Here is a 54,873-nt window from a genome sequence, read left to right on the forward strand (position 1 = left end):
TGTCTTGTTGGAAGACAAATCTCCGTCCCAGTCTCAGGTCTTTTGTAGACTCCATCAGGTTTTCTTCCAGAATGGTCCTGTATTTGGCTCCATCCATCTTCCCATCAATTTTAACCATCTTCCCTGCCCCTGCTGAAGAAAAGCAGGCCCAAACCATGATGCTGCCACCACCATGTTTGACAGTGGGGATGGTGTGTTCAGGGTGATGAGCTGTGTTGCTTTTACGCCAAACATAACGTTTTGCATTGTTGCCAAAAAGTTCGATTTTGGTTTCATCCGACCAGAGCACCTTCTTCCACATGTTTGGTGTGTCTCCCAGGTGGCTAGTGGCAAACTTTAAACAACACTTTTTATGGATATCTTTAAGAAATGGCTTTCTTCTTGCCACTCTTCCATAAAGGCCAGATTTGTGCAGTATACGACTGATTGTTGTCCTATGGACAGAGTCTCCCACCTCAGCTGTAGATCTCTGCAGTTCATCCAGAGTGATCATGGGCCTCTTGGCTGCATCTCTGATCAGTCTTCTCCTTGTATGAGCTGAAGGTTTAGAGGGACGGCCGGGTCTTCGTAGATTTGCAGTGGTCTGATACTCCTTCCATTTCAATATTATCGCCTGCACAGTGCTCCTTGGGATGTTTAAAGCTTGGGAAATCTTTTTGTATCCAAATCCGGCTTTAAACTTCTCCACAACAGTATCTTGGACCTGCCTGGTGTGTTCCTTGTTCTTCATGATGCTCTCTGCGCTTTAAACGGACCTCTGAGACTATCACAGAGCAGGTGCATTTATACAGAGACATGATTACACACAGGTGGATTCTATTTATCATCATTAGTCATTTAGGTCAACACTGGATCATTCAGAGATCCTCACTGAACTTCTGGAGAGAGTTTGCTGCACTGAAAGTGAAGGGGCTGAATAATTTTGCACGGCCAATTTTTCAGTTTTTTATTTGTTAAAAAAAGTTTGAAATATCCAATAAATTTCGTTCCACTTCATAATTGTGTCCCACTTGTTGTTGATTCTTCACAAAAAAATACAGTTTTATATCTTTATGTTTGAAGCCTGAAATGTGGCAAAAGGTCGAAAAGTTCAAGGGGGCCGAATACTTTCGCAAGGCACTGTATAAATATATGGATGAGCGATGGCCGAACGGCACAGGCAAGATGCAGTAGATGGTAAAGAGTACAGTATATGCATATGAGATGAGTAATGTAGGGTATGTAAACATTATATAAAGTGGCATTGTTTAAAGTGACTAGTGATACATTTATTACATCCAATTTTTAATTATTAAAGTGGCTAGAGATTTGAGTCAGTATGTTGGCAGCGGCCACTCAATGTTAGTGATGGCTGTTTAACAGTCTGATGGCCTTGAGATAGAAGCTGTTTTTCAGTCTCTCGGTCCCAGCTTTGATGCACCTGTACTGACCTCGCCTTCTGGATGATAGCAGGGTGAACAGGCAGGGGCTCGGGTGGTTGTTGTCCTTTATGCTCTTTTTGGCCTTGTTGCGCCTTCTTTACCACGTTGTCTGTGTGGGTGGACCATTTCAGTTTGTCCGTGATGTGTACGCCGAGGAACTTAAAACTTTCCACCTTCTCCACTACTGTCCCGTTGATGTGGATAGGGGGCTGCTCCCTCTGCTGTTTCATGAAGTCCACGATCATCTCCTTTGTTTTGTTGACATTGAGTGTGAGGTTATTTTCCTGACACCACACTCCGAGGGCCCTCACCTCCTCCCTGTAAGCCGTCTCGTCGTTGTTGGTAATCAAGCCTACCACTGTAGTGTCGTCTGCAAACTTGATGATTGAGTTGGAGGCGTGCATGGCCACTCAGTCGTGGGTGAACGGGGAGTACAGGAGAGGGCTGAGAATGCACCCTTGTGGGGACCCAGTGTTGAGGATCAGCGGGGTGGAGATGTTGTTACCTACCCTCACCACCTGGGGGCGGCCCGTCAGGAAGTCCAGGACCCAGTTGCACAGAGCTGGGTATAGACCCAGGGTCTTGAGCTTAATGACGAGTTTGGAGGGTACTATGGTGTTAAATGCTGAGCTGTAATCAATGAACAGCATTCTTACATAGGTATTCCTCTTGTCCAGATGGGTTAGGGCAGTGTGCAGTGGGATTGCGATGCGTCGTCTGTGGACCTATTGGGGCGGTAAGCAAATTGGAGTGGGTCTAGGTGGACAGGTAGGGTGGAGGTGATATGATCCTTGACTAGTCTCTCAAAGCACTTCATGATGACGGAAGTGAGGGCTACGGGGCAATAGTCGTTTAGCTCAGTTACCTTAGCTTTTTTAGGAGTTAGTCAGACCAGATAATCTTGTTTCTCATGGTCTGAGAGTCTTTCGGTGCCTTTTGGCAAACTCCAAGCGGGCTGTCATGTGCCTTTTACTGAGGAGTGGCTTCCGTCTGGCCACTCTACCATAAAGGCCTGATTGCTGGAGTGCTGCAGAGATGGTTGTCCTTCTGGAACGTTCTCCCATCTCCACAGAGGAACTCTGGAGCTCTGTCAGAGTGACCATCGGGTTCTTGGTCATCTTCCTGACCAAGGCCCTTCTCCCCCGATTGCTCAGTTTGGCTGGACGGCCAACTCTAGGAAGAGTATATAGGTGGTTCTAAACTTTTTCCATTTAAGAATGATGGAGGCCACTGTGTTCTTGGGGAACGTCAATGCTGCAGAAATGTTTTGGTACCCTTCTCCAGATCTGTACCTCGACACAATCCTGTCTCCGAGCTCTATGGACAATTCCTTTGACCTCATGGCTTGGTTTTTGCTCTGACATGCACTGTCAGCTATGGGACCTTATATAGACCTTATATATGTGCCTTTCCAAATCACGTCCAATCAATTGAATTTACCACAGGTGGACTCCAATGAAGTTGTAGCAACAGCTTAAGGATGATCAATGGAAACAGGATGCACCTGAGCTCAATTTCACGTCTAATAGCAAAGGGTCTGACTACCCACGTAAACAAGGCATTTCTGTTTTTTACTTTTAATACATTTGCAAAAATGTCTAAAAACCAGTTTTTGCTTCATCATCATGGGGTATTGTGTGTAGATTGCTGGGGAAAAAAAGATTTAATACATTTTAGAATAAGGCTGTGACGTAACAAAATGTGGAAAAAGTCAAGGGGCCTGAATACTTTCCGAAGGCACTGCATGTACATAGGGAAAGGAAAGCAGACTCTAAGGTGCACTGTAGAGTACCGGGTGGTAGCCGGCTTGTAACAGGGACTAAGGTTCAGGGCAGGGCACTGGGCTGAGGCCGGCTAGTCTGATGGCCGGTAGATAGAAGCTGTTTATCAGTCTCTCGGTCCCAGCTTTGATGCACTTGTCTCCTCCTTCTAGATAGCGGTCAGTCAGTGAGTCTCTGCGTTTGTGTTTGTGTCTGTGCACGTGTGCTCTCTGTCTGTCTGTCTGTCTGTCTGTCTGTCTGTCTGTCTGTCTGTCTGTCTGTCTGTCTGTCTGTCTGTCTGTCTGTCTGTCTGTCTGTCTGTCTGTCTGTCTGTCTGTCTGTCTGTCTGTCTGTCTGTCTGTCTGTCTGTTTTCACCACAGCCCTGCAGGTGCAATTGAGGGAGACACATTTGGCTGTTGTGGTACTTTACCACATCCTTCATCCTCCACCTCTCTCTATGTCCATCCCCAACACACACACCTGCACAGACATGGATGGTGGGGAAAGACAAGGGGAGGGGCTAGGGGGCTACTGTCACTGAAGATGGTGGTGTTGATTGGCCTATGGATGATTGTCTACTAAGCTAACATACATAATTGTTTTAAGATGGTCATACCAAGGATCATTTAGGTATTTGGTTTAGAATTTTAGGATCCCTTTAGGTATTTAAAAAATATATACAGAAATTATTTGATTAACATTGAATAGATTCATACATGGAAAAACAGATAGTCCAAAAATAAATCAAAAGGAAGTTTGTTTTAAAGTGTCTGTTCTATATCTAAGAGATATAAGAAAGATCAAGAAATATATATATTTCTTTATTTTTATTTAAAAAATGTACCGATTTTTTAATAAATATTTTGGGGGCATTAAACTACTTCCATATACACTGAGTGGACAAAACATTAGGAACACATGCTCTTTCCATGACATAGACTGACCAGGTGAATCCAAGTGAAAGCTATGATCCCTTATTGATGTCACCTGTTAAATCCACTTCAATCAGTGTAGCTGAAGGGGAGGAGACAGGTTAAAGAATGATTTTTAAGCCTTGAAACATTTGAGACATGGATTGTGTATGTGTGCCATTCAGAGGGTGAATGGGCAAGACAAAAGATTTCAGTGCCTTTGAACAGGGTATGGTAGTAGGTGCCAGGCGCACCAGTTTGAGTGTGTCAAGAACTGCAACGCTGCTGGGTTTCTTGACACTCAACAGTTTCCCGTGTGTATCAAGAATGGTCCACCACTCAAAGGATAACCAGACAACTTGACACAACTGTGGGAAGCTTTGGAGTCAACATGGGCCAGCATCCCTGTGGAACGCTTTCAAAACCTTGTAGAGTCCATGCCGCGAAGAATTGAGGCTGTTCTGAGGGCAAAAGGCGGTGTAACTCAATATTAGGAAGGTGTTCCTAATGTTTTGTACACTCAGTGTATACATTCATACATTTTTAAACTGGTACTAGGCTACATTAAGACCAGTCATGTGAGGCCTGGGGGCGTCCTAGAGCAAAACAGTTGACATGTACATGTTCATGAGAGTCTCACCTTTCCATAGAGGGGACAAACCGTTCAGACGCTTCAGAAATGTTTGTGAGAAGACCAATTTTCGTGATTCTCCTGGTCTGACAAACACTGCTGTAGCTTGGCCACCTTCCACTACAGATGCGGAAGGCCGACATTGGCGGATGCGGTGGATTGAGACGCAGCCCATACAAAAAACAGATTCTCTAGCTTAGACAGATTTTGATAGGGATTTTTTTATTATGCTAATTCGATTTCTGCGGGGGCTAATTTCATGGAATTTTACACATTTTTCCATGACTTATGCCATGTTAATGATATCTGAGTGAGAGTGACTAACAAAATCAATAGGGCCCCCCTGGTGGTCAGGGCCCCTGGGCGTGTGCCCTGCATGCCCGGTTTGTTTTCGGCCATGATTACGACAAGTTTAGATAACTGGCTAGACTAACTTACCAATCAATGTTTTTTTAGCTGACATGGCTAAATGACTGTCAGTGACTGGCAAAACAAGAGAAACTGCCATTGCCTAACCAAATGTTGAACTTGCACCTTGTGTATTCTACTATTCTAACTCTCAAAAATAAGTTGAGACCCCGACTGAGTGTATACTTTACTTGACTGACTTCATCAGGAAATAGATTGATGAGGGAAATATTTGTGCAATGGTACTACTTAAACTACAGAAGGCCTTTGATACAGTTAACCACTGTCTCCTAATCTCCAAACTGGAGGCACTGGGGTTAAGCAGTATCCCTCTAGGCTTGTCACGACTTCCGCCGAAGTCGGTCCTGCTCCTTGTTTGCGCAGCGTTCGGCGGTCGACGTCACCGGTCTTCTAGCCATCGCCGATCCACCTTTCATTTTCCATTTGTTTTGTCTTTGTTTTCTACACACCTGGTTTCATTCCCCAATTCCATGTTCATGTATTTAACCCTCTGTTTCCCCCATGTTTTTGTGAGTGATTGTTTCTATGTTCATTCGGTACGTTATTCCTGGTATTTCGATGGGTGCTGTTTTCACCCGTGCGTAATTGATTACCGTTTATTGTTGGTCAAGTGTATTGTTACCTTGTGCCTTTATTTTGAGTAAAGTACGTTGCTCACTCATTCTGCTCTCCTGCGCCTGACTTCATGCACCAGCTATACCCACCTTCTGACAAGCCTGGGTAAAGTCCTACTTGACAGGTAGAGAGCAAGTGGTAGAGGTTAATGGTTCACTGTCTCAGTCAAAACCAGTAAGTTGTGGCGTTCCGCAGGGGAGCGTGCTTGTGCCTCTACTGTTTTTACTGTATATAAACGATATGAAAGATACTTGTTCATGCTGCCTTTTCCTTTATGCGGATGACTCTACATTACTGGTGTCTCATAAAAGGTAAACTATGTTGGAGCGCGTACTTAGCCCAGAGCTTCCTGACATTAGCAAAGAGGTTGTCGGTAATAAGCTATCTCTGTACTTTGATAAAACTGAGGCAATTATTTTTGGGTCCAGACCTAAATTGTGTAGGTCCTCTGAAATCAGAGTGAAGTTAGGGAGTGAGATGCTGACTACTGAAACCTCTGTTAGCTACCTGGGATGCATCTTTGAACGAAGCTTGCGGCGTGTGAGCATGGTCACTAAAGTGCTAGGGAAGGTTAATGCCTGGACTAAGGTTTTGGCTAGAAAGTCCAAGCTGCTTGATAAGGACTTCATGAGAGTGCTAGCCACTGCCCTCGTTCAATGTCATTTTGACTATGCTTGTACTTCCTGGTTTGGGGCTTATCTAAGCTTCTGAAGGGGAAGCTCCAGATAGCCCAGAATAAGCTGATCAGGGTAGTATTGAAGGTGAGTCAACTTATTCACATAGGCAGGAGCTGCTTTCAGGAACTCAACTGGCTGCCTGTTGAGGATAGGGTGTCCCAGATTAGACTGGGTCTGGTTTACAGGAGTATTTATGGTTCTGCACCTAGTTATCTGACTGGTTACTTTTCCTATGTTAGGGATGCACACAACCACAGCACCAGATCAGGTGTTGCTAATGTGTGCTTATACAGGTTCATGAGTAATGCTGGGAAAGGTACCTTCTTGTGTACCGGAGCCACAGAGTGGAATGAGTTGCTTCTGCCCATAAAAACAGCGTCCTCTCTGGGCAGCTTTAAAAATAAAGTAAAAAACTGTTTGATGTCTTCTGTATCCATATGAATGACCCCTATGATGTAACTGCAATGATGAGATAGATGTTCTTCTTTTTTTTCTTATCTCGCAGTCATACTGTGTTCAACTGTGTTTGATCTTGCCTAGCCATCTGGTCTCAAGAAGACCACAATGGAAATAAGTCCCAGACTTTATTGTGTGTTATCCTCCATGCTTTAGCAATGGAAATAAGTCCCAGACTTTATTGTGTGTTATCCTCCATGATTTAACAATGGAAATAAGTCCCAGACTTTATTGTGTGTTATCCTCCATGCTTTAACAATGGAAATAAGTCCCAGACTTTATTGTGTGTTATCCTCCATGCTTTAACAATGGAAATAAGTCCCAGACTTTATTGTGTGTTATCCTCCATGCTTTAGCAATGGAAATAAGTCCCAGACTTTATTGTGTGTTATCCTCCATGCTTTAGCAATGGAAATAAGTCCCAGACTTTATTGTGTGATATCCTCCATGCTTTAACAATGGAAATAAGTCCCAGACTTTATTGTGTGTTATCCTCCATGCTTTAACAATGGAAATAAGTCCCAGACTTTATTGTGTGTTATCCTCCATGCTTTAATAATGGAAATAAGTCCCAGACTTTATTGTGTGTTATCCTCCATGCTTTAACAATGGAAATAAGTCCCAGACTTTATTGTGTGTTATCCTCCATGCTTTAACAATGGAAATAAGTCCCAGACTTTATTGTGTGTTATCCTCCATGCTTTAACAATGGAAATAAGTCCCAGACTTTGTGTGTTATCCTCCATGCTTTAACAATGGAAATAAGTCCCAGACTTTATTGTGTGATATCCTCCATGCTTTAACTCATGTGCATGTATGGCTTTTTCTAGTTTTATGTGCTTGTTTTTTAAAATGGTCAAATGAATAAACTAAACTTAACACTCTGTGTGTATCTGTTTGTGACTTTCAGGGCAGTTTTATTAAGGCGTGACATCCCTTTGATATGAGGATTAGATTCTGCCTCATCCTCATCCTCATCCTACCCTTTCCTCCTCTCTCTTGTAAAGGTGACAGATGACAGTTGAGCACTGGATTATTGGAGAGCAAATCAGCACATTCTGCAGACTAAATTCCTTCCTTTCACCCTCTATTAGTGTGCACAACATTTACGGCATCTACTGTTGTCTTCATATACAGTACGTGTGTGGAGTTTGTGGTTGGAGATACACTGCACGCCTACACATTTGATTTGAGAAGGTGTTGCTTGAGGTTACCAACCAATTACACAACAAACCGTCCCTCACAAAAAAAGCCCCTCCACCACACCTCCCCTCTCTTCCACTCAACCCACCTGTGAGTACAGAGAGAGCATTAGAAACAGAGAAAAGAAGGAGAGTTAGGCCAGCCACACGGCGCCCTCTATCTTCTCCTTCCCTCCCCTAACCCCTCTCCTTACCACATCAGGATACACTTGTTTTGGTGGGATCCGGTTTCAAACGGAACCCTGTCTTTCTCTGGTGTGCCGCAGGCCCGGTATTATTAGCAGACACATCCCGTCCCCTCAGTGGGCTGGTGGTCAGGGAGGGTCGCCCCTAACGGACTCTTAACCCCCCCTCCGCCTTACTAACCCCCCCACCCCACCGCCGACACACACATTCTCACCCTCCCCCAAACTCACTCACCTCACCTTACATTGGGTCCAGAGTGCATTGCAGAGTGCATCCCTTCGTAGGGATCTTTACACGTTAAAGATCATAAAGGGATAAAGTAAGAGACTGCAGCTTCTCACTTACTGAGCTCTCTTTTATCTTTGCTCTTTATCCCCTTTTTCACTCTCATCTTTTCCTTGCAATCCCTCTTCTGCCCCTATAGCTGAGCGCCAAGCCTTTATGCCTCAGCATAGGAAATTAAGGGCCGAGACCTAGCCCAGCAGCCCAGAGACTCTGAGTCACATGTCACAACTCTCTCTTACTAGCCCCTCACTCTATGTGCCCCAAATGACCCTTAGGCCAGGATCTGCTGCTCCAAGTGTTGAGATAAGGTAAAGCATGACTCAGGTCAGCAGAAGCTTAGCTCAAGTCTAAACTCTAGTCCTACAGGAGTGAATGTGGGATTGCCATCCTCAGCTATTGTCATATAATTTTCATATGGCTATTCAGTATTCATACGTTTTACATACTTTCAACAGTTGCTAAAGATCACATTAGGACCCACTGTGTTTTGTGGTTGAACTGCACTCTACCGTACAGATTATTTGGAGGGTAACAAGAGTGGAATGACTCACAGCACTAAACGATTTGAAAACTCCTGTCCCCACATACTCTTCATATCTCTGTGCAATGGCTATAGAATGGTATCATACTAAGCTGATCCTCCACTGTAGGATATATGATACAGCCAGAGAACCATAGAGGATGGAGTAATCATGAGGTCAAATCCCAGGGCAGTGGGAACAGCCTCTTATTCCCATAGAGGGGCACTGATCACGTCCCCTGTCCCCCTCCGCTCTGCTCCGCCACAATGTGCTTCTTATACACACTTGGGTTTTCTGTATGCACTGTATGTTACCTTACTGTTTATTTTCCTACAAAACACAATATCTATTGTCTGGTGACGGAGACCTCGCTTACACACATTGTGATTCTGCACGTAGCTGCACATTGCCTCTGTGTGTTCGCTTGTGAATCTTTTAGGCTTTTGCCTAGTTTGTTCCCAGATGAACTTTTTAGTACAGGTCAGAAAGAGATTATTTTTCCAGAACCGTCTCTCAACTTCAAGCGTCAACCCCCAGGCAACGCTGCCATCTGGTGTTGAGATCTGCTCTAGGGGTTACTGTGTTCAGACCTGCTGCGTGTGTCAGGATACGGCCCTAATGGAAGGCTAGATACACAGTCCTGCTCCAAATCCAGGCCCCCACTTTGATTGGGCCTGTTTGGGTCAGGATGAGTTTCATTCTGTTGGATCTCTTTGCATAACAGTCTTTCTGTTTTACGGTATTTGGACTTTACACAACTAAACGCCCAAAAGGTTGTATCTAATACGGGAAAAGCAGAAAAATAGTAACACTGAGTCCCTCTTGGTCATATAACGCTCTTGAACATCACCAGTAGTGCTTTGAGGTTGCCATGGTAATGTTGGCACAGAACCAGAGAAGAGTGGGTTGTGAAAGCACCTGTCTGCTGACTCTCAGGGTCACTGTTGCCCAATGTCTATCTAGTGCCAGTGCCGAAGTGAGGTGAGACAGGTTGTTGTTCGTAAATACACTGTGTACTCTGTGCTCCAGGGCTGTTGAAATGGAACGGGTCACGTGTGCCACTTCCCCCAGGGGTGCATGGCGGTTCTCAGGGGGGATGTTGCTGACTAACCGCTGCCCAGGCTGGGCTTCCGGCCCTTGGGCAGCTCAGCCTGCTGGGCCCCCTCTCGCCCTCCAGCACCCTCACTATCACCCAACTCCAGACACTGTGTCAGGATACTGTGGTGACACAGCCCTGGGCCCTCGGTTCCTCCAATGTCAAAAAGACTGATGGGAGGATAGGGGGAGAGAGATGCTTACAGGTATGAGGAGTTACTGAGTGACATTGTTCTCTTAACTTCTGCAGTATTCCACAGCCATGTGTTCTGGCATAGTTTTGCCATGTTCAACTTGACTCTGTGAGCCTAAAAAATGATTGCCGGCCCACAAAACATAGCCCTTGAACAATACTGTAACTCCATCACACTACATCTACTTTGACGTTATATACTGTTGATTGTGTCAGTGACAGTGAACTTGCCTTAGGTTTTGATCCTAACTGAAGATGTTCAGATCTGAGTTTGTCAGCACTAATAATGAACCTCAATAATGAGGTTTTTAAGCTAATTTCCTACAATTCTAAGTATTTTGACATGGTTAAGGCTGTATTCTTATTCTCAAACATTATAACAAAATCAATGAGGGTCTGATTGTCTAGCTTTTATTTTGTTGAGTGTAAGTTCTCAAAGATTTTAGGCTATTATTGAAAAATATATAGGGCCATTATCTTTTCTACATACTTTCTATTTGGTTTTAGTGATTTAAGTTTACACTGAAAGCATTTTTCCATCGCAAACATGTATTATATTTTTTGGGGGGGGCAGGTCAACCACCAATTCGACCACCACAACATAAAGGACAATGTGCCTGCTTTGGTTTTAACCCTTCTAACTCAACCCTGGCTGCAGTGATCAACAGTTCTCTCTTTATATATCCAACCACAAGGGGGTAGATTGTCTCTTATCCCACATCAAGTTACAATAAAGCCCAAAATGTCAGTCAATGATATGACAAAAGAGACATTATAGGAAAGTGTGTGTGAAGGGTGGACTGGTCATAGGGCAGTTAGGGCAAATGGCAGATGGCCTGGTCCATTTTTTGTCCAGTCGGCCTGTCTTACTTGAGGGTTTTGCCAAAAATTGTCATTCTATAGCTATTACCATGGTGAAAAGAAACTGCATAGACCAACAGAAATTTCAACTGATGCTGGGCAAGCTTGTCTGACCAGCATGGTCTAGCTGCAGGGCGGTGCACAGACCTCTGATGACCAGCATAACCAGGTCTATGCTGTTTTTTTCAGCAGGGTAATGAGGGCCTCAAGGGAAAACATGGGCCAGTGTGTTAGAAATGCCCGGGACAATTTCTTTGTGTGTGCGGGTGTGTGTGTGTGTGTGTGTGTGTGTGTGTGTGTGTGTGTGTGTGTGTGTGTGTGTGTGTGTGTGTGTGTGTGTGTGTGTGTGTGTGTGTGTGTAAGAGAGAGATAATGATAACTGAAGCGGTATGATCAAACTACATCTGTGAGGGGAGAAGCCAGCTTGAAGCCTTTTCATCTCTAATAAAGGCTTGTTTTTATTAAGCCAAGCGAATCATTCACCTCCCATTCAAGAGAGAGAGAGTGTGTGTGTGTGTGTGTGTGTGTGTGTGTGTGTGTGTGTGTGTGTGTGTGTGTGTGTGTGTGTTTGTCTGTGTGTGTGTGTGTGCGCGTGCATGTGTGCATGAGCATGAATGAGTGTGTGCTTTTCTGGAAGTAGTGTTTATTAATAAGTACAGTGTGGTCATTTGTACAAGTTATTGAGCTTTACTGCATATAGTGTCTGCTATTCTGAGGACAGTGTGTGTGCTTGCTTTGCTGCAGGCAGTATGTGTTTGTGCTTGTCAGTGTGTGTGCATGGATAGTGTGTGTGAAATACTGTGGCTGGTTGGGAGTCTGCCTGCTCTCTGTCCATTTGTCTACATCAGAGTTCCGCCTTGCCCCCCCCCCCCCCCCCCCCCCCCCCGGTGTTATTATTAGCCACTCAGAGCTTGTTGGACAGACTGGCAGCTCGTCGCGAACGCTGCTAAAATGGGAACAGCAGTTTACACACCCCCTCACCCACCACTACCACATAGCCTCACCATCCCCAACGCACACACTCACACCCCGCACACACCCTGCACACACCTGCACACAGACAGTGCTCACACACGCACTCTAAACTCCCAGAAAAGCTCTGTGAACCACAGCCAGAGAGGGAGCCGCCCGTCTGACGCCAACTCCAGAGGACAGCCAGAGGTCAGTATGTGTGTGTGTGTGTGTACATTTGCGTGTGCGTGTCTCTTTCTCGCTCTGTGTGCCAGAGAGTGAGCGAGCTACCAAGGTAGGCTTCATCGTGCCACTAATGCCCATCATGATTGTGTGGGATTTTGGTGTGGGACAGCGTAAAAGCTGTTACAGGTTATGTGTGGGTGGTACCAAACCTGAGCTGTTCTCTGTTGAGTGTCATAGCATAATTTCAAAAGAAGCACAGTTCGGGTTTGGCTGAGCAATCCCACGGCTGGAGTCAGAACACAGCGGCCTGGAGGTCTGTGGGTAGAGAGTGCTGAGTTGGCTTTCGGTTGCCCCTCTGTTGTACATTAGTACATTATCATGTTATCAGGCCATGGTTTGGAAGGGTCTGAGTATCACCCAACTGATAACTGACCCCCCTCTGCGTGAAGCTGGCACCAGTCAGGGGGATGGGGGGCAGGAGAAGCAGCCACCGTGTAACTCGGAATGTCTACGTTTTACAGTAAAGTTGGGATTCTTATTGAAGCTATACACCTTTTTCACCTAGAAAAACAGGTGAAAAATTAAAAGAGGTGCTTGTCCTCTTTGGTCAAGTACTGTATTCAACTGGCGTTTACCGTCAATAACACCAAAACAACACCTATAAACTGTTTTCAGAGACACAATAATCAAGTCATTGGTTCTACGTGTCATAGCAATTTATTTCAAGAGTCATTTCTCTACAGGCATGATTGTTAATACACATTTCTGTTGAAAGATTTGCATAACATATATATGAAAACTTTACAGTTGTTTTAATCTCACAAAACAAAAAGATGCTGCATGGTATATGACCTGAATGATGGATAATACAAATGAAGCAGGGGTGAGGAGCCCATGAGCCTTTAGGGTCACAGATTCTGCTGGTTAATGGTGTAATTCAATTTCAACACTTTAATCAGAAACGCTACCTTGTCCTGGACCTACTGTTTACGACCCTTTCTCTCTCTCTCTCTCTCTCATCCCACCCCCCCCCCCTCTCTCTCTCTCTGCCTCTCTCTCTCTCTCTCTCATCCCATCCCCCCGCTCTCTCTCATCCCATCCCCCTCTCTCTCTCTCTCTCATCCCATCCCCCTCTCTCTCTCTCTAACTCTCTCTCTCATCCCATCCCCCCCTCTCTCTCTTTCTCTCTTTTGACCTCTAAATGCTCAGCTATGAAAATCAAACTGACATTTACTCCTGAGGTGCTGACCTGTTGCACCCTCTACAACCACTGTGATTATTATTTCACCCTGCTGGTCATCTATGAACGTTGGAACATTTTGAAGAACGATCTGGCCTTAATGGCCATGTATTCTTATAATATCCACTCGGCATAGCCAGAAGAGGACTGGCCACCCCTCAGAGCCTGACTCCTCTCTAGGTTTCTTCCTAGGTTCTGGCCTTTCTAGGGAGTTGTTCCTTGCCACTGTGCTTCTACATCTACATTGCTTGCTGTTTGGGGTTTTAGGCTGGGTTTCTGTATAAGCACTTTGTGACATCTGCTGATGTAAAAAGAGCTTTATAAATACATTTGATTTGATTTTGATTTGACTTGATAAGGATAGAGTCATCTGACCAGTTTTTCATTTAGCACCATATTTACACCTGGACAAACTGATTTAATGGCTCACTATCCCAACATTATCCAGTGAATCCAACATCCAGTCATTAGCTGAGTAATAATAACCTTCACACACTCTGCAGCCAGATTAGGGTTTCCCTAGCCTGGTCCCAGATCTGTTTGTGTGGTCTTGCCAATATTGTTTGGAGTGACATGACTATAGGAGTTGGCAAGACAGCACAAACAGATTGGAACCAGGCTAGATTTACATATACAGTACTGTGGCTCAGAGTTTTGAGTAGTAGGCCTATGTTTTAATTTGAAGATGTTAAGTCCCCTATATAGGGGACTTTGAGCGGTTCTGGACATGTTCCAACTGATTTTGGGGTACAAAGCGCTCTGTGAATGTCGTAGGGTCCCGTGCCTTATAATGTCAGAAAGGCCAATCTGTCTACTCTGCGCTACCACTCTCTCAACGGAGCTGACTTGAAGTGTCAGGTATCAGACCCCACATTTGCATAGGGAGGGAAGTGTCACATTGTCTGGCCTATCCTGACAAAGAATCGATTCGCTCTGCTTATGAGTGACAGAGCCCAGCCTGGGAGGCGGCATATGAACAGTAACAGTCTAGCGTACCCAACAATTGTGGTTCATGTCGCTGTGATATTCTCAACCGGATTTAGAGATCTCACCATGAAAAAAGACTAAATAATTTCATAGAATTTAAACAAGACCACATTCTCTTGATCACAGACAGACAAAATCCCTTTGTGTTTAAAGCTGAAGTTATAATGAGTCTGCACATTTGAATGGTGTCTTTGATCTGCTAAGTGGACTTTCAGGAGAAATGTCTCTGTCGTCAGTTATATGAAATTGTCACTAAATATAATTTATTTTACAATTATAAGAAAGGTGAAATTTGTTAAATTGGGGAAAAAAACTAATTATTTTTTATATTTTCATAATATTTGTACTATGTAATTGAGCTTGTGTCCTCATAAGTGAGTATATCTCAGCAATTTTTTTTTTTTTAAATGACCGAAAGGTGAGATCCAGACCTTTCTATAACTATGCAACATTACCAGTTATTGTTTATGACCATCTCCTGAAAAATAATGATGTTTGGGTATGTCTATGTTTGGGTATGTCTATCTACTAGCTCCCAGGTCAGTCTTCATTAGAAGTTGCGTGGGCGTGTCTTCATCTCCACACTCTTAAAGGAGTAGCGCTCACCGCTGTGACTGTCTGTCAGGATGTACCAGGTGCCCCAGTAAATGCCATTGGTCAGCCCGCTGTAGCGCCCGCGGTAGAAGAGTCCGTTCAGGTTAGACGCTAGGCAGGCGTCGAACCACCAGCCTGCACCATAGTACTCCGCACAGTTCCCTGACGTGTAGCGATCGTGGTCACGGTCGTTGGTGCTGAACGCTCGGCCGTCGTGGTTGTAGCGTTTGCTGTAGCTTAGGGCATTGCCTGCGTCACCAGAGTACTCCCGTGCTGTCAGACGGTACCTGGGAGAAGGAGAGACAGCATTAGCACCATGTTAAAGAGATACGTTCACGCCAAAATCAAAATTTGTCAGATGTTTTCAGACCTCAAAAGAGCTTTAATGTTAAAATGAGTCCACGTCCTACTCTACCTGTTGTGTAGATCCAGCTACATGCCTTAATCCCAAATGAATGGGAAAGATCGGCACAGCCTGATTTCAGGCTATCTTCCCATTCAGATGCCGTGGGACCTGAACTGATCTCGACATTATACCACTTTTGTTGTCTTTGTCAAATACTTTCAAACTTTGATTTTGAGGCAAATATTCTCTTTAATTTGTGTGTATCCTTGTTTGCTCATCGGTGTATGTGTGTGTTTGTGTGTTTCCATTACCTCTGTGCCTCTGCTGCCACTCTGAAAGTGTTGTAGGTGGCTTGGCGTTTCTGCTGGTGCCAGTCCTCCAGTTGTATACGCAGCAGGTGTTGACCAGTGTTGGTTAGCGCATGCAGCGCTGCGTTCCCCAGCCAGTATTCTCCCTGTGGGGAACCAAAACCCTCGCGGTACTCCTGCCACGTCCGGTTGAAGTCCACCGAGCCATCTCGCCGATGCTGGAACACTGTCCACCCCCCGCCTGCTGTCTCCATGTCACACTCTGCCTGGGGAAGGAGGGTGCAAAGGTCACAACTCCTGGACATCAGACATCGGTCACATTTACATCAGAGAATAATGATGAAGTTTGCCTGACCATTGCCAATAGTAAAGGGAGTAAAGGGGGTGAGGAGTGAGAGATGTTACGCATTGAGAGTTTCTACTCTAATCTGTAACCTCCATACTATATTATACTCTCTTTATCTCTCTGTATGTTCCCCTCCAAGCTCTACATATGGGACATAACACATATACAGTATACAGGTTGTTTGCATTCAGTGTGTGTAAGTATTAGGAGGTACCTCCACTGCAGGTCTGCGTGGGTCAGGCTGGATGGTGTAGATTCCGTTCTCTTTGATCCCCAAACGATAGATCTCAGCACAGTCCTGAGGATGCAGCCTCGCTGAGGGGACCACTGCAACACACACTCACGCTCTTACAGCTGTATATTCTGTACGCACATGCACACACACACACACACACACACAAACAGTGCACACACACACACACACACACACACACACACACACACACACAGAGTACACACACAGTACACACACACAGAGTACACACACAGAGTAAACACAGAGTAAACACACAGAATACACACACAGAGTACACACACACAGAGAGTACACACACACACACAGGGAGTACACACACCTCTCTCACCTGTTGGAGGGTGTTGTGTGATGCTCCTCAACAGTAGTATCAGGTCTTTCTCTCCCTCTCTCCCAACTGCTGCCCCCTCTAAACACATCGACAATGAAGAAGTTGTGTGTGAGATTGAGGACTCATCCTTCTGATCTGCTGTAGAAGTTATATGGTGGTTGTGAGATACCAGTGAGCTATCTATCTGCCCTACTCATACCACACAGAACCTAACATTCCTGTGCACTCACCTCTGACCAACACAGAGCAGGCCTTACTAAGTGTGTGTGTGTGTGAGAGTGTGTGTGTTAGTGATGTGAAGTTCGGCCCTTTTTACTGACTGATCTTTTCGACAAATTTTGTTGATTTGAGTCAGTAATGCCCAGAGCACGCAGGACCCCCCCACCGGCGAACGATGAACTGAAAACTCGAAAGTCATGAGTCTACAAGCCTCTCGTTCAAAAGTCGTTCACCATAAGGGGCTTATTGGAGCCATCGTTTGGGACTGAGACTTTTAAACATGTGCTTTAAACAATGTACATTTGTTGATTGCTAGGCATACAAATAAGATTATTGGTTGATACATTTGAAAGGAGGTCTGATAGCGTCCGCAACCGGACTACATTGTAAACGACTCTTGGTGAAATGCATTGCTTGAATGCCGTGAGGATGATAAACACAAACAGCCCAAACATATTTTTCTTCTCTATTCTCGGGATCTATTTTCCTTCCCGCGTATTGTCACGCTTGCTCCCGCTCTCCCTCGAGCGCCAGACTGCCCAGCACTACGCACTCCTGCCACCATAATTACGCACACCTGCTTCCCTCATCACGCGCATCAGCGATTCATTGGACTCACCTGGACTCAATCATCTGTGTTATTACCTCCCCTATATCTGTCTGTTCACCAACTCTCTTCCCCGCTTCAGCATTAATTGTCGTATGTCGTTGTGTTACCCGGTTCTGACGCTAGTCCTGTCCTGAGCCATGTCTGTGCTATATTAAATGTTCTCTCTCCGTACCTGCTTCTCTACCCCAGCGTCGGTTCTTACACATATGACAGACAGTTGTTGGTCAGAGCACATCTCTGGAGCCGCCATAAAGAATGATAGAGGCCTCTAGTGGCCAAAAGGTCTTTTTAGCATGTTAAGCGCCATTGAAGGCTTCCACCATGCTTCCGCCATTTAAAGTAGTCAAAGTAGTATACTGGGTGGGGATTCCTTTGGGTTATAACCTCACTGGCGCTACCCATGTTGTTACAGACGCTATCTCAATGGGAGCCGCTGAGCCGGAGGAGCGTGTATTAATCTTGCTGTAGTAGGACTCATTGCGGCCAGCAGGTCAAACGAAGACAAAAATGTATGAGTCACTCAGAGAAACAAATCATGACTCTCGAGTCAGTAAAAAGAGTTGTTCAAAAGAACGAATCGTTTGCAAAACTGCACATCACTAGTGTGTGTGTGTGTGTGTGTTGGCCATGGTCCTCACCCAGTCGCCTGGCCATAGCCCTGAGGGCCTGGCTGTGACAGTGTAGGTCACACTCTGTCAGTACTGCAGCCATCAGAGCCAGAATGGCCCCCAGCGTGTCCCCTCCCTGCCCTACACGGCCCCTGGGGACCCCTGGCTCCTGGAGGGAATTCATACAGCGCTGCAACTGGACCAGACGCTCCGACACATCCCTGGACTGCAGAGACAACACTTTAGCATTACAGTCAAAACATATGCGTGTTATACACACCAGGATTGACAGACACATACAGCAGCATTCACATCACACACATACACAATAGTCACACTGCTCTCTCTCCCTCTCTCTCACACAAACACACACAAGCACGCACCATCATTGACAGTCATATCACACACACACAAACCGACACTAAGGCATGCAAAATGGATCAGTGCCACAGACTCAATCACTCAGTTACACTTCCATCACTCCTAACCATGTCAGTGGAACACCTGTCATTGCATGAGCTCAGCAGAGCCATATGATGAGGACATTTATAAACCCAGGCCTAATTTGACTCCCTTGTTGATTGTTATCCCTGGAAAGCGTCTGTCATGTGGTGCCCCTAATCCCGAGAGTAGGGACCTGTTGCCCCCACATACCATAACACTATTGCTAAAGGCACCAGTCACTACCTATACCACTATGCTACAGAGTTGGGCTCGATTCCATTTCAATTGGCTGAGTGATGTTATGTCCATAGTCACTTTTTCAACAGCTTAAACTTTACCCCCTTTTAAACCAGAGGCACATGGCGTGTCAGACTCAGAGACTCTACCCCGGCAGTATCTAATCACCCCTACAGAACAAACATTGTCCAGGCCTTCCTCTGTGCCACCCAGCTCAGAATGATCATTGTTTGGCGTGTACAATACCGGAGTCAGTTATATCAATACCGCACTCATTCTACTGGGAAAAGCACAGGAAATGACTTCAGATTGACCTGGTGCATGATGTCACTTACCTCGGGCTGAACCTGTCGAACTTCATGTCTGTGTTCCACCCTCAGAGGGGGGTCAGAGGCAGCCAGGGGGGCGACCGCCACCCTGCAGCTTGCCATCCCGGGGCGTCCCTCACACCCCCCTGACCCTGTCCTCGCAGGTGGAGCGGCCACCAGACTGTCCTTGCAGTGGGGACAGGCAGGAGGTGCATCCGGGGCGGACAACATGACCCCTACACACAGGGACAGCAGGGGGAGCACGCCGAGAGAGCCTAATGGAAACATGGGAAGACTCCTAAAAGAATTTGAAAATCTGGCAGAATTCGGGGCAGAATCCAGTCTCTCAGACACTACACCTCTGTGTTTTTCCGTTTACTGTCCCCCCTGACACCGGTTTTCACCTTAAAGCTGTTCTGCCTTGTCAGCCTCTTGGACTTGGGTGCCGACACGTCTTTAGTGACGCTCTTCTTTTGTGTATTTTTTGTTGTTCTTGATGGGTTTCTGCTCCGCTTGATGCTTTGTTTGAAGCCTTCGATGGTGTCCCTCCACACTTTTCCCATAACCTTCTTCTATTTCTGTGTTAACTTCAACTTCTTCTTCTCTGTCTGTGTTTCTATCTGTATGCCTCTTTCATCCTCTCCACTTCTCTCTTTCCTATTGCTCTCTCCCTCTGTTTCTCTTGCACTCTCTCGCTCGCTCCCTTTCCCTCTCTCTCTTTCTCTCTCTCTCCCTGTCTCTGTTAGTGAAGTTCCTTTGACTCAGATTCCTAGATAACTGCGGCTCTCTTTGCTGTCTGACATGCACTAATGCACCCACCCCCTGATTCACACACACGCACGCATGGACACACGCCTTCACACAATCTATCCATCTCTTTGACCCATACCCTCTCTCTCTTTTTCTTTTTCTCTCTCTCTCTCTCTCTCTCTCTCTCTCTCTCACACACACACACACACATAGTTTATGGACACATAAACCAGTGCAAAGAAAGAGAGAGAGAGAAGAAGAGTGAGAAAATGAGAGAAGGAGGGGAGAGGGAGGAACATGTGACTTGAGCATGAGAGGAGAGTAAAGGGAAAGTGATTGAGCTTGTTCTAGAGTTCAATCACTTTCCCTTTCTTTACTCTCCTCTCATGCTCAAGTCACATGTTCCCCCCTCCTTCTCTCCTTTTCTCACTCTCTTTTTCTCTCTCTCTCTTTCTCACTCTATTCCTCTCTTTTACTTTCCCTCTGACAGTCAGTGAACACCTCTAACTCTCTCCTGTCAGTGTGTGTCTGTGTGACAAAATGTGTATATTTGTGACGCTTTTTCCTCCAAGAAGCCAAATATTTTCAAACACTACCCTCTCTTGTATACCCCCACGTTTCTCACCCAATCCCTTTGGTTTATTGGCGTATGTGTTTATCAACTGCGTTCCTACCAGGTCATAAATACTAGACACTCAAAAGCGGAGAACAGTCAGGAATTCCTCCATAAACACTAGGGTCATCCATACTCATTACGATATGCCAAACAGACACACTCTAACAGAATGCCCACAGCCAAGGGGCAAAGACACTTCCAGTGAACTGACCACCATTCCCCTTTGCCCTTTCACTGTCAGACAATTGGCACACTTCAGCCACATCCACATTCCAGTACGTGTTGTCAGTCAGTAATGGCAAACAGTCCATTAGTCCTGTACCAGCGGCCCTTCTTTGAATGCACAGACAATAATGGAGGACTGAATGGTTTCAGGCAGCCCTGGATCTCAGGAAATATCAGGGTGAGATCGGACACAACAGCACTTTGATGATGAAGAATAGAGCAGCTGCATTCTAGATCAAAAACCAGACACGGAACAGTGAGTAGGAATCTGAGACTTCTATCGTGGCACTTGAATTGAATAAAAATACTATATTTTACTCATGAGATTCATTATACAAATAATTCAACTACAGACAGAGACAACAGAGAATAGATAGCTCTTCGACATCTGTGGTGATGACGATAACTGATGTTCATCTCAAGATAGTAATGATGAGTAATCCAGTTGTCTCAATAGGCCTACAAGAAAATCCGTAAGGGAGATCATTTTTGGCCTGCTCAATAACGCTATCTCATCATGACCAGTTCGCAAGTAATCAGAGCCACTGTCAGAAATGAACGAAGACTGCCCTCTAGTGGTTTACTTTCCATAATAGCTGTCGTCATCAAATAAATGGAATAATCACCAGATATTAGGATATGGCCTATAGAGATAGACTACAGTTGGAAAATGTGTGGTATGTTTGGAGCCAGTCTGCATTTGCGTAACATCAAAACACGTGGGCAATGGTTTTTGGAGAATAGACAGTCATGCCAGGTATGCTGTTTTTTTCTAAAATAAAATGTTTCTTCCCTAAACTTATTTTTAGCTTATTTTCTCCTACTGCTCACGGTGCTATTTAGACTGGCATGTTATATCAGATGAAATGTGGTATTGTAATTTGGAGAGCTTCCAAAAATGTATTAATTTACATCTGGACAGTCGTGGAGTAAACATGTCATCATTGCTTCTATCTTTGTCCATATTTGGTACAGTCAAAGCCAAGGTATTTGCAACCTTGCTAAAGATGCATCCCTGATGCAGTTATTAAAGTGGGCGTGGTGTATCCTGTTTGTGCGTGAAACGTTTTAGAGCAATGACGCAATAGTTGTTTTGGAGGAAGTGAAAGAGTGGAGAGAAAAAAATCAGTCTAAGAAAGAACCCAGAGCAAAAGGCTCAAGCTCACAAAATCGGAACTAAAACTAGAGCTAGATATTTGTATTTAAATTACTGTGGAGACAGTCTGAAAATACTCATCGGGAAGCTGGATATCAGAGCGATAAGCAACACAAGCTACGGCCACCAACTCTAAACATTAACATTTTATCTGGTTAGCTTGCTAGCTATTTTGCCTGAGACATTTATTCAAATCCAGTAAGAATAGGCTGTCCTGAGACAGCAAGTCGGAAAACAGCGTTCTGGTGTGTTGGAAGTTGAAGGTAAGTTATATGATGTAACATTAGCTAGCTATGACAGCAACGTATGGAGGTCGTTGTTTCTTCCTAAGCTTTTGTTTACCGACGCGACAGGGGGAATGTGAGAAATGTGTGACCGTAATTGGGGCGGCTTCTCTTGCAGACTAATTTCGCAATAGGTCGGGGACGGTCGCGGTGTACAAGTCGAACCATGGGCGTCGTGTCCGGCAACAACCGAGTCGCAAATGTATGATGTTCTGGACCTTACAGATAACTAATCGACGATGTTTTAAGAGAAAGAGAGGGGATGGATCAAAGAGATGGATAGATTGTGTGCGGGCGTGTGTCCGTCCTTGCATATGTGTGAATGTCATGGCATGTCAGATAGCAAAAAGAGCCACACTTATCTAGGATTCTGAGTCAAAGGAACCTGATTTACGGAGTGTGTGTGTCGCATTGTTTGTTAGATATGTTGCACGTGGTATATCGTATGCTAATGAGTCGATTTTAAAACAAATGCCTTTTCGGCAGCTGCCTGAGCTTGGGAAAGTCTTTATCCCATGTGATCCGACTTCTAGAATATAGTGTCATGGGTTGCAGATTAGAAGGCGAGGACTGGGGTTGTTACAAGAAACATGTTGGTTATTTTCAGTTGGAGTGTTGGATCTACAATAGTTCCATTACAATCTAGGCATATATGCGTTTACACAGGCAGCCCAATTCTGATAGTTTTTCACTAATTGGTCCTTTGACCAATCAGATCATATCTGAAAAATATTTGATGTGAAAAGATCTGATGTGATTGGTCAGAAGACCAATTAGTGGGGAAAGATCAGAATTGGGCAGCCTGAGTGAACACAGCCATTCCACAGATAAAACAAGCAGCCAGCTGTTTCACCAGATGTTTAAATCTGGAGCATCCCGTTAGAATTTCCACTCTCCTTACCATGGAGAGGAAACCCAGTGGCCGGCAGTGGGAGAGTATAGAGCTAGATGGAACTGGGCCGACATTCTGGGGTAGGGACGTCCCAAGATGTATTTGCTAGCAGATACTCATAGACTTCCAGTCATTGCGCTAATGCTTTTTAGCATTGGCTCGTGAAACTACCTCTTACTTCCTTCATACTGGACACCAAGACATAAAAATGGTATCCAGGAGTTCATCTGACTCTGGGGAAGTACATAAAAAGGCAATCATCCTAAAGTATCCCTTTAACATTACCACAGAGTTGAACATTCTTAGCACAGCATTTGCTTTATATTTGGGCAGAGCATCCATTGTTTGTCCTGACACCCAACACCCTACCATGACTCTTCACATAACAGTATAAGGCCAGAGTGCATTTTTGTCACTTTATTGGGCTGTCAAGCTTCTATCTACTCGGCACTCACAGTAGAAGCGGTAACAGTTAGTTCACTCTCCTCTCTGACTCGTGTAGTTGCTTTGGACGATGGCGTTCAGTCTTGCTGTAGCATGCTAAGGAAAGATAGGCTAATAGCCATGTAAAGAGAGCTCTCTTCTGGATCAATAATGAAGAACTGCATTTTTCCCGAGCGTTTTCTCTTCCTTTCATAAGTCCTTTTCGGTGGATTAAATGCAGATACAAATACATTCGTAAAAGACTAATATCAGCCGATAATATCATTCAACTGATAAATCGGTCAGGCTCTATTAATCTGACTGTTGGCCTGGCTGCTACATTGTTGTTTCCCATGATAAATACACTGGATTTGAATGGGTCACTCATGTCGTCAATGTTTCAGTATAGCATTGGTTAGCTTTTTTATTATGATAGGACTAGGCTGGGCTGACATGGTTCGCTCCAATGACACTACACAAGGTGTGTGCCTTCTAGATGGCTCCATTGAGCGAGTGTGCCCTCAGAAGTTGGGAGTATTGCAGTAGTATTGAAGTGTAATCGCAATCACTTATTAAAACTGCAGTCTGGGAATGGACACCCTGCAAGTGATTGGGAAAGAGTAGAGTTTTATGGTTGGGTCATTCTCTAGCCTCTGTAACAGGAAACTTGATCTAGTCCTCAGATTCACTTTTTGTGTGTGTGTTAAGAGAGAGAATTAATGATGTCTTACTCGTGACTTGGCCAGCAGCTTAGGGAACGCATGACTGGAATGAATGGAGCTCAAGTCTGATTGGCCCATTGGAATAGCCCTGACTCTACACACACAGAATGCTAAATCACACACATTATAGCATTGTCTTACACTCATTGTGCAGAGCTGTGGATTTCAACCCTAATGATCAGTTTGAAACTATTGGACTATAAGATATCAAGATAAAAATCAAGTCAGTATACTTGCAATAACGACTTTTGGGTTTAGGTAGGGCAGGGGTGTCAAACAAATTTTGCCCCGGGGCACCACATTCGTTCTTCATTATGGTACGTATCCCAGGTAGAGGTCGACCGATTATGATTTTTCAGCGCCGATACGATTATTGGAGGACCCCAAAAAAGCCGATACCGATTAATCGGCCGATTGGTGTTTTTTTTATATATATATATTTTTTTATACATTTATTTGTAATAATGACAATTACAACAATACTGAATGAACACTTATTTTAACTTAATATAATACATCAATAAAATCAATTTAGCCTCAAATAAATAATGAAACATGTTCAATTTGGTTTAAATAATGCAAAAACAAAGTGTTGGAGAAGAAAGTAAAAGTGCAATATGTGCCATGTAAGAAAGCTAACATTTAAGTTCTTTGCTCAGAACATGGGAACATTTGAAAGCTGGTGGTTCCTTTTAACATGAGTCTTCAATATTCCCAGGTAAGAAGTTTTAGGTTGTAGTTATTATAGGAATTATAGGACTATTTCTCTCTATACGATTTGTATTTCCTATACCTTTAACTATTGGATGTTCTTATAGGCACTTTAGTATTGCCAGTGTAACAGTATAGCTTCCGTCCCTCTCCTCGCTCCTACCTGGGCTCGAACCAGGAACACATCAACAACAGCCACCCTCGAAGCAGCGTTACCCATGCAGAGCAAGGGGAACAACTACTCCAAGTCTCAGAGCGAGTGACGTTTGAAACGCTATTAGTGCGCACCCCGCTAACTAGCTAGCCGTTTCACATCGGTTATACCAGCCTAATCTCGGGAGTTGATAGGCTTGAAGTCATAAACAGCGCAATGCTTGAAGCATTGCGAAGAGCTGCTGGCAAAACACACAAAAGTGCTGTTTGAATGAATGCTTACGAGCCTGCTGCTGCCTACCATCGCTCAGTCAGACTGCTCTATCAAATCATAGAATTATTTATAACATAATAACACACAGAAATACGAGCCTTAGGTCATTAATATGGTCGAATCCGGAAACTATCATCTCAAAAACAAAACGTTTATTTCGGTGAAATACGGAACCGTTCCGACTTTTTATGTAACGGGTGGCATCCATAAGTCTAAATATTCCTGTTACATTGCACAACCTTCAATGTTATGTCATAATTACATAAAATTCTGGCAAATTAGTTCGCAACGAGCCAGGCGGCCCAAGCTGTTGCATATACCCTGACTCTGCGCGCAATGAACGCAAGAGAAGTGACACAATTTCACCTGGTTAACCTCTCTAGGGTAGGTGGCACCAAATCGTCCCACCTACGTAACAGCCAGTGGAATCCTGTGGTGCGTTATTCAAATACCTTAGAAATGCTATTACTTAAATTTCTCAAACATATGACTATTTTACAACATTTTAAAGACAATACTCTCGTTAATCTAACCACACTGTCCGATTTCAAAAAGGCTTTACAACGAAAGCAAAACATTAGATTATGTCAGCAGAGTACCCAACCAGAAATAATCAGACACCCATTTTTCAAGCTAGCATATAATGTCACAAAAACCCAGAAGACAGCTAAATGCAGCACTAACCTTTGATCTTCATCAGATGACACACCTAGGACATTATGTTATACAATACATGCATGTTTTGTTCAATCAAGTTCATATTTATATAAAAAACCAGCTTTTTACATTAGCATGTGACGTTCAGAACTAGCATACCCCCCGCAAACTTCCGGTGAATTTACTAACAATTTACTAAATTACTCACGATAAACGTTCACAAAAAGCATAACAATTATTTTAAGAATTATAGCTACAGAACTCCTCTATGCACTCGATATGTCTGATTTTAAAATAGCTTTTTGGTGAAAGCACATTTTGCAATATTCTAAGTAGATAGCCCGGCATCACAGGGCTAGCTATTTAGACACCCAGCAAGTTTAGCCTTCACCAAACTCCGATTTACTATTAGAAAAGTTTGATTACCTTTGGTGTTCTTCGTCAGCATGCACTCCCAGGACTTCTACTTCAATAACAAATGTTGGTTTAGTCCCAAATAATCCATTGTTATATCCAAACAGCGGCGTTTTGTTAGTGCGTTCAAGACACTATCCGAAAGGGTAAATAAGGGTTACGAGCACGGCGCATTTCGTGACAAAAAAATTCTAAATATTCCATTACCGTACTTAGAAGCATGTCAACCGCTGTTTAAAATCAATTTTTATGTCATTTTTCTCGTAAAAAAGCGATAATATTCCGACCGGCAAAGCCTGTTTACAGTCAACGAGAGAGAAAGTAAAAGCATGGGATCCCCTTGTGCACGAGCCTTAGTCTAATGGCCCTCTGATCGGTCACTTTCCAAACGCGCTAATGTGTTTCAGCCTAGGGCTGCCTCGATATCCTTCAGCTTTTTCCCGGGTTCTGAGAGCCTATGGGAGCCGTAGGAAGTGTCACGTTACAGCAAAGATCCTCAGTCTTCAATAAAAAGAGCCAAGATGAACAAGAACTTGTCAGACAGGTCACTTCCTGTATGGAATCTTCTCAGGTTTTTGCCTGCCATATGAGTTCTGTTATACTCACAGACACCATTCAAACAGTTTTAGAAACTTTAGGGTGTTTTCTATCCAAAGCCAATACTTATATGCATATTCTAGTTACTGGGCAGGAGTAGTAACCAGATTAAGTCGGGTACGTTTTTTTATCTGGCCGTGTAAATACATCCCCCTAGCCCTAACAGGTTAATATTGCCTGCTAACCTGGATTTCTTTTAGCTAAATATGCTGGTTTAAAAATATATACTTCTGTGTATTGATTTTAAGAAAGGCATTGATGTTTATGGTTAGGTACAGTAGTGCAACGATTGTGCTTTTTTCGCAAATGCGCTTTTGTTAAATCATCCCCCGTTTGGCGAAGTTGGCTGTCTTTGTTAGGAAGAAATAGTCTTCACACAGTTCGCAATGAGCCAGGCGGCCCAAACTGCTGCATATACCCTGACTCTGTTGCAAGAGAAGTGACACAATTTTACAAGAAATTCATGTTAGCAGGCAATATTAACTAAATATGCAGGTTTAAAAATATATACTTGTGTGTTGATTTTAAGAAAGGCATTGATGTTTATGGTTAGGTACACATTGGTGCAACGACAGTCCTTTTTCGCGAATGCGCACCGCATCGATTATATGCAATGCAGGACACGCTAGATAAACTACTAATATCATCAACCATGTGTAGTTAACTAGTGATTATGATTGTTTTTTATAAGATAAGTTTAATACAAGCTAGCAACTTACCTTGGCTTCTTACTGCATTCGCGTAACAGGCAGGCTCCTCGTGGAGTGCAATGTAAGGCAGGTGGTTAGAGCGTTGGACTAGTTAACTGTAAGGTTGCAAGATTGAATCCTCGAGCTGACAAGGTAAAAATCTGTCATTCTGCCCCTGAACAAGGCAGTTAACCCACCGTTCCTAGGCCGTCATTGAAAATAAGAATGTGTTCTTAACTGACTTGCCTAGTTAAATAAAGGTGTAAAAAAAATAAAATTGGCCAAATCGGTGTCCAAAAATACCGATGTCCAATTGTTATGAAAACTTGAAATCGGCCCTAATTTAATTGGCCATTCCGATTTAATCGGTCGACCTCTAATCCCGGGAGTGTCATACTGAAAATGTCATTTTCTGTGTGCTTTTTCATTAACCTTTAAGGATTAAAAGAAAAATCCCTCTAGGCCTACACCATTTGAAGACTTTTAAATTTGTAGGGAGCGGTGAATGAGTACACACTTGAAGGGGAGATTATTAGGACACAACCCTGATTTTTGTGTGTGTGGTCTTTCCTTAGACACGACAGAATGACATCCAGGAAGAAAGTGCTCCTGAAAGTCATCATCCTGGGGGATTCTGGGTAAGCCACCGAGTATTGGTGTTCTCTTTCTGTTTGACCACAGTGTTTAGTCTTCCACTTTGATCAGAGAATGCAGTTTGGGTGTGCCAGATTCATTAGAACTACAGCTGACTACAGTCTTCCTGTCCAACCAGACTGCTGTTGGTTGGTTGGTTGTCCCACACATCTACAGTGCCTTCAGAAAGTATTCACACTAGGGTTCGCCGGTATCCAGATTTTCATATCATCATGCCGTCCTTTCATCCCGGATATAAGGTATTACTAGTTTAGGACACAAGGGGGCACCAAAAAAAAAACCAAAAACATTGGGTGTTTTTATTACCTGAATGCTAACACAATTAGCACAAGTAATATTGTATTTCCATGGAGGCTGTTAGCTAAATATGTTAACGAGTGAAAACGAAAATAAATAAATTGCTAAGACAGGCAATCTAGCTCAGTTATGCATATTTAGGTAGGCGCTACCGAATGTAATTTTTGGTGAGTTTGGACCTTTATAAGTGAATGTGAACGAGATAAATTGTACAAATGAACAAAGTTTTGATGCATGCCTGTCTGAAGGAAGAACAGTACTGACTCTGGAGCAGCATGTGTACAACACGGTGTCTGTGTGCAGTCTGGAGTCGCAAGGGCAATGGGCCTGCTTGCTCTGCTCGGAGAAGAGGGGGGTGGAAAATACCGGAGAAAAAACGAAAGGAAATCAAGATAGTGGTAGCTGTACAATTAACTCATCCAAATGGCTTTAACTTGTCAAACACGGCAGAAAGTGACACAATACGGTGCCCAGTCACCTTATTAATTCAGTCACTTACTTGGATAACTAGCAAGTTCAAATTAGGGGTCGCTTTAACGCAGAATTCTGCATTTTTCACACAGGATTTATTTTTTAAACGCATAAGAAATATCTTGCTGCATTTTATAAACGCAGATGTAAAATGCTTCTTAATGTTATTTCTGCTCGGCATCAGACAAATTCTGCGCTCTGACTGATGTTTAGCTACTTTTGTCAGGTACAGTATAGTTGCACGTGCCTGAACACTCTGTTGAAGCAAAAAAACACTGACTTTCAATATAAAATAAGACCCCTGTCAATACTGGACTGGACTTACCTGCTCCTCCCGCTTTTTCCTGTTGTGCTATTTACAACTGTTCTGGGAAACTATGGTAAGCTTCATAATGTCAAATAATGATAGCGGGGAAATAAAGCAGATTACGTTCTTCATCTCCTAACATATTGCACAAGTTGACTGCAGGTATTTACTTAAATAGCTACAAATATTAAAATGTATTGAAAAACGTCAAAGAAATAGTTACAATGGTATTGAAAAAACCATCCCATGGCTATTTCCAAAGGCCCCGGTATACCGCCCAAGCCTAATTCACACCCCTTGACTTTGTCCACATTTTGTTGCGTTACAAAGTGAGATTAAAATGGATTGTATTATAAAAAAAATTTTTCAATGATCTACACAAAATACATTTTTCTTTCTCTATCTTCATTAAATAAGTTTTCAACCCCCTGAGTCAATACATGTTAGAATCACCTTTGGCAGCGATAACGGCTGTGAGTCTTTCTAAGTAAGTCCCTAAGAGCTGTCCACACCTGGATTGTGCAGCATTTGCCCATTTATTCTTATCAAGATTCTTCCAATTCTGTCAAATTAGTTGTTGATCATTGCTAGCCAAGCATTTTCAGGCCTTGCCATGGATTTTCAAGCAGATTTAAGTCATAACTGAAACTTGGCCAATTAGGAACAATCACTGTCTTCTTGGTAAGCAACTCCAGTGTAGACGGGGCCTTGTGTTTTAGGCTATTGTCCTGCTGAAAGGTGAATTTGTCTCCCAGTGTCTGTTGGAAAGCAGACAACCAGCTGTTGGCCGGGGTTGGAGTAGCCAGGAGGAAGGCATGGCCAGCCGTTGAGAAATGCTTATTGAAATTTTTGATTATCATGGATTTATCGGTGGTGACCGTGTTACCTAGCCTCAGTGCAGTGAGCAGCTGGGAGGAGGTGCTCTTGTTCTCCATGGACTTTACAGTGTCCCAAAACTTTTTGGAGTTAGAGCTACAGGATGCAAATTTCTGCTTGAAAAAGCTAGCCTTTGATTTCCTGACTGACTGCGTGTATTGGTTCCTGACTTCCCTGAACAGTTGCATATCGCGGGGACTTTTCGATGCTATTGCAGTCCGCCACAGGATGTTTTTGTGCTGGTCAAGGGCAGTCAGGTCTGGAGTGAACCAAGGGCTATATCTGTTCTTAGTTGTGCATTTTTTGAACGGGGCATGCTTATCTAAGATGGTGAGGAAATTACTTTTAAAGAATGACCAGGCATCCTCGACTGACGGGATGAGGTCAATATCCTTCCAGGATACCCGGGCCAGGTCGATTAGAAAGGCCTGCTCGCAGAAGTGTTTTAGGGAGCGTTTGACAGTGATGAGGGGTGGTCACAGACCCATAGACCCATAGTGGATACAGGCAATGATCGCTGTGATCGCTGAGATCCTGATTGAAAACAGCGGAGGTGTATTTGGAGGGCAAGTTGGTCAGGATAATGTCTGAGGGTGCCCATGTTTACGGATTTAGGGTTGTACCTGGTGGGTTCCTTGATGTTCTGTGTGAGATTGAGGGCATCTAGCTTAGATTGTAGGACTGCCGGGGTGTTAAGCATATCCCAGTTTAGGTCACCTAACAGAACGAACTCTGAGGCTAGATGGGGGGCGATCAATTCACAAATGGTCTCCAGGGCACAGCTGGGAGCGGAGGGGGGTCGATAGCAGGCGGCAACAGTGAGAGATGTATTTCTGGAGAGATTAATTTTTAAAATTAGAAGTTCGAACTGTTTGGGTATAGCCTGCAAAGTTCTGTCATACTTTCCAGGTCTATCTCTGCAGTAGATTGCAACTCCTCCCCCTTTGGCAGTTCTATCTTGATGGAAAAAGTTGTAGTTGGGTATGGAAATCTCAGAATTTTTGGTGGCCTTCCTAAGCCAGGATTCGGACACGGCTAGGACATCAGGGTTGGCGGAGTGTGCAAAAGCGGTGAGTAAAACAAACTTAGGGAGGAGGCTTCTGATGTTGACGTGCTTGACGTGCATGAAACCAATGCTTTTTCGATCACAGAAGTCAACAAATGAGGGTGCCTGGGGACACGCAGGGCCTGGATTTACCTCCACATCACCCGAGGAGTAGGATGAGGGTGCGGCTAAAGGATATCAAAACTGGTCGCCTAGAGCATTGGGGACAAAGATTTCTGGGCGTGGTAGAATAGATTCAGGGCATAATGTGCAGACGGGTATGGTGTGGTGCAGGTACAGCGGAGGTAAGCCCAGGCACTGAGTAAGAGAGAGGTTATATCTCTGGACATGCTGGTTATAATGGGTGAGGTCACCACATGTGTGGGAGGTGGGACAAAGGAGGCATCAGAGGTATGATGAGTGGAACTAGGGGCTCCATTGTAAACTATAACAATGATAACTAACCTAAACAACAGTATACAAGGCATCTTGACATTTGAGAGAGACATACAGCGAGGCATAAAGTAATCACATGTGTTGATTGGGAGAGCTAGCTAGATAACAACGGGTGAGACAGCAACAGCTGATCAGCTAAAACAACAACAACAGGTAAAATGGCGATGACTGGGCAGGGAGGGTCGGTTAACTACACACAGAGCCTGAGTTCGCGGCTGGGGCCGACAGATAAACAAAAAATAAACAGAATGGAGTACCATGATTAATGGACAGTCCAGCAGGCATCAGCTATGTAGCCAAGTGATCATAGGGTCCAGGGGGCAGCAATAGATGGAACAGGGAAGCCTGTATCTTTGTAGTGACTGGGTGTATTGATATACCATCTAAATTGTAATTATATTTTTTTTATCTACCAATAGGTTCCATTCTTTTGCAAGGCATTGGAAAACCTCCCTGGTCTTTGTGGTTCAATCTGTTTGAAATTCACTGCTTGACTGAAGGACCTTACAATTATCTGTATGTCTATCTGGGGTACAGAGATGAGGTCGTCAGAATGCATCTTATTATGTGACTTGTTAAGCACATTTTTACTCCTGAACTTATTTAGGCTTGTCATAACAAAGGGGTTGAAGACTTATTGACTCAAGACATTTCAGCTTTGCATTTTTAATTAATTAGTAAAAATGTCAAAACAGAATTCCACTTTGACATTATGGGTTATTGTGTATAGGCCAGTGACTTAAAAAAAAAAAATTCAATTCAGGCTGTAAAGCAACAAAATGTGGAAAAAGTTAAGGGGTGTGAATACTTTCTAAAGGCACTGTATGTATCCATTTGATTTATGACTGTTTACTTTAATTTCACTTTTTCTCCCCCTCTCTCTTTCACACTAATTTGATGCTGCTGTATTCTCATTGTGTCACTGCATGCTCAGCACTGCAGGGGAGAACTGTGGACAGCGTGTGTCCACAGTAGTGTACCAGAGCACCTCTGATGGGGTTTTAATGGTGTCTGGTGTCTCTCTCTGTTCCTTATTGATTTTGTCTCGAGGCATCAGTCATGGTTTCTCTTTCACCATTAGGACTGAATAGATAGATGGAATAATGCAGTCAGATTAATAGCTGTTATTCAACATATCTTTAACATCTCTCTCCCCTGATTGTCCCCCCCCCCCCCCCCATCTCCCTCAGAGTTGGGAAGACCTCCCTGATGAACCAGTATGTGAATAGGAAGTTCAGTAACCAGTACAAAGCTACAATAGGAGCTGACTTCCTGACCAAGGAGGTGATGGTGGACGATCGGCTCGTTACAATGCAGGTACAGAAACATGGCCACAGCACCACTATCATAGCGACAATATCCATTAATAACGTCACCATATAAACCGCACAGCCTGGCTGACACCATATTAACAGTATAACAGGAGCACAACAGACATTTTCAGGCCGAGAAGACCCATCAGAAGACATCAGAAGTGCCAAACAGGCACACAGATGAATTGACAATATTATAAGGACAGGAGAAGTCTAGGTTTGGATTTCCATTATGGTGACCGTAAGGTGATTTGTTTTGGCATTCCCTTTCTTTACTAAAATATCCCTTTTAAATACTGGGAAAATGTGTGGTGGAGGCCAAAACCGGGTTAACCATGGAGAAAATTGCACGAGAAAAGCTCCAGAGAACCGGGCGTGAACAAAAATACATAATTATGGGGCTTACTGAAATTGACTTCAGTTGCCGTTCAAATCTTAATTTTGTAAATTTCCCCAAACGCTGTAATACCAACATGTTTCAAGCAGACCACCATGAAGTGCTTTGAAAGGTTGGTAGTGGCTCACATCAACACCATTATCCCAGAAACCCTAGACCCACTCTATTTTGCATTCCGCCCAAACAGATCCACAGATGATGCTATCTCTATTGCACTCCACACTGCCCTTTCCCACCTGGACAAAAGGAACACCTATGTGAGAATGCTATTCATTGACTACAGCTCAGCGTTCAACACCATAGTACTCTCAAAGCTCATCACTAAGCTAAGGATCCTGGGACTAAACACCTCCCTCTACAATTGGATCCTGGACTTCCTGACGGGCCACCCCCAGGTGGTGAGGGTAGGTAGCAACACATCTGCCACGCTGATCCTCAACACTGGAGCTCCCCAGGGGTGCGTGCTCAGTCCCCTCCTGTTCACCCGCAACTGCACGGCCAAGCACGACTCCAACACCATTAAGTTTGCAGACGACACAACAGTGGTAGGCCTGATCACCGACAACGCCGAGACAGCCTATAGGGAGGAGGTCAGAGACCTGGCCGGGTGGTTCCAGAATAACAACCTATCCCTCAACGTAACCAAGACTAAGGAGATGATTGTGGACTACAGGAAAAGGAGGACCGAGCACACCCCCATTCTCATCGACGGGGCTGTAGTGGAGCAGGTTGAGAGCTTCAAGTTCCTTGGTGTCCACATCAACAACAAACTAGAGTGGTCCAAACACACCAAGACAGTCGTGAAGAGGGCACGACAAAGCCTATTCCCCCTCAGGAAACGAAAAAGATTTGACATGGGTCCTGAGATCCTCAAAAGGTTCTACAGCTGCTACATCCAGGACCTCTACACCAGGCGGTGTCAGAGGAAGGCCCTAAAAAATTGTCAAAGACCCCAGCCAACCCAGTCATAGACTGTTCTCTCTACTACCACATGGCAAGCGGTACCGGAGTGCCAAGTCTTGGACCAAAAGGCTTCTCAACAATTTTTATCCCCAAGCCATAAGACTCCTGAAAAGGTAATCAAATGGCTACCTGGACTATTTGCATTGTGTGCCCCCAACCCCTCTTTTTACGCTGCTGCTACTCTGTTTATCATATATGCATAGTCACTTTAACTATACATTCATGTATATGCTACCTCAATTGGGCCCAACAACCAGTGCTCCCGCACATTGGCTAACCGGGCTATCTGCATTGTTGGGAATGGGTATGGTTAAGCTGAACACGCAGCAACCCAGACCTTCTATTGTCAGAGATTACACATACTGATTTATGTATTTGATTTAAAAATATATATAATCTGCATGAGATGATATCATGTTTCCCACTTAACACATTTTTCAATTCATATATCAATTTCTCCATTATGTGGCCAGTTTATTAGATATGCCCATCTAGTATCAGGTCGGACCCCCCTTTGCATCCAGAACAGCCTGAATTATTTGGGGTGTGGAAACGTTGCTCAGTTGGTATCAAGGGACTTAATGTGTGCCAGGAAAACATTCCCCACACCTTTACTCCACCACCACCAGCATGTACTGTTGACACCAGGCAGGATGGGGCCATGGACTCATGCTGCTTACGCCAAATCCTGACTCTGCCATCAGCATGACGGAACAGGAACCAGGATTCGTCGGACCAGGCAACGTTTTCTCACTACTATCGCTGGTGATCGCATGCCCACTAGAGCTGCTTCTACTTGCGTTAGTTGATAGGAGTGGAACCTGGTGTGGTCATCTGCTGCAATAGCCCATCCGTGACAAGGACCGGCGAGTTGTGTGTTCCAAGATGCCGTTTGGCACACCACTGTTGTTCTGCGCTGTTATTTGCCTGTTTGTGGCACGCCTGTTGGCTTGCACGATTCTTGCCTTTCTCCTTCAACTTCTTGTCAACTGACTGTTTTAGCCCACAGGACTGCCGCTGACTGGATATTCTTTGTTTGTCGCACAATTCTTGGTAAACCCTAGACAGTGTCGTGCGTGAAAAGCCCAGGACGCCGGACATTTGAGATACTGGAACCGGCGCGCCTAGCACCGACAATCATACTATGCTCAAAGTCGCTTAGGTCACTCATTTTGCCCATTCTAATGTTCAATCGAACAGTAACTAAATGCCTCGATGCCTGTTTGCCTTCTTTATATGGCAAGCTACGGCCACATGACTCACTGTCAGTAGGAGTGAACCATTTTCGTGAACTGGGTGGTGTACCTAATAAACTGGTCGCTGAGTCTATATTGGACTTACCAATGGAATCATAAGTTGTATTATTAATTTTGTTCTTCATAACGTGCCTTAAAGTAGGACATTTGTGGTTGACTAGAACGCATTTAAGTCCGGCCAAGACTATACATATACTTTCTTTGTATTGCATAGAGACATAGTCACTGACCATTTAACTTGCATTAAAGGGAATGACTACAATGGATGCACCAACAAGGTTGCTCTCACAGGACAGATTCATGCAGGAAGCATCAAAGGGGAGGAGGTGAAAAATGGAACCTGAGGGATATGTTTTATTTTTTATGTCTTGAATACATGTCCACTAAGAAGCCTGAGGATTGATATGTGCTATTTTCATTGTAGCTGTTTTCTTGTGTTTCAACACATAATGTATGGAGTCAATATGTAAAGACCCATCTCAATATGCCGTGTCGTGGATAATACTTAAGATATGAATGCATTAACATGTGTGTCATGGAATGTCAATGGAATTCTGCAACCAGCCAAAATAATGAAAGTATTTTCTTATTTGAAAAAGAACGTCAACATTTTATTATTTTTGCAAGAAACTCACCTATCGGCAATAGAAAGTGAAAGGTTTGGGTGAGCTTGGGATGGGTTGACATTCTCCTCCACCTATTTCTCAAGATCCAGAGGAGGATCAAGTCTTGATAAAGTTCCATTTAAGTCTACAGAAATGGCTACAGACCCAAATGGGTGTTTTTATAACAGGAACCCTGGCACAAGAAAAAGTCACTTTACTGAATTGCTATTGCCCAAATGAAGACGACCCAAAGTTCATTAACGACTATATTCTAATAGATTTTAAGGACGTCTGACATATGGTCTGATTTACATACTGAAGAAAGGCAAACAACTTGTCACGCCAATGGGTGATCGGTGTGATTTGATCAACAGTTGATTATAAAGTACTCTTTTGGTAGCACTGATGCTAACTTCATGAAGTGGCAACCAAACATGGCTGATTACATGACACAGTGAGTGTGACTAGTTTAAGATCTTAGTTCAGAAAATATGTTGCCCAATAATAGTTATTCCTCTTGCCTTCTGTCACTGTTTCCCTCCCTCCCTCTTCCTTTCGTCGCTCCCTCCACCCGTCCTCATGGTCAGATCTGGGACACGGCAGGGCAAGAGAGGTTCCAGTCTCTGGGTGTGGCGTTCTACCGCGGGGCAGACTGCTGTGTGCTGGTGTTTGACGTAACTGCCCCCAACACCTTCAAGACTCTAGACAGCTGGAGGGACGAGTTCCTGATCCAGGCCAGTCCCAGAGACCCTGAGAACTTCCCCTTTGTGGTGCTAGGCAACAAGATTGACCTGGAGAACAGACAGGTGGGTGACAGATTGTTATAGGTGTTAAAACATCTCATGTAAGTTACTGGACCTAACGCTACTGTTGCTAATGTCATATCCACTGGTGTTTCAATACATATGATTAATAATTTCTTAGTTGCAGGGTATTATCTAATGTATGTGTTTCGGAGTATTAAAAATAGATACCCCTTTTTCAATCATTGAATTGGAATTTCAGTTTTCTTCCTGAATTGACTGCTCTCAATTGGAATTGAGCCCAACCCTGGTCTCCTCATTGATCTCATCTGATGTTTGTGAATGTCTTTCCATCCACACTCAGGTGACGACCAAGCGGGCTCAGGCATGGTGTCAGAGTAAGAACAACATCCCCTACTTTGAGACCAGTGCCAAGGAGGCCATCAACGTAGAGCAGGCCTTCCAGACCATCGCACGCAACGCCCTCAAACAGGTGGGTGGGGCCATGGTTGTCCAGGAGAGGGAATGGGTGTTTGGGTTTTTGGTTTTGTTGACCTTTTTTTGGGGGGGGACTTAAGTAGAAGAGCAAAACTCAGATTCCAGTTTCTCCATCTTCTCATCCCCTCTTCTTTTTTTCTTCTTATCAGGAGACTGAGGTGGAGCTGTATAATGAATTCCCGGAGCCCATCAAGCTAGACAGGAATGACAGAGCAAAGACTTCAGCAGAGGCCTGCACCTGCTGAGGGGGAACATGGACTATCTTCTGTCTGGCTTTCTGGAAAACCCTTCTCTCTCCTCACCTGCTCCCCCTTACGGAAAGGACTGCATCTCTGGTCTCTGCACCCATGTCACATCCCCCTCCCATCAGAATCACACTAAGTTCCCAGTTACAAACACAATGACTATATAGCTCCTCACATGCACCTCTAACACACATTCCAATGCCCAAAGATCACATGAGAGAAGAATTAGACCCCTGCCTGCCTGTTCCTGAATCCATATCATGAGTGAACCCACAACCTGGCCCACCCACCCTGTCTAACTGTGTCCCCTCTTGGCCTCTCAAATTGGGGGGACCAGATGGAGCCATGTCCTAAAAATGCACTGGGGAACTCTAGAATTGATGGCTGATGCTTTTTTACATGATTATGATATCTTTGTGTCATTGTCCTGAGACTTCTTATCCTCTGTATTTTCTGTTTATCAGGAATTTGTTTTGACTTGAAGTTCTATATTGCCTACCTAACTCTTGTCAAATAATCAGCTGAATTAGAAGTTATTTTTGTTCTTATTGGCTGTCTAAGTTAAGCCATCGGAAGCTTATACTTTTTTTGCACTTTGTTGTTTTACTGTTTTTTGGGGGAGGGGGGATTTAAATGTTAAACTCTGATTTGGGCAACATCGGCTAGACCAACAACAATACTGCTCCCGCCATACTTCTCTACTACCCCTAGGAAGCCTGTTGATGCTATAAAAATACAAAAAAAATACAAACAGAAGGCTAACTACGCCCTTTGTAGGGACTGGAGTGCATTGGTTGGTTTAGTAGCCTCATGTTGCAGGGGAAATATTTATAAGTAGGCAATGACAAGAGAAGAGCTGATCACACAAACACAATGAAAGACAAGAACTTTCTCCATAAGATAATAATACTATTTGCTACTTAATACTACTAGAACTACTGCTACTATGTGCTGTATGTCCTTTGTCAGCCATCTTGTTTCAAAACTAGAATTACAGCTCTGTCCCTATTTACATCTGTCCACTTATGTCTGTATTCTCTGTCTCTGTTTCTGTCTCTGCTGGTAGCTCAGGATGTCAAGTGCTTAATATTACTTTAACAGATTGTGTTAAATCTGTGTAGATAACAGGGACGGTGTAAAAAAAGAAAAGAAAAAAAAGATGAGATGAAACAATTGGATGAGCTTTCTATCAATTACAAAGAAACAGTCCAAGGATTTGCCCTCTTAACAAAATAATCAGTGTTATGCCAATGAATTTGTTGAAAGTAAGTCTTGGGATTTCAAAAGTAATAATAAAGGTTGAATATAAACATTGTTTATGGTTGATTTATTTCCATGTGTTTTAAAACTGTTGGTGAGTGGTTGCATGCAAAGGTTGATGGGATAGAATGAATGGCGTTACATGGGGAGCATGTTTTATTTGATTAACTTGTGAAGACTGCTTAGCAATCTCCACTTTGTTACTCAAATGGAAAGTAAAATAGGTGAGAGACAGAGAGCTTGTTTTAAAGTTATTTTAAAATCCCCAGTCATCCCTACCATATCTTTATAGGCCTATAATTATTTAATGGATACTTTCTCCCTAATGCTACTCTACAAGTTGTATGATTGGAACCACATTTTAAACGATTTTGCCTAATTATGTGCATTAACTGGATTTGTTAGGAATGCCGATACATTATAATCAGGGTCAATTAACCTCTACAGGATCGGTGTGTGTGTGTGTGTGTGTCCCGAGGGACAGTTGAGCTAACGTAGGCTAATGTGATTAGCATGAGGTTGTAACACAAAAATATCCCAGGACATAGACATATCTGATATGGGCAGAAAGCTTAAATTCTTGTTAATCTAACTCTGCTGTCCAATTTACAGTAGCTATTACAGTGGAAGAATTCCATGCAATTGTTTGAGGAGGGTGCACAGTTATGAACAAATGTATTAATAAACCAATTAGGCACATTTGGGCAGTCTTGATACAACATTTTGAACAAAAATACAATGGTTCATTGAATCAGTCTAAAACTTTGCACATACACTGCCATCTAGTGGCAAAAATCTAAATTGCGGCCTAACCTGAAATAGTACATTATGGCCTTTCTTTTGCATTTCAAAGATGATGAAAAAAAACGCATGTGTTATTCTCCCACATTGATTTCACATTTCCGCAAACTTCAGTGTTTCCTTTCAAATGGTATCAAGAACATGCATATCCTTGCTACAGGCAGTTAGATTTGGGTATGTCATTTTAGACGAAAATTGGGGGCTAAAAAGGGTCCGATCCTTTTAATAGTATTGGTGCCGCGCATGATAGGGAATAAATCTCGATTTGTCAATAGGCTGCCACGCGAGGGCGTTTGTGTTAGTTTACATGAATTAAACGTTTTGTGTTGCAGTGGTATTTCATTTAATCGGGATATCATTGATCCATTTCGAATGGCGATACTCTACACTGTTGATTTGCAAGTAGTATTTTGTCAAATAATTTACCGTTTTCAAGTATTTTTCTCCTGAAGTGGGTGCCCCCCTCCTATTTGGAGCTGCGAGTGTGGAGTGCCCTCTGCTCATTCACTGTTTTCTTTGAGATTTCGACATGGACCGATGTGAGCGCAATACAAAACATAATGCATCGCTTAGGCTTCAGAAAAGTTGCTGGTTATAGAATAACGACCTGTCCAATTACGATCAAATCACCTCCAAACAAAAATCTAAAAGCACATATTCCAACATACCATTTCCGCACTCTGTGTTGTTGTTCCCAATCACGTCCGTTTGGTAGTTATATAGGCAAGCCAATCCACCACACACCCACATTCACAGCAAAAGCGACGGTAATAACAGTGCATTGCAGAACCACCTTGGTTTCAAAGGAAACGTCATGGTGAAAAGCGAGGTGGAGGTGACTATAAACGCGGAGGAGGCTCCAGTGGCAAGTAGCCTTAAACCAGCCAAGAAAAAGAAAAATAAGAAAAAAAAGAATAAACCTGGCAAATACAGTGTTCTTGTGCTAGACGCTGTCAAAAAGTTGAATGAGCGAAGCGGTTCGTCTTTGGTAAAAATTTATAATGAAGCCAAGAAGGCAAGCTGGTTTGATGAGCAGAATGGGCGAACCTACCTGCGGTATTCCATCCGAGCGCTGGTACTCAACAACACGCTGATCCAAGTAAAGGGCATGGGGGCGAACGGTTCCTTCAGGCTCAATGAAGATAAGTTCGCGAAAGGGGTACCGAAAAAGACTCGGTCCAAGCCAGCCAAGAACACCACGAAAACTGCCAAAGCATCGACTACCAAGAAGGCAACCGTAGTCGAGCCAAAGGCGAAGAACAGCCCGAAGAAGGCACCAGATGCAAAGAAGCCCGCGGCTAAACTGAAGAAGCTGGGTGTCAAAAAGGTGAGCGCTGCGCAGAAGAACAAGAAGCCGAAGAAGGCCAGCAAGCCACCAGCCAAGTCACCGAGGAAGAAGTAGCCTAGTCGCTATCAAATACAGAACTTTATTTGAGATTTTTATTTTTATACATCTTTTGTTGTAGTTTTTTTTTCTTCCATGGTTTGTTTCACTGGCATACAATGCATAATCAACGGATTATTATAGGTTAAAAGTTGTTTTCTTTGTTTATTTTCTGCAAGGCAATGATTGGCTCAGTGGCCTATTGTCAGAGGGACCATGAGTGTAGTGTTGCTTTGAATAACAGGCAACGCCCCCAGTTTTATTTTGTCACTTGTCAGTCCGAGAGATGCCCTGCTACAAAATGTTACATTGTAACAAATATGTTTTTACCTTTACCCAAAGGTTTCCCCTTACGGATATGACCAGGAAATCCTAATCGTGGCTTTTCATTCTTTTCGAGGTGGCTGACATTGCGAAAGTGTATTTGTAATTCTGAGAAACTGATGGTTTAAAAGACTAGGTCAATTTGATGAGCATTGTATTGTCTCTTCAGGAAAGGTGGCATTGAAGTGATTGTTAATCTCTGTAAATAAATACCTTAACACTGTCTTTTTTGCATTTTGTGACAAACATAAACATTTGTATTTAAGGTGTTAGATTTGAATGTGAGGATAATTTCCTCCACTGTCTCTTTACTATACGTAGACCAATGTTAGAAAACTATTGAGTAGCTTATATTCATTCATTTTGCATGTTGGACTCGTTTGTTTGTCAATGAGAAAAGCAATTTCAATGATTTTCTCCCCATATTGTTCAGCTTCATATTTTCTGGTTGGTCTCATAGCCACGGGAAGAAGGGGTGCTGCAGCGCCCGCTGAAAAGTCGCAATTGATAAAAATAATTACATAAATTACAAATGTAATGCACTTGGCCCTTACTAGTCCTGTATTAGAAGACACATTATGTGTCGCAGCAAAAACTGTTGTGAGTGAATTGGAGCACATGGTATTAACAAACTTAACCTTGTGTTTTGTTTCATTGAAAGTGTATATCCTGCCTAGTGGCTCAGTTTTGGCACTTTTTTTTTACTATACAGCTAACCGTCCTAAAATCTCGATAGGTGTTAGGTGTAACATTAACATTAGCCTATAGGCCTGCTATGCTATTATATTTGGTTATGTTACATAAAATGCTAATTGTTATGTGATCTTGCAAGACATTGATTAAGCTTTGTCTAACTTTACTAAACGAGGACCATTGTGTAAACTGATCTATTTGTGATGAGTAGCACTATTAGGTGTAGGCAACAGATCTTGAAAAGTGTTGTAAACGATTGGAGAACACTTTGGTTCTAAAATGACTTCTAAGTAAACTTTGATTTGAATAGCTTGAACACATGGTTACAATATATCTTATTCCAGAATAAAAGAAAACAGCGGTGAACTATCAATGTATATAATTTATTTTCATAGATTTAATAAAGTAGTGAACATAAATCGTTAATATGCAGGCAATTCGTTTTAAAACAGCCATACAAATCTAGCTTTTAGTGTGGTGTATTCATGCATCTCAAACTCTAAAATATATATATATATTTTAGAAACTATAACCTAAATGCATTATCTCCAACTTGGCCCAATTTCCATTTTCCCACCCCGACATAGTCTACCAAGCTAGAACTGGCCCTGTGTCTCAACCAATTGCCAATATAGGCTAAATATCCCAAGCAGGGCTACAGCAACTTCCAGAAAGGGTCAGGCTCTTGGGCTTTGTGGTGGCTACTCTGGTTTGGGTGTCCTTGGCAAAATGGTGTCGCTGTAATCAAGTGGTCACATATAGTTCTGGGTTCCACTGTGCAAGAGCAGGTCTGTGGAGTTTTATGAACATCAACGCAGACGCATTCATTTATATATATATTTTCAACATTCTGATGTTCTTAACTTGTTAAGCCTCCAACGGGCCTCCGCAGTGCATACATGTAGCCTACATATTTATTTGGTTTGTCATTCTATTTTTTTTATGGAATCCCCCCCAAAAAACTACTTCGATTGCTCTATTTCTATTACTACACAGCATCTTCAGAGTCTCTCATTCTCTTCTGTTGTCAGTTCACATGACATGCCTTTATTGGTGGCTTGAGGGTAGGAGCTAATTACACAACAGGGCAATTTAAGTGTGTAACGGTACAATCGTTTTCAAGATCATATGTAGTTTAGTCAATTTACACATGGGGCCTGCACACTCAACAAATGCAAATATCTAATAGGACATAATCTGTCTCTGGAGCAGAAGCTTGCACACAGCAGCTCTTTTAGAATCACAAAATTAAATCGTTAATAATACAGAATCAGATTATTGTACCATAAAACCCACTAAGATTATGGAAACAGACCATTGTAAGTTTCCCCCCTATTGGAAAAATAGTGGAGAGATCCTTTTACCTTATAAGGAAGAAAACACCAGTCAGACACGATTTAGATTGATGAGAATAATGAGACAAAGTCCTTATCATTCAGTTTAACCATTTCTAGATTGAGTACTGTTCTCATATGAAGAATGAGAGAATCCAAAATAATTCAGAATTCTCTTTTATATGAACATTTTGCTACTTGTGAATTATATGATCAAAATGTTCTCATCCTATGTAAATTGGGAAATAGTGTAACCGAATAATGAAAACCACCAACAATTACTTTTTAAAATAAAAAAAGTATTACATGTTTGTCTGCTACATTCAAACAATTAATTGTATAGAAAAATCTTTGTCTTAACGATATAGGCTCCCCTATGAAGTTTTGTACATAGTATGTTCCAGTGAGCACAGAGGGTCACGGAAGAGCCTTGGTAAGTGTACTTCCGTCTTCCCCCAGCGGATACAGAGAAATGGTAAGAGAATGTAGCTATCATTTTTACAATGAAAATAAAGACATTTCGACATTATTTCAACATCAGTCATACGATGAGCAGTATGTCGAGCCTTGCTTGCGTTAATGTGTATGTTTATTGCTGGATTTGGTTTGGTAGCTAGCTAGCTTAGCTAACGTCAGTTAGCATCCCCACCCAAAAGTGAGAATCTGTTTTTAGCCAGTGATGTAGCTAGATACAAGGTTAGTTTGTTAGTTTGGAAGTTAGTGCCAAATACTGTAAACTAAAGTATCCTTTCAAATGTATGCATAAATATAAACATACATTTTCGGGTAACTATTAGCTAGCAATCTGTAATGGTGAAGCAGGGAGCTCACCTTCTTTTACGTCATCTATCAAGCTGGTATATAAAAAAATGATTGCCATGAGTAAAGATCCCCATGCCACATTGAAAATATATCGAAGACAAGCTGGTAGAAGAGTCTAACTAGTTAGCAGAAATCTCTAGTCTCAGGCAGCCAGCCTAGGTATTTAAGAGGTATGCAGGGACCTGTCTCAACATTTGCTTTCATTTGTCCTCACCACCTAGCTAGCTATGCACTTGCATCTTGCCTGAATTATTTTGCTTTGCAGTAGGTAGGTCCAAAGTCTAGATTTCTCTTAATTGCATTTCACACACATAGGGTTGCAATAAGACTTGCCCACTGAAATGTCCGCCCCCATTTACATCGACGGGGCTGTAGTGGAGCGGGTCGAGAGCTTCAAGTTCCTTGGTGTCCACATCAATAACAAACGATCATGGTCCAAAAACACCAATACAGTCGTGAAGAGGGCACAGCAATGCCTATTCCCCCTCAGGAGACTGAAATGATTTGGCATGGGTCCTCAGATTCTCAAAAGTTCTACAGCTGCGCCATCGAGAGCATCCTGACTGGTTGCATCACCGCTTGGTATGGTAACTGCTTGGCATCCGACGCAAGGTGCTACAGAGAGTACTGCGTACAGCCCAGTACTTCACTGGGGCCAAGCTTCTTGTCATCCAGGACCTCTATATCTGGCGGTGTCAGAGGAAGGCCCTAAAAATTGTCAAAGACTCTAGCCAGCCAAGTCATAGACTGTTCACTCTGTTACCGCGCAGTACCGGAGCGCCAAGTCTACGTCCAAAAGGCTCCTTAACAGCTTCTACCCTGCAAGCCATAACACTGCTGATCAGTTAATCAAATGGCTACCCAGACTATTTGCATTGACCCTCTTTTTTACACTGCTGCTACTCGCTGTTTATTATCTATGCATAGTCACTTTAGCGCTACCTACATGTACATATTACCTCAATTACCTCGACTAACTGTACCCCCACACGTTGACTCAGTACCGGTACCCCCTGTATATAACCTTGTTATTTTGTGTTACTTTATTTGACTTTAGTTTATAAAAAAAAAATGTTGCAAATATTTTTATACTTTAAAAAGATACTGCATTGTTGGTTAAGGGCTTATGAGTGAGGATCAAGGTAAGGTCTACACCTGTTGTATGCGTCGCATGTGACAAATAACATTTCAAATCAAATGTTTTCTCTGCCAAATCAGATGCAGACTGGATTGAAGTAGCTAGATATTGTCATCCTGAAAATGCATGTAGTGGCAGTGCACTCTACTGGCCTTAGGCCAGAGCCAATGTGTACACCATCCTTATCTATTATAGGCATTATTCAATGTAAAACATAGCAAACATTTCTAAAAACCTGTTTTTGCTTTGTCATTATGTGTAGATTGAGGGGGGGAAAAACTATTTAATCTATTTTAGAATAAGGCTGTAATCAAACAAAATGTGGAAAAAGTCAAGGGGGAACTTGCTTAGTTAAATAAAAAAAGGGGGTCTGAATACATTCCGAATGCACTTTACTCGTGGTCAATATACTTCCTCTTTTTCAATTTGAGGGACTCCTGGATGTATCAATTTAATGGTGACTTCACTCATGTTCCACAGTCAACATTATTGTTTTGCATTTGGGTTGTTAGGCCTATTTGAATTTTTACTGACTGTGTTTGAGTTTCTGTGATGGTGAAACCAGTGTTGAGCTGTTAGAAACCGCAGTATCAAATACGCACTGCTGAGCTGTGTGTTGTCAGCCCAACCATGAGCCATTGCTATGGAAGACACAGTATGCCAAGAATTTTAGCTGCAGGTCTAGGCCTGCATGCCTGACAGTACTTTTGCCCTCAGTTTGTAAGGAGAGATGGTGGTGTAGGAATAAGGGTAAGGGCCTTTTTAGCTAATAGTTTTAGAGGATAGTAGTGAGGTGGTATTTGGTGGTAAGAGAGGCAGAGGCTGCGGTCCAGTTCACTCCCCCTCTTGGATTTAAAATAGGATTTAGGGAAGGGGCCTCTTCGTTATAGTAGCTAAGTAAAGCGTGGTAGGGGTATTTGGCGGAGTGTGTGGGGGAGATCCCCTCTCTCATCTTCTAACTTTTCTTCCTCTCTTTCTCCCTCAGACAGCGACTCTGCGCCCGTACCTCAACGCTGTGCGTGCCACGCTGCAGGCCGCTCTCTGTCTGGAGAACTTCTCCTCTCAGGTGGTGGAGCGCCACAACAAGCCAGAGGTGGAGGTCCGGTGAGTCCCTGTGTGTCTGTCTGTGTGCGGGATAGTGTGCTGTTTCAGCTGTTTGACCTTGGTGTATACTATCCCCCTCAGGAGCAGCAAAGAGTTGCTGCTGCAGCCAGTCATCATCAGTCGTAATGACAAGGAAAAGGTTCTTATCGAGGGCTCCATCAACTCAGTCCGAGTCAGCATCGCTGTCAAGCAGGTCAGTGAGACTACTTATTCCAACGTGTTTAACTTGTCCTTCTGTGCAGTTGACAGGCTTGATTTTGGTGACTTTCATGCTTTATTTATATTTAGGGAACACCTATCTTTTCCTCCGTCATTGTCGTTACCCTAACAGAAGTGCAGAGATGTAAGCTCAGCTGTACCCTTTTTTCCCCTGTTATGTGAGGATGATTATGTGCTGGTTTGTCATAGACATGAAATGTATACTGTGATTAGTTGTTTTTTACTACCTGGTGTATGATTGCTGGCTTTTACAGCTGTAGCCTGTGATTGGTGGGTGCTAAGTCTGACTGCTGTGTGATTTGCTGTGTCCCTGAAGGCAGATGAGATTGAGAAGATCCTGTGCCATAAGTTCATGCGCTTCATGATGATGAGAGCAGAGAACTTCTTCATCCTGAGGAGGAAACCAGTGGAGGTGAGAAATGAGAGGGACTGGTGGTGCAACCAACAGTTTGAGTTGAAACATTAAGTGAATATTTGTTCCCCTCTTAGAGAACTCAAGCGGTCATATTTTCACACATTCAAATAAAATATTTACATAGAAAACAATTGGCAGTGCAAAGAGCAAAACGGTCTCACACAGTGATTACTCATCATTCCCCTCCTTTATCTCTCCCCCTCTCCTTCATTTGTCCGCAGGGCTATGACATCAGTTTCCTCATCACCAACTTCCACACAGAGCAGATGTACAAGCACAAGCTGGTGGACTTCGTCATCCACTTCATGGAAGAGATCGACAAGGAGATCAGTGAGATGAAGCTGTCTGTCAACGCCAGGGCCCGTATCGTCGCTGAGGAGTTCCTCAAAAACGTGAGTCCTGTCTGTCTCTTTTACTTTCTGTCTTTTCACCTAGAAGTTTTCATTTGACCTGACAGCCATGTTTTTGACTTACACAGTTCTAAGAAAATTCCCAAGCATTCCTTACGCTGATCACAACTGTCAACATGGTTTCTTGGAGGGTGTGCATCACAGGACAGAGAGAGAAGGAACAAAAGTGTGACCAGTCAATCGCAGTAGAAAAAAGTAAAGACTCGTCAGACCAATGGGGTGTGGCTCTTCATCATTAAGGTATCCCTGTGCTCAAAAATATTGATGTTTGTACATAATGAATATTCACAGCCTCATCTAATTTCTGCTTTTAGAACAAAGCTTTAAATCAGGGTGGGTCCTTAAAATAAAACCCTAATCAATATTAATGAGCACAGGGAAATTCAAAGATGTTTTTTTTTTTGATAATGTAAACGGTTTATTTTACTTTTTTATATAAATATTATATGCACACCATTTTTTTGCTATGTTTTTGTTACAACAAACATTCAAACCTGAGGAAAAATGAATTGGTGCGCTTGTTTCTTGTCTTAATACACACAGAGCAGACCCTATCATTGATGGAAATGATTGTGATGATGATAATAGTGCTGGCAGTGATAATGAATAAACCCCTTTATTGTTTGTTTGTATTTTGGTGTGTTATTTATGGAAAAAATACATTACACTACATTATTTTATTAATGAATCATTAACTATTTACATAGGGGGGGATCTCTAAATGGGACTTAATTTTTACCGCATTCTGACCTTGACCTTAAGCATGGGGAAATGCATGTGCCAGCCAGGTATTCGTTTGGGATGGAGATCACAGAAATGGAGGTGTGGCAGAGGTGTTTACAGATATGCATATTCTGACTTTGACTTGAATTCCACCACCTTTATGCGCAAGGAACAATGAATGTCGAGTAACCTGTCAGTTCCAAGTGGAAAAACATTACTTTTTTCCAACAAATAACACCATTCTCCATGCCCTGTAATTTACAAATTGATACGAGCTATTAATAAGAGCTAGATAAATGAGTTAATCTGGATAAGGGGATTGGAAATGGAAATGACAGTTCTTTTAGATCTGTTTTACCTGATCATCACTGGAGATGTGAAACCAGTCATTTGGCAGCAAACTGAAGCGTATCACCTTTTCCACAGTGACGTTTATGAAATGCTGTTCTTATAACTTGCAGGGATGTAATTGAGACCCAACCTATAGGCTTCTGTAGCCATGCACACATGACAGTATAGTGGCATTTCTGATTTCTAGAGTGTTTTAATTAAATGCCTGGACTTTCCACCAGTGGAGGCTGCTGAGGGGAGGACAGCTCATAATAATGGCTGTAATGGAATGGTATCGAAAAAAAACATGGTTTCCATGTGGTTGATGCCATTCTATTGACCCCATTCCAGCCATTATTATGAGCCGTCCTCCCCTCAGCAGCCTCTGCTTTCCACTATTTTTTTATTTTTTTTTACAATTTGAAGTGTTAAATATTAGCCACTATTGATAGCCACCGTCAGTTAGACCCACATACATTTATAACTGTCACTTTGTGTTAGTTGACCTTTCTTTCCTCTCACATTTGTGTGGTTGTTCCTGAGGGTCGCTAGCAGTAGTGGATCATATTAGGCTAACGTATTACAAGTTGTGCAACATTTTGGGATAGGTAGTCTATTTGAATCATTATGCAACACAGACCATACTTAGCAGTTTAAACCTGGAGCTTGGCTTTGGTGGTATACCATGTTTTGGAATAAGCTCAAACATTGTTTAATACCATTAAAACTATGTCTTTGAAGTTTTTAAAAAGTAACTACAAATATTCAAATGTATTTAAGTTAATACCTGCAGTCCAGTGGAGGCTGCTGAGGGGAGCTCTGCTCATAATGTGTTTGATGATACCTTTCCATTTATTCTGCTCCAGCCATTATCACGTGCCCATCCTCCCCAATTAAGGTGCCACCAACCTCCTGTGCTGCAGTCAACTTGTGCAATAGATTAGGAAATAAAGCAGATTGCGTTCTTCATTTCACCTGTCACATTATTTAACATTATGAAGCTTACCGTAGTTCCCCAGGACAGTTGAGCCAGTCACATGTGGTATTCAATTCACTACTAGATGTTTGCCATCAGATATAACGGCTGATGTGCTTTAGAAGTAAAACAAATATATAATCTGAGTTATCTTTACAGCTGCCATTTTTTCCCCTATAATTGTTTCCCTTCTCTGTGCACCATGTACACATGCTGCTCTTCCTTTAGAAAAGCGTACATCATTTGCACAATTTGTCTTCTTTAGAATTGTGTTGGCGGATCGCATCCAATTTAAGGTGCATGCACCGCCACCTACTGTACTGGAGTGTGAGGCTATTCACTGTCTACCAACATTTAGGCTCCCGACATAGGAAGCGGTCTAAGGCACTGCATCTCAGTGTAAGAGGCGTCATTACAGACCCTGGTTACATTCCAGGCTGTATCACAACTGGCCGTCATTGTAAATAAGAATGTGTTCTTAACTGGCTTACCTAGTTAAATAAAGGTTACATTTAAATATTTTTTATTTTTTTAAATCTTTGTGATACAGTATTGTAAAATTGGGGAAAAGGAAATATTATCCTGCCAACTATAGCCCTCTGTAAAAAAAATATGAAACACCACCACATTCCACGATTTACCCTATCCAATCCTACTCCAGACCAACGGTCTGGGAGGACAGAACACTACCACTCAACACCCCCTGCAACTGTTCTGCAGTAAAACCTTGCAATCCCAAGTATTTCTCTGCCGCTGCCACCACAACCTCTATTTTATGTGACTTTCGATCCATTTCTGCAGTACAATTGACAACCATAGCTATGAATGCCTACCTTACTGAAACACATATTCTTCCCATCTCTCTCTATTAGCCTCTGCCTACTCACATGAATCCTCTCAGGATCCCTCACACAATTTATATTGTTTACTTTCGCTTGTAAATGTCCACACTCACTAAAAATGACATTCGGTAGCTACTAGCTATGCTTGTATAACTGAGCTGTATTTGCCTGTCTTTGCAATTAGTCTATGTTCGTCTTCCCTCGTTAGCATTTAGCTAACAGCGTCTGTGTGATTTCACTATTACTTGTGCTAATTTTGTTAGGATTTTGGTAATAGAGGCCCAATGGTCTTTTTTGTGTTGTGTTATGCCGGTAATACTGTAAATCTCAGGATGGCAGAAGAACAGTATGGCAATCTGGATATCGCCTAAGCCTACCTGGTGCACTGGTGTCATCACATTTCCATGATTATTAGGGTAGATTTATAGGACTACTGTTCAACCCCTATTGTACTTACCTTCCAATAGTTAATGGATTGAACAATTGCATATGCCAACTTTCAGGATGAATCAAACCACTATTTTTGATTCACCAATATATTTAGTGCGTAAAGGCTCTCCAAACCAGTTTTTTTTATTATTCATAAATACTTTCCTAACCCTAAATAATATATTCTAATGAGTCTGTCGAGAAAATTTAATTTAAGGCTACACCAAATTTAAAGGTATGGCTTTAGTTAAATGTAATGAAAACCCTATTGAATGAAAATGGCACAAGAAATTCTGTTGGCCAGCAAGTGGGAGGGTTTTCAGCAGTGTAATTAAATGTATTCAGCGTGCAAGGGAACCACACCTGCAAAGCCCTTAAGGTAAGTCTGAATACCAACTACTGAGGAGTGCGTAGGAAAGGCATAAATTTCCTAAGTATGAATCGGGCCCATTCTTAAGTTCAAGGTCAGAATACCCATAGAGACAAAAGTGCATAAAAAAGGAATTAAGTTCTATTTACACACACTTAATTCGGGTCGGAATCGGCCCCTGTGTGTGTGAAAGCTCTCCAAACCTGTTTTTGTTAATGAAGTAGGTAGATTAATAAATACATTCCTTAGCCTAAAAAATATACAGTGCATTCGGAAAGTATTCAGACACATTCCCCTTTTCCACATTTTGTTACGTTACAGCCTTATTCTAAAATGGATTAAAAAAAAATGTCCTCATCAATCTATACACAATAACCCATAATGACAAAGCGAAAACAGTTTATTAATTTTTATTTTTATTTTAGCAAATGTATTAAAAAAACAAAACAGGAATACCTTATTTAAATAAGTATTCAGACCCATTGCTATGAGACTCAAAATTGAGTTCAGGTGCATCCTGTTTCCATTGATCATCCTTGAGATTTTTCTAAAACTTGATTGGAGTCCACATGTGGTAAATTAATTTGATTGGACATGATTTGGAAAGGCACACACCTGTCTGTATAAGGTCCCACAGTTGGCAGTGCATTTCAGAGCAAAAACCAAGCTATGAGGTAGAAAGAATTGTCCGTAGAGCTCCAAGACTGGATTGTGTCAGGGCACTGATCTGGGGAAGGCTACCTAAAAATGCCTGCAGCATTGAGCGTCTCCAAGAACACAGTGGTCTCCATCATTCTTAAATGGAAGAAGTTTGGAACCACCAAGACTCTTCTTAGAGCTGGCAGCCTGGCCAAACTGACCAATCAGGGGAGAAGGGCCTTGGTCAGGGAGGTGACCAAGAACCCGATGGTCACTCTGACAGAGTTCCTCTGTGGAGATGGGAGAACCTTCCAGAAGGACAACTATTTTTGCAGCACTCCACCAATCAGGCCTCTATGGCAGAGTGGCAAGACGGAAGCCACTCCTCAGTAAAAGGCACATGACAGCATGCTTGGAGTTTGCCAAAAGGCACCTAAAGGACTCTCTGGTCTGATGAAATAAAGATTGAACTCTTTGGCCTGAATACCAAGCGTCACATCTGGAGGAAAAAAGGCACCATCCCTATGGTGAAGCATGGTGGTGGCAGCATCATGCTGTGGGGATGTTTTTCAGCGGCAGGGGCTGGGAGACTAGTCAGGATCGAGGGAAAGTTGAACGGAGCAAAGTATAGAGAGATCCTTGATGAAAACATGCTCCAGAGCGCTCAGGACCTCAGACTGGGGTGAAGGTTCACCTTCCAACAGGACAGGAGTGGCTTCGGGATAAGTCTCTGTATTCAGTGTGCATAAGACAGCCACTCGGCAGAAAGAAGGTCAAAATGGCGGCTAGTAGTGCGGACAAAATGGAGGAAATGGAGAAAAAGTTGGTGAAGCAACAGCTTCTCTGGAGTGCGAACAATATGGGTGTCAGTTCTGATGGTATGGAGCGGGAGGATGAGAGTCAAGGACCAGAATGGCCGGTAGTGGAAAGACAGGAAGAAGAGAGATTATGATACAGAAAGCAGTGGAATGTCTAGTAAAGAAAGCATAAGGAGGGCCAAGGTAGGAAGCAAGAGTAATGATGTGTTGGAGTGGTGATAGTGTTTGCTGAAACCACTTACACCCTATCTGACTTGCTAATGTCGTAGAGAAAGAAGTAAGTGAAATTAGCTCAGTTCATTGGAAATGGTAGACTGTTAATGTGGTAGCCAGGCTCAGCAAGAGAAGATTCTGAAAATGGAAAAGCTTAATGGGAATAAGATTAAAAGCCATGTCCCTGGTGCTTATGCTAGATTGAGGGGAGTCCCAATATCTATGCCCATAGATGCTATTAAAGAAAATGTGAAGGGAGGAAGAGTGATTGAGGCCAAAAGGTTGATCAGTAGGAAAGAAGGTCAAAGAAGTGAAAGCCTATCAGTGCTACTCAGGTTTGAGAAGGTTATGCATGGGAAAGTACAAATAGTTAGTTTAGTTTTAATGTCAGAAAATTTGTCCCATCCCCATTGCAGTGTTTTAAATGCCAAAGAATGGGACATGTAGCTGTTCATTGTAAAGGAAGGAAAAGATGTGCCAAGTGTGGAGGGGAACATGATGATGGTGAATGTGGAAGCAGGTTAAGTGTTGTAATTGTGGGGGGAACATAGTGCAGCATTTGATGGATGCCAGGTGCAGAGAGAGGCTCAGAGGTATAGAATTAGTCATGATGTATCATATGCAGAGGCTGTAAGACAGATTGGTGGAACTACATATATATATATATTCGGCTCTATTTACTCAGATTCGAAATAGCTAATTAGCATCAAAGTAGACATCATTCAAGACGACAAATCACTGCTAGCTCCTGCCCCTTTGCTAACAGGTATTGTGTCAATTTAAAACTTGCACAAAAAGTTCACAGAACTGTCAATGCATTTTTATTTATTTTTTACAATTTAGTCATTACTAAATGTAGCTACCATTAGATAGTTAATCCAGAGATTCATACCTTTGCCTTCAATTCATCAGTCTTGTCCAGATCATCATGGCATTTGTAGTTCTCTATGATAGCCACATTAGCAGTTAACTGGCGGTTCATTTTTTTTCGGGAGGGGGGAAATACAGGCGAATATATTGATAAAAGTCACCATGTCCTAGAGAGATTTACACGGTTATCAAAACATCACACCAGGGTAAGCCTTCACAAAACACAGCCCTTTTTAAAGTGTTTCTAAAATTCCCTATGGGAAATATGAATGGTGGAAAAACAATTGGAACCATTTCCTTGTTTGACCGCTAGGTTTTATGACCGCTAGGATTCATACTGTAGCACTATCTAGACCTTTTTAACAGCTTTTTGGGGAGGAGAAGAAGTGCGGAAATGGGTGGAACTTGAATGGAGCTTTGCAGTGAGAGAAGTGCTGGCTGTCAGATTACAGTGCACCGGTCTGTAAGCTGAGGTAGACTTCCATGTTTTGAAGGAAGAGGTGGCTGGACTACTGACAACGGGTTGATCTACGCATGTGGTTTTTCTGTGTGGCCACTGCTCATGCTCTCAAAATGTTGGCGCCCGGAGAAGACACGTTTCCTAGGTGAGTAGGATAACTATGAGATGGAGTTACATCAGGATGCCACCAGGCCGCAAGCAAGTCGGGAGAAGAGGAGGAATATTGGGACACGGACACAGAAAGGTGGATTTCTGTGGAGGAACGGAACGGGGAAAAAGAGGAAGAGGTTGAATGAGGAAAGCAGAGGTTGGATTTGAATTTGGATATATGAGATTTGACTTTGAGATTTGAGATTTGACGCATGGTGCAGGAGCAGATAGGATCAAAGTAGTGGAAT

General features: G+C 42.9%; 4 protein-coding genes across 5 annotated transcripts; 3 read left to right on the forward strand and 1 right to left on the reverse strand.

Annotated features, from left to right (window-relative positions):
- The first annotated feature begins 12,312 nt into the window (after positions 1-12,312).
- Positions 12,313-39,215, forward strand: LOC115207860 (ras-related protein rab7-like). 2 transcript variants are annotated; one of them, XM_029775372.1, is made up of 6 exons: positions 12,313-12,405; positions 28,351-28,413; positions 33,072-33,198; positions 37,003-37,221; positions 37,523-37,651; positions 37,806-39,215. In XM_029775372.1, the coding sequence occupies exons 2-6, from the start codon at positions 28,361-28,363 to the stop codon at positions 37,899-37,901; spliced, it is 624 nt and encodes a 207-aa protein (XP_029631232.1). In that variant the 5' UTR covers positions 12,313-12,405; positions 28,351-28,360; the 3' UTR covers positions 37,902-39,215. The 2 variants fall into 2 exon arrangements, with proteins under 2 accessions (XP_029631232.1, XP_029631231.1); XM_029775371.1 differs by lacking the exon at positions 12,313-12,405 and adding an exon at positions 21,868-22,222.
- Positions 15,001-19,851, reverse strand: LOC115207859 (fibroleukin-like). The gene is made up of 6 exons (XM_029775370.1): positions 19,240-19,851; positions 18,254-18,449; positions 16,787-16,864; positions 16,417-16,529; positions 15,860-16,122; positions 15,001-15,489 (listed from the first exon to the last, which is right to left on the reverse strand). Exons 1-6 carry the CDS (start codon positions 19,498-19,500, stop codon positions 15,159-15,161), a joined length of 1,242 nt encoding a protein of 413 aa, XP_029631230.1. The 5' UTR covers positions 19,501-19,851; the 3' UTR covers positions 15,001-15,158.
- Positions 39,216-40,680: 1,465 nt separating the features above from the next.
- Positions 40,681-41,893, forward strand: h1-10 (H1.10 linker histone). Its single transcript, XM_029775373.1, has one exon. The coding sequence runs from the start codon at positions 40,777-40,779 to the stop codon at positions 41,362-41,364; it is 588 nt and encodes a 195-aa protein (XP_029631233.1). The 5' UTR covers positions 40,681-40,776; the 3' UTR covers positions 41,365-41,893.
- A 2,194-nt stretch (positions 41,894-44,087) lies between these two features.
- arpc4 (actin related protein 2/3 complex, subunit 4) lies at positions 44,088-48,435 on the forward strand. Its single transcript, XM_029775374.1, has 6 exons — positions 44,088-44,172; positions 46,643-46,761; positions 46,843-46,954; positions 47,297-47,392; positions 47,617-47,787; positions 47,874-48,435. The coding sequence occupies exons 1-6, from the start codon at positions 44,170-44,172 to the stop codon at positions 47,877-47,879; spliced, it is 507 nt and encodes a 168-aa protein (XP_029631234.1). The 5' UTR covers positions 44,088-44,169; the 3' UTR covers positions 47,880-48,435.
- Positions 48,436-54,873: the final 6,438 nt, after the last annotated feature.

The sequence above is a fragment of the Salmo trutta genome, chromosome 14 (assembly GCF_901001165.1).
Source record: "Salmo trutta chromosome 14, fSalTru1.1, whole genome shotgun sequence".
Lineage (NCBI taxonomy): Eukaryota > Metazoa > Chordata > Actinopteri > Salmoniformes > Salmonidae > Salmo > Salmo trutta.

Bases quoted from the DNA above. Each gene is read 5' to 3' on its own strand.
- h1-10 (XM_029775373.1), top strand. From the start codon at position 40,777: ATGGTGAAAAGCGAGGTGGAGGTGACTATAAACGCGGAGGAGGCTCCA.
- arpc4 (XM_029775374.1), top strand. The intron at 46,762-46,842 runs GTGAGTCCCTGT...TATCCCCCTCAG, and splicing joins AAGCCAGAGGTGGAGGTCCG to GAGCAGCAAAGAGTTGCTGC. The intron at 46,955-47,296 runs GTCAGTGAGACT...GTGTCCCTGAAG, and splicing joins TCAGCATCGCTGTCAAGCAG to GCAGATGAGATTGAGAAGAT.
- LOC115207859 (XM_029775370.1), bottom strand. From the start codon at position 19,500: ATGTTTCCATTAGGCTCTCTCGGCGTGCTCCCCCTGCTGTCCCTGTGT. The intron at 16,530-16,786 runs GTGAGAGAGGTG...TGTGTGTTGCAG, and splicing joins CACACAACACCCTCCAACAG to TGGTCCCCTCAGCGAGGCTG. The intron at 15,490-15,859 runs GTAATGGAAACA...TCCTTCTCCCAG, and splicing joins GTGGCAGCAGAGGCACAGAG to GTACCGTCTGACAGCACGGG.
- LOC115207860 (XM_029775372.1), top strand. From the start codon at position 28,361: ATGACATCCAGGAAGAAAGTGCTCCTGAAAGTCATCATCCTGGGGGAT. The intron at 33,199-37,002 runs GTACAGAAACAT...CCTCATGGTCAG, and splicing joins ATCGGCTCGTTACAATGCAG to ATCTGGGACACGGCAGGGCA. The intron at 37,222-37,522 runs GTGGGTGACAGA...ATCCACACTCAG, and splicing joins TTGACCTGGAGAACAGACAG to GTGACGACCAAGCGGGCTCA.